General features: G+C 36.7%; 4 protein-coding genes across 5 annotated transcripts; 1 reads left to right on the forward strand and 3 right to left on the reverse strand.

Annotated features, from left to right (window-relative positions):
• Nucleotides 1–30,452: 30,452 nt before the first annotated feature.
• On the forward strand, nt 30,453–32,365 carry LOC125672778 (uncharacterized). Its single transcript, XM_056157291.1, has 2 exons — nt 30,453–30,650; nt 31,593–32,365. The coding sequence occupies exons 1-2, from the start codon at nt 30,541–30,543 to the stop codon at nt 32,119–32,121; spliced, it is 639 nt and encodes a 212-aa protein (XP_056013266.1). The 5' UTR covers nt 30,453–30,540; the 3' UTR covers nt 32,122–32,365.
• Nucleotides 32,366–32,866: 501 nt separating this feature from the next.
• LOC125672779 (E3 ubiquitin-protein ligase mib1-like) lies at nt 32,867–34,986 on the reverse strand. 2 transcript variants are annotated; one of them, XM_048919405.2, is made up of 3 exons: nt 34,750–34,986; nt 34,089–34,271; nt 32,867–33,211 (listed from the first exon to the last, which is right to left on the reverse strand). In XM_048919405.2, the coding sequence occupies exons 1-3, from the start codon at nt 34,913–34,915 to the stop codon at nt 33,066–33,068; spliced, it is 495 nt and encodes a 164-aa protein (XP_048775362.1). In that variant the 5' UTR covers nt 34,916–34,986; the 3' UTR covers nt 32,867–33,065. The 2 variants fall into 2 exon arrangements, with proteins under 2 accessions (XP_048775362.1, XP_056013267.1); XM_056157292.1 differs by having other exon boundaries at nt 33,183–33,211; nt 33,456–34,271.
• Nucleotides 34,987–54,242: 19,256 nt separating this feature from the next.
• LOC125679953 (serine protease inhibitor Cvsi-2-like) lies at nt 54,243–57,042 on the reverse strand. The gene is made up of 3 exons (XM_048919409.2): nt 56,906–57,042; nt 55,485–55,601; nt 54,243–54,376 (listed from the first exon to the last, which is right to left on the reverse strand). The coding sequence occupies exons 1-3, from the start codon at nt 56,943–56,945 to the stop codon at nt 54,282–54,284; spliced, it is 252 nt and encodes an 83-aa protein (XP_048775366.2). The 5' UTR covers nt 56,946–57,042; the 3' UTR covers nt 54,243–54,281.
• Nucleotides 57,043–65,591: 8,549 nt separating this feature from the next.
• LOC130046475 (serine protease inhibitor Cvsi-2-like) lies at nt 65,592–67,908 on the reverse strand. The gene is made up of 3 exons (XM_056157293.1): nt 67,807–67,908; nt 66,426–66,542; nt 65,592–65,723 (listed from the first exon to the last, which is right to left on the reverse strand). The coding sequence occupies exons 1-3, from the start codon at nt 67,844–67,846 to the stop codon at nt 65,629–65,631; spliced, it is 252 nt and encodes an 83-aa protein (XP_056013268.1). The 5' UTR covers nt 67,847–67,908; the 3' UTR covers nt 65,592–65,628.
• Nucleotides 67,909–72,089: the final 4,181 nt, after the last annotated feature.

A 72,089-nucleotide genomic window follows, 5' to 3' on the forward strand; every position in this document is an offset into this window, starting at 1 on the left:
TTTACACATCAAATAACCTCATTCAGTGTCAACTTCTTGTATGCTATCAAATGTGAGATGGATGCCTTTGATTGACTATTTTATTTATCGAAAAATTATTCTCATGTTTAAAGTTTTACATCATATGACTCCAGAGTATTTGCATGTTTTTAGATTTGTGAATGAGGTAAACACAAGAAATACAAGACAGAACTCTACTAATTTTATTTATGTTAGAAGAACCAAAAACAGAATATTTTAGAAGATCTTTATCATTTCAGCAGCAATTTTATGGAACTCATTACCAGATTTTATAAGAAAATGCACAACTAAAACATTTTTTAAAATTATTTTGATCCTCAATGACACTCGTGTGTTTATTGTCTCTTTTCATTTAGTTCTTATCTATATGTATATAAACTGTGATATTTCCATGTTTTGTGATATATGTTCTCGATCTGTATATATGTTATAGACATGACGACGATGATGAAGATTTAAAGTGCATACTGCCCAGTAGGGGCCCTGCTACATTAAGTTTGTTGCGGCGAGGCGACGATGGTGGTCGACCCTCGGATCCCCTGGAAACGGGGACGGGTCTTCTTGAAGATCCGGGGATGGGTCCATCTTCTCTTCCTAGAGTCGATCGCCCACGGATCCCCATAGTATAGTCGGGGGAAGGGCTTCTTGAAGGTAGCTTGCTATTCTTCATCTGTAGACAGGACCACAATGTAAACTAGCTTATAAGCTAATTGTGCAATCCTGTATAAATAAAGGATATTATTATTTAAAAGGTCTGATTCAAACATTTTAACTTGTTTTTAAACATTCATTCTCCAGACAATGAGACCCAAAAGTTGAAACAAAATTGAAATTAGCATAACGTTTTAATGATTTAAATATTCTAATTTAAAAAAGAAGAAGCTTAACTTCAGTCTAAGAACGATGTATTTACATGTACAACATTTGAATTGATTCTCTTCTAAAGATAAACTCTTTATAGTTTAAAATTGACTAGGTCCATACGTAGAAAAAAGCTTATAAATTGAAGAACAATTGTCCAATCAATATAAAAATACCAGGTGCATATCTTCATATGGTGAGTAATGAGTATATAAATTTTCAAAAAAAAATCCATCCACTAGTTTCTTAGAACATGCACGGGCAAAATCATGTCTACAGACTGACGGACATGCTGATTCCAATATACCCCAACCTTCGTTTGTGGAGTATAAAAAAGAAACGCATAGCAGTAATATTTCACTGAATATTTTCAAATAATTTTACATGATGTGGTCTCGCCTGAATCGCCTGGTCACTCCTTGTTACATCCAATGTTATTGTTTACTGGATAGATATTCTATAGAATTTGAGGACAATAAAACGTGTTTTCATAAAATCAGAAACGATGTCTCTGTATCTCTCGATTGTAGTAAGTTCCTAATATACATGATTCAGGCATTGGTAGTCTATCAAATTCACGCGTTCCCCATATTTAATTGCATTGTTAGCTACCTGAGCCGAGTGAGTTTTCTGATCAAAACTTTGTCTCTCGTTGGCGTAAACTTTTCACATATTCATCTTCTTCTCAAAAACCACTTGGCAAGTTTCAACCAAACTTCACATAAATCATCCTTGGGTGCGAGGGATTCATGTTTGTTCAAATGAGGGGTAACACCCTTCTCAAAAGGGAAATTATAGCGAAAATACACTTGACAAATTTTAAACTCTTCTTCTCCAGAACCAGTGGGCCAATTGAAATCAAGCTTGGAACAAATCAATCTTGAGTAAAGGGAATTCAAGTTTATTCAAAAGATGGACCATGCCCCTTTGAATAGGGAGATGGTTTTAAAAAATGCAAAACAATCATGGCCCCTAGGGATAGGGTGGGGCCACAATATGGAATCAAAGTTTTATATGCAAATATGTAGGGAAAAAATCTTCTCATTAAGAACCACTGGGCCAGACAAGTTCAAATTTACATTGCAGCTTTCTGGCATAGTGCAGATTTATGTTTGTTAAAATCATGGCACCCGGGGTAAGGTGGGCCACAAGGAATCAAAGTTTTACATACGAATATATAGGGAAAACCTTTAAAAATCTCAAGAACCACTGGGCCAGAAAAGTTCAATTTTATATGGAAGCTTCCTGATATAGTGCAGATTCAAGTTTGTAAAAATAATGCCCACCGGGGTAGGGTGGGGCCACGATAGGGGATTAAAGTTTTACATGCGAATATTAGGGGGAAACCTTTAAATATATGCCAAGATGATTCAGATCAGCGATGTAGCCCATGTGTGCCTTGTTGTTAAACGTTAATGCTTTTGGAGAGGTGTTGCATCTAAATGATATTCAACGATATTCAACGCAACAACGCAGCTGAACGACTGGAAGCAGGTATGTCACAATTTGCTGTCGTGAGGGATTTCAAACACCATATCTCCCCTTTGAAGCAGATATCAACAGTAAGGTTCAACAAATGATTCTAATACAGCAGGTAGGCCACGCTTTACATCAATATCACAGGATCTCTTTATCCGATTGCGTCATCTTCTTCAACGATTCATGATAACATCATCTACAGCATCTGTCATTCCTGGGATTTGCAGAATATCAGATCAGACTGTTCGCAATCGACTACGGGATACTGTTATTAGAGCGAGCGCGCGGGCCTTTCGTGGCATTGTTCTGACTCTGCAACATTTTTGGTCTCAGATTCATGGAGTATGACCGTGACAACGCTGGCGGACAGTCTAGTGTAGCGCTGAATCTCCATTTTTACTGCAGAATCCTAATGGAAGACTCTGAGTGTATAGGCACCAAAATGAACGTTTTGCGAAAAATAGCATTCAGGATTCTGACCGGTTTGGAGGGGGTAGTGTTATGATGTGGGCAGTAATATCCTCAACAGGCGGAACAGCAGTGGTTCAATTACTGGGTACTTTAACGGCTCACCTTATATTGATGAAGTTATGCAGCCAAAAGCGGTAACAATAATGCAGCATCCCGAAGCTGTATTTCAATATGACAACCGCCAACCACATACTAACACGGGATGTTCTGCAAAGACACAATATCCAGGTTCTTCCTTGACCATCCGATTTAAGCTCTCATTGTGAATGGCATACGATATAGAACTAGGTGACCTTGAACTTTTAATGACTGTGATTATCATTAGTGGTTGTGATACTTTGATTATTTACATCAGTTTTGTGTTATCAACAAATAAATTATTAAGTAATTCTCATGTGCTAAATTTTACTACGTGTTTCTGTTTATGATCAGTATACAAACAGGTCAAGCTAACAAAGGATATTGAAGGTAGATTCTTAAAATATCCAAACTTTTAGTTTTTGAAATAACTTTTTGACATACTGATTCTGACTACGAATCACTCCGCTTACCGGAACAAGATAGAGAGCTCATTCCGGGTGTCTCCGGTCAACATTCCGGGTGTCTCCGGTCAGCAGAGATACTTACTCCTAGGCACTTAATCGCTAATGGTGTTTCCGGGGGTTACGTTTGCCCAAATCGCAAAATTATATTCTTTTTAAGATTGTTGAAATTGCTCAAGTGTTGGGTTTTTTTCTCGTTCTGTTGAAATTTTCCAGTCATATTTAGACGTTGGTCGTAGTAATGATGGTTCTTTACGTGCCAACGCCTGATGCGACACAATACTTTAAGGACATATCCGAAAGATCTGCGATTCTCACATCTCAAGGCAATGGAGCAACCACTTTTGTTTATGCCTTGGGCTGGATGCGGGTTATTTTCAGTTTCATTGAGTAAAATATCAGTGAGGTTTTGAATAGGGTCCGGGTGGCTGTCAAATTTTTCAGTATATAAATTTCCGTGCTATTGCTTTCTAAAGACTTGCTTGTTTTGATGACAGGTCGAAAATGGTCCCTCCCATAGGTATCGTCATGACCAACAAATACGACCAACGTCAATAAAGTTAGGAAAACTGATCAATGAATTTGGGTTTGGTTTGAAATTGTTTTTCACTTGCACTAACTACAGATTGTAGTCATATTGTTTCATGTAGGTGTACGTTTTATTTCATAATCAAAAACGCATTGTTATTTTGATATGGAGGTCAGCGTCTTCAGAAGAACTTAAAAAACATCTTGAAGGTCACAGCATGTCTTTCGCCCACTGTAATAAACAGCTTTTCAGACAAAACTATCCGAACTCGCTTATTCCTGTGGACCAATGCCTTTACAAGTGGTATTTGTTCTAAAAAATGGTATCTGTGATTATTGTTCACACGGTCTGCCAGTTGTCCATCGTTACTGTCCATGGGCAGCTGTTCCTTTCTCGTTGTGCTTTCCGGAGTAATCTTTGTCATTTAGGATGTCGCATCCGTACTTCTTCTCTGTATTGATGTACTGCAGGGAGACTCTTGGCTGTTGTTGCGATGCTTTCTCGTTTGTTGTTTAAGTCGACGTCGCCTTTGAATCAGTATTTTCTTTTATTGATTTGTCCTTTATTCGATCAGCTGTATTGTTTTCATGTTGTCATGCGTGATATTTTGCCTGGAAAATGTAGAAACAGATTGTAGAATGTACACTAGACTAAGAGATTATATGTGAAAGAGAATCAACTAATTCAGAGTGGCCAATTATTAGTCCCCTACTGAGGAAGTAGGTTGGCGCTCCGTCCGTCAGTTCGCACTTTTTCCTCTGTTCTTAGAGATATTTATTTGATATGTTGCTTTGCCATAACAAGTTACAGACCAAGTTTTGATTTAGTCTCGGTCCGTTGATTTTTCACTTAGTTATGGCCCTTGGACTTAGCAAAATAGCATGAATTATCAGTTTTCCAGACTTTTTAGCTCACCTGAAAAGCTCAAGTGAGCTTTTCTGATCACCCGTATTCTGGCGTCCGTCCGTCTGTAAACTTTTAACATTTTTAACTTCTCAAAAACCACTAGGCCAATTTCAACCAAAGTTGGCACAAAGCATCCTTAGGTAAAGGGAATTCTAAATTGTTAAAATAAAGGGCCAGGCCACCTTCCAAGGGGAGATAATCAAGAAAAGGTAAAAATAGGGTAGGGTCATTAAAAAATCTTCTTCTCAAGAACCACTGGGCTAGAAAAGATGAAATTTATAGATAAGCTTTATTAGGTAGTGCAAATTCTAAATTGTTAAAATCATGGCCCCCGGGGGTCGGATGGGGCCACAATAGGGGATCAAAGTTTTACATACAAATATATAGGAAAAATCTTTAAAAATCTTCTTCTCAAGAACCACTGAGCCAGAAAAGCCGAGATTTGTATGAGAGCTTCCTGATATAGTGCAGATTCTAAATTGTTAAAATCCTGGCCCCTGGGGGTCGGATGGGGCCACAATAGGGGATCAAAGTTTTACATACAAATATATAGGAAAAATCTTTAAAAATCTTCTTCTCAAGAACCACTGAGCCAGAAAAGCTGATATTTACATGAAAGCTTTCTGACATAGTGTAGATTCAAGTTTGTTCAAATCATGGTCCCTGGGGGTTGGATGGGGCTACAAGGGGGGATCAAAGTTTTACATACAAATATATAGGGACATTCTTTAAGAATCTTCTTCTCAAGAACCACTGAGCCAGAAAAGCTGATATTCACATGAACAGCTTCCTAACATAGAGCAGAGTTAAGTTTGTTCAAATCATGGCCCCCTGTTGTAGGATGGGGCCACAATAGGGGATCAAAGTTTTACATACAAATATATAGGAATTTAAAAAAAAAATCTTGTCAAGAACCACTGAGCCAGAAAAGCTGATATTTACATGAACGCTTTCTGATATAGTGCAGATTCAAGTTTGTTCAAATCATGGCCCCTGGGGGTAGGATGGGGCCACAAGGGGGATCAAAGTTTTACATACAAATATATAGGAAAAATCTTCAAATATCTTCTTCTCGTGAACCATTGGGCCAAAGAAGTTCACATTTACATGAAAGCTTTCTGACATAGTGTAGATTCAAGTTTGCAAAAACTATGGCCTCCAGGGGTCGGTTGGGGCCATGATAAGGACTACGGTTTTACATGCAAATATATAAAGTCTTCTGATATGGACCAAGGTGACTTAGGTGAGCGATGTGGCCCATGGGCCTCTTGTTGTTGTGCTTGCAGATATTTATTTGATATTTGATTCATTGCTTTGCCATAACAAGTTACAGATCAAGTTTGAATTTGGTCCCGGTCCGTTGATTTTTCACTAAGTTATGGTCCTTGGACTTAGAAAATAGCATGAATTATTAGTTTTCCGGACTTTTTTTGACGTGCTTGCAGATATTCATTTGATATTTGGTACATTGCTTTGCCATAATGAGTTACAGATTAATTTCGAATTTCGTCTCGGTCCGTTGATTTTCCATTAAGTTATGTCCCTTGGACTTAGAAAAATAGCATGAATTTTTAGTTTACATCCAATTTCTTACTTTTGTAGATAAGAGTACTACACTCATTAAAACTTCTAGAAAAGTAAAACAACAATGTAGCTTAATTATTCATGATCACCTATATTTCAGTTTATTGACTTGGTTAAAGACCTAAATGTAAACTTATACGGTACCAATTTTGATGCACCAGATGCGCATTTCGACAAATAATGTCTCTTCAGTGATGCTCAACCGAAATGTTTGAAATCCGAAATAACTATGAAGTTTTAGAGCTAAATATAGCCAAAACAAAGTGCCAAAAAAGTGGAGCCAAATTCATCCAAGGATAAGAGCTATGCATGAGGGAGATAATCCTTAATTTTGAAATGAATTTCTAAATTTTATAACAGCAATTAAATATACATCCGTATTTTCAAGCTAGTAACGAAGTACTTAACTACTGGGCTGTAGAGACCCTCGGGGACTAACAGTCCACCAGCAGAGGCCTCGACCCAGGGGTCATAATGTAAAACTTATACGGTGCCAATTTTGATTGTAAATTTGTCTTTTTCCTGGACTTGAATAGTATTTGATTTCCAACCATTCCTATCCTGGTTCTCCCAATTTTCCCTTCTACCATAATCTACATAATGAACTTTGAATATTGTTGTGATACAGTAATTTTGGCTACAGGTAGGGGAGTATGTATTGTCATGCAATACTCTCGGAATGCTTGTTAGAGAAGCTTCAAGTTTTTTTTTAAATCCATAGTAATAATAAAACCCCTTCTCAGTTTTCTGTTTCGTATGCACATCATAACTTGAAAGATACAAGTTAACTTGAATCATCAAACTCCAAAATTGATATTTTAATGAATAAGATTTCTGAATTATGTCTAAGATATCTAATAACGAATAAACAACTTGAAAACAATGTCTTTTTATTCAAAGCATATTTACAATAGTGTTATCTCCATAACAATTCCTAAGTCATCGTTTATATTTCAATCACATGACAGCAGATGTGAACAAGGCACAGCTAGACGTCTTAAACTTGGATTAACATGCAGGTGTAAACAATTACTTGTAAATAAAATAACAACAGGTTATTCTACCGTGACCAACCTTCGTAATCGTATAATTAGAGATACCACTCGCCCAACTTACGAAGAATACGTAGGCACATATTCAACATTGTTTTATTATTCATTTATTTATTTTGCATAGTATTTTTCTTCTCTGACCCTCTTTTATTTCAAATATATTTTCCGATTATCTGAATCTGAATTCAAATTATCTCCGATATGCGAACAACCACACATCTACTGTATACAGCTCGGAGGTTTACTTTGGGTGTTTTTGTACAAAAGTGGAAGACTTTCCTATTACGAGATAATTGTTTTTGTGTTAAAATTTAACCAACTAGACTCTATATACATATAGCAGGGTCGTGTATAGGAACCAGCAGGCATGAGGGATCGTGCCATCCTCCTTATTCCCAGTAAATCTTCTTCTTTATTTACCTAATATCTATTTATTTATTTTTAAGGTCAACGTATATCTGTTCGCTTATGCCCCAACTATAATTGCTTACAAAGGACCCCTCCTCGGTTTCACGAAATTAGTCAAAATAGCATTCATGTTTGGTATACGGACCAAAGATTCACAGGACAAAATGTCACAGGATAAAACGTCACTGGACTAAAAGTCACAAAATCCGTAAGAAAAGTCACAAAAATGACTTAGCAAATGAAACCCCATATATACTTATAAGTTTATAATAACTAGAACTGTCCTAATGGGACTAATACCCCCTGCGGGGCATATAAGATGATGGGAAATATTTAATGCAAGCACATTGATTATTTTCACATTATCTACAGGGCAATCAATTTGAACCTCTTTCCACTTCTTCAATTCCTGATTGACTTATGAGCGTAAAACGGTATTAGAAATAAACTCTGGACAAATTGTGTCTATTACTACAAGTACAACCAAACCAGAAAATGTCCGTAACTTCCATAACTGTTAAAATATTTCAATGAAAATAGAAGATGCACAACTACATTATAGGGTACCTGTAAAGTGCGAAACGAAATCGAAACGAAATCGAAATCTACCGAAACGAAACTCACCGAAACGAAACCTACTGAAACGAAACAGATTGTATAACCGAACTTTTTTAATTATAATAATAAAAAATGGTATCTTAGGCCCCTGTGAAAGTTACCACATATAAATAAAATTCGCCTCCCCTTTGATGTAGGCTTTCGGCTTGACTGTTACAAAGTTTTAAAAGTTGGAAAGGGGGGAGTAAGCACAAAGTACATATCCGTAGTTGATTAAATGCCATGTACAATTAGTTTCGGATCCATACATTTCAGAACCGAGGGTTACAGTCTCAGAGATCTGGGGAAACACACTATACGAGGGGTGGGGTCGCCGACGTTGGATCCGCCTTTGGGCATAGATACATTGTTTGAAGAAGCTGGTGTCTGAGAAAATTGAAAGCAGGAAGAGCTCTTAACTTCTTATTTTATCTCTAACTGCTGAGGTGCGAGTACTTTCAATAATGGAAAAACTCTATTCATATGGGATGTTGCTAAGACGGGGAAATGAAAACGGGACGGAAAACGGACTTTTTTTAATGCAATAATATTAGGAGGAGGTCGGCATTTTGTAAACTGAAAAGGCTTATGAACAAGGGGATTTTAAGCAGAAATCACAAAAAGAACGGGAGGACATATTCAGAATCCACCGTTTGATATACTACATACAAATACACACAATATCCACATGTATACATATATTTGTCTTTAGAGCAAAAAATACTGAAACATGTATTTATGCCCAAAATCGGATTCAACGCCGACGACCCCATCCCTTGTTTAGTGTGTTTCCCCAGACCATTGACCTGTGAGACTGTAACCTTCCGTTCTGAAATTTATGGATCCGAAGCTAATTGCACATGGTATTTATGTACTTTGTGCTTATGTACTTTATGTACCTTTCCAACTCTTAAAACTTTGTATCAGTCAAGCCGAAAGCCTACATCAAAGGGAAGGCGAATTTTATTTATATGTGTAAACTTTAACAGGGGCCTAAGATACCATTTTCAATTATTATAATTAAAAGAGTTCGATCATACAATCTGTTTCGTTTCGTTTCGGTGGGTTTCGTTTCGCACTTTACAGGTACCCCTACATTATATATATAAGATGAGAATAAAGTTTGAATCAAATCTGTTCAACGGTATTAGAATTAAACTCTGGACAAAGTGTGCAACCCCCAAAATGAAAAGAAAATGTGCGTAACTTCTATAACTGTTAAAATATTTCAATGAAAATAGGAGATGCACAACTACATAATATATAGAAGATGTGTATAATGTTTGAATGAAACATGTCCAGCGGTATTAGAAATAAACTTCGGACAAATTGCGTCTACGGACAGACAAAGTGATTCCAGTATACCCCCCAAACTTCGTTTGCGGGGGGTATAACAACAAGTGGTACCCAAATGCTCACTAAAGCTGTTGTTCAGACACCAGACATTTCTTACAGTGGATAGGAGGTAGAAGGGAATACATGTCATCATTCTTATTGGTGTTTGTTTTGCCACATTTAGCACGTTCAGTTCACTATTAGATGTTCATTATAAGATAATAAGAAAGGAAAAATCATTAACTTGTTTATATAACAATTATTATATGATAGTTCACTCACTTCTTGTTTTGACAATAATTTGGAGTGAAAGGAAGCCAACCATAATTCTGCCATCATATTTTGTTTTGACAATCATTACATGTAATATGTAGTATACTGAACCAAATGATCATCATCAAGCTTATTTTTATTTCATCTCAATAAAAAATCTCTTTTTAAAAATCAAAATGATATTTAACAATAAATATGATAAAAGGAATAACAATTTTATAATTATTATCAAAATCTCATAGAAAATAAAAATTTTGCATATATATTTTCTTAAACTTTACAAAAAGAACAGATATGTTTTCAAATATATATCAAAAATCAATATTTTTTATTTTTTTTTATAAATTGTGACTTTTTGTCCTGTGACATTTTGTTCTACTTTCATGAAATTTCTTATTGTAACTTTTTGCCCATGGTCATATTGGCCGTGACTTTTTGTAATTTGCAAAGTTGTAAATGGTTTGAAAGGTACATAATTTCAGAACAATGTATATATCAATTATGACTTTTAAAGTTGAAATATTTTCATGATCCTGGTTCTAATTAGGAACATTTATTTGAATCATTTTTATACCATAAAATTACAATTTTCTTATATCAAATTCATGACAAGGAACTACGTAAAAATGAGTAGTACTTTGAGTGAATCTCACTCTTTCCAGTCAGCCAATAATATAATGGGACTGGCTTCACGAGTATGTACAAAAGCCACGGTATCGACGTCCAGTTGTTTAATATCATCATGAAAGCTGCCGTCTTTGGGTCGTCTTTTGTCTCGCGTCTCAGAAGATCTATCGAAGCAGACCCGAGCATAAAATATTTTGGAGTTGGTGGCATGACAGCAAAGGAGCCAAATCAAACCTGCCTGCAAAACCTGCTTCAGTATTCCCCGGATCAAGTTTTCGTTCATCTCAGTGGAAACGACATCAGCGTTGAAGGAAAACCTAGGAAGGTGGCTGAAAACGTCCTACAACTGGTGCAGATCCTAGAAAACAGCGGAGTTGGAACTGTTCTAGTGGGACAGATTCTAGACAGGGGTGGTAATTTCAAGAAGAGCCCTGGTCTGACTAGCGATATATTCAAGAGGAAGAGGAACAGGATCAATACAATTCTGCGAGCAAAGCTTGAAAAAAGATTTATCTTACTTCGGCTGAAATATCCTCAGGACTTTGCGGCTGATGGTGTTCATATTTCCCAGGGAAACCTATGGAAATATGGCGCACAGATAAGGAGAGCTCTTCTGACGGAGTAAAGCTCGAGAAGAAAACCGGTCCTTTTAAGGGCCACATAAATATTTCGAAAAGATGCCTCAAATAACATACATTCAAAGAGACGAAATCTTCTTGAGATTCGAAACATATACTCCCTAATTACCAGCATACAGCCTCACCGAACTTTCCATCAAACACATAAAAATCCACAAATTATTTGTTTTCAGTCTTATGGCTCGAAATATATGTATAAAAGTGGCGTGTCTTTAAAAAAATAGCCAAAGTAGAAATGTAATTGAAGAAAATAAAAACATATCCTATTGCAATTGGTTACAGAATATTTCCAAGAGCATGCCTACAGCGATCAATACCATAATTCAAGAGTTCCATAATCATATCATGAAGTAAACCATTTGTTTCACTATATCGCAAAACACGCACCATAATATAAATGTTAGCATTAATTAATTAAAATATGATACAATTACATTTAAAGGGCATCAATGCACTTTGTTACGTAGGACTTATATTTTATTGTATACAATTTCATAAATAACATATATACAGTAAGGCGTAGCGCAAAGTGCAGATGATACAATAATCACAATCAGTATTTCACAGACACAGCTAGCGATTCACAGAGAATTTGCCTCAAATCCATATCCGTTCATATTGACCATGAACAGCTCAAAAGTGATGTTCATTTCTTATATTTATATTCATTTACTAAAACACCGTTTGTTTACATTGCTTCTATTTTGTTGCATAAAACGAACTCCTAGCCTCTATCACAGTAGTTATAGTGACGTACGTCAACACATAGACATGACGTCACACCCTGCCTTTCATCAACATTGCAAGGTGCACTGTATTTTGGAGGTAGGAGACCGCAAGATTGGGATGATAATCCACGTAAGTTTACAATCTTAATCCAAAGGTGTGACTTGCAAGATCTTTGTAACAGATGTTCTATTTTTTTCAAACCATTACGCTCTCTCAGTCGCGTGATTTAAGCTAGTTCATAATCCGTTCATAGTCAATGTGAACGGATTGTGTCGCGCGCTGAAATTGGTTGGTTCATAAAGGAAAATGTGATTTGCAATATAAATATAATGGAATAATCAGTCGAGACTCGAGTACAGGACGACATTGGTGGGATGCCGATCTCGATGATTCTTGCATGTAAAATGAATAATTATTAGTAAGTTTCTTTTAATTTATTTTCCTAAAGGAGCTGCACTAGTTAGGCCTATATACTTTAATATATTAGTTAAAATGCACGTCTTCTCATTAAAATATATACATAAATGAAGTTCATATGCCGATCATAATTTCAGATGTAGAATTAAAAACCAAAGCATTTTCTGGATTTTTAAAACAAAATAATTCAATAATACAACTTGTTTTATTGTCTTTTGTTTTCATCACCATACTTCAATAGAATTGTTGATTACAACCATATAAAATGTTCACAACTACCTATGGGTCTAATTATGCGAGTGTCGAACAGCAGGGCTACCGCTATTTTTAGAGCGACCCTGTATGATCACCACCGACAGCGATCACCGCTACACCGGTAATGGGCCGCAAAATTTAGACATATGTTCGGCGCTTACGGCCTTTAAGAAGGGAAGGATCTTTATCGTGCCACACCTGCTGTGACACGGGACCTCGGTTTTTGCGGTATCATCCATTCAGTCGCCTCTTAGGACAAGCAAGGGGTACTGAGGACTACCCGGATCCCAATGGGATGAAGATATATTGGAGAAAATATCAATTTGATTGATGGCATAATGGAATATACGGAATGCAATCAAATACCTGGACTATTAAATGCTTGGTTGATTTTCATTTAATGCAGAACTTAAAATCAAATGAAAAATAATAACATACACATTTATTCACCAAAATAATTTTCAAAATTGACAAGACGTATAAGAATTGTCTGTTATAGAGATTAAGATTAACCCACGTCTACTAGAGATAACTTTCAAAGAAAGCTCATCGCGAAAAGATTTGTATTACCATGAGCTTGCAAAATATGCAAATGAAAGTAAAGGTCACCATACAAATTTTGAAAATATTTTATATTTTCTTAATTTGTACAAGGGGAGATAACTCGAATAAACAAACCTAATTAACTATAAATGGATCTCAGTACCGTCTACCCTCTCACTGGCATCTTTATCGCATAAAACTTGGACATTGTTTTCACATACGATTTAGCGACATGGATATTGACCTTTTCTGAAAACAAATGTTTTTTTATGGATCGGATGGATACCTTAAGATGAAATAAAACTCGTCCTCTACATCATTTACATTACAAACAGTACATAACTGTCATTTTCTGAATATATTAGTATATATTTTCAATCTCAACCTTCCATCTAGGAGATGAACTTCTAAAGTGAGGAATATAATAAAATTTGTGAACTGGGTCAATAGATTTTGTTAAGTAAAATTGTAAGCAAACTAAAAGATATATCAAACGCTAATATGAAAAGCCTTTTGATGAATTTGAAACGTTCTCTAAAAGTGTTTGTTCTGGACATAAATGTCAACCACACATTTTCATTTACATTTGAAACATTCCAAAGATAAGATAAATTTAGATTTGACAGCTTTCTTTGGATGTTTGTATTACTGTTATGGAAATAATCAATATTTTTGGAATCTGGAACGGGCATAAAAGTTTATACGTATAGCCTCTGACCAGAGTGCAATGCGTGTTTGTGACAGTATTCTCGAAGTCTGACTGGTATGTAAACCAAATGATGAATATCTAACAGTTGTATAAAGAAGTTGACATTGGATGACAGGAAATAGATTTAAGCACCGAGTCACATAAATAATATAATTCACAAAAGTTCTAAAATGTAAACAAAGTATTTCAAAAGATATATACCTATTGTGCTAAAATAACCATTGCTACATCATATTAATATAATTGATAAACATCACTTTAGAATATCAACTTAAAATATATATAAAATGTGTGCGCATGCGTTGAAAAACATGAATATCACAGGAAGTCACAGAAAAAGATATTTGTTTGGATTTCTTTGTAACTGTGATTAAATTAGTCACCAAAAAGGCAGCAAACGCAAGTCTACTTATGAAAGGAAAGATGGAGATAACAAACAGTGATCAATCTCATAACTCCTATAAGGAATACACAGTAGAGAGTTGGTCAAACATGGACCCTTGGACATACCAGAGGTGGAATCAGGTGCCTAGGAGGAGTATACATCCCCTGTGTCTTGCTCAGGTAAACGGAGTAATCCGTAGTCAAAATCAGTGTGCCAAGAACGGCCTAACAATCGGTATGAAACACTTCAGACAGCATTTGGCCCAATGACAGGTTATAATGGCAAATTATATCATTATAACGACTATAGACTGCGAAATGCTGACTTTAAACGAGACTGTTGTAACCCCTGTAACATCAACTTATTTGTCAGTAGCCTGCCTCGGTTTAAAAACTGATCATACATAAAAAGCAATAACAAAAAAAAAAAAAAAAAAAAAAAAAAAAAAGGAGTCATCAGTGCTGACTTCTATAGACAAAACAAGTATTTATTCAGGCAGTAAACTCGTCTCACAAAGTCAGTGGTACATTGGAGCAAAATGATCGAGAGTGACCTCCAAAATTTGTGAAAGTCTCTCGGAGGAAATCTAAGCGGAAACCCGGGCGTTATTTGCATATAACGGATGGGACTAGCACACATGTGGTAAGCGTTAATTGTAATTGGCTCTAATGGATTATTTATTTCCAAGTAATGTAATCAGTAATCATAAAAAATCTGAGTACTTGTAATTCAATTAATCACCGATATGAATTTGACAGTAACAATGATTATTTTCTTATTACATTTGATTAAATTTTCAAAAATTGCATTGTGATTATCAAACATTCTGAATGTTTTCAACTTCAGTGGTCAATATATTTATACATAGTATACCAATGACCCTTTTCAATTGTAATTTAATCAATTACTATCCTAAGGAGAAGTAATTTAATTGTAATCATGAAATTTCAAGGTAATTGTAATTTAATCAATTACTTTTCAAAGTAAATTACAATACATCTGGAAAGTAGAGAGGGACGACACGACCCCATCAATCGATGTGCTTATTTCTCCTGTCGGCAAACACCCTGTACGAGAAGTTTTGGTTCATGCTGGGTCATCGCCGAGTATGGCAGGGTAGCCGCTACGCAGAGCGAGAGTCCCGTGCCATCAGTATGGATGACAGACGAAGGAGATTTATTTGGCAGTCAAATGGAATGAAGAGGGAAATAATGCCAAACTGCGTCGTCCGCCAAGTCTGGGAATGGTTTCCAATTCCGCAAACCTTCCGTACATGGGACATATGTAGCAGTGATTGGATTAGAAATTGACATTTCATTTCAATTCTTTATTGGCCTTAGTTATACAACTCATCGGAATACATCTAATACATGTATATACAAAATATATATCAGACTAATTTTATTCGATAACAACGGATTAGTGGACAGGAGAAGGAATTACAAATCGTTCGTTATCTTCACCTTTCATCCACAACACCGCGAACTCTAAGGACAGCAGTTAGGTTGGAACTAACTATCTGGTGATGATTCAGTAAATTCCAGGATACTTGAGTTTTCCTTGTCAAGGAATGGCTCCGTGCGAGACAGCAGCTACTGAACAACAAAGAGGCGCTAGAGCGTGCATTAGACCTGCTGATGGGAAACGCTGACTTAAATTCCGCAAGACTGGAAATATCCCCAGTATTTCCTGTGTACCGACTGTGGGATCGCCAACCTCATGAAATCCATAAGGCCTCTCACTGTCCGAATCCGCTATTGTTCCGATGGGATCAGATACTGGTGTGCAGCTCAGTAACTTCTTTACATCTAGCGAGTGCGTGGAATATATATATCAGTGTACCTTTCGAATGGGACATTCCTTACAAAAACGCGATGGTTCCACGCCTGTTTCGTGATCCACGCAGATTTCCAGATTACAAGACACCATGGGATTCATCGAGCTCCAAGCTGAAGTTCAGCAGGAGTTGACAAGTTCGCAACAACGAAAGTCTTCATCTGTAACCAGGCTGTTACTAAGAAGACATGGGAGTGCAAGAAGAAAATGATGGGACCATTGACATCCTCACAGATGCAAGACATGACTGCAGGCGGAACTCTAAAAACACCAACATTGTATGCGTGCATTGAAAATGTTACCTACAATGTACTTGGAGAGTAGCACGTAACGAAAGTGGGCAACGTGTACACAGCGACATGACTAGGCACCATGAGGCGCTGACCATTTTGACAGTCACATTCCCTCTACTGGCTGCACAATAGCTGTTCACATCCATGCCCACGATAGGAACGCCATTATCAAGTTCATTTATAGGTGAACGTTCCGACATCATGAATCGGAGGGACACTTGACAAGCCGCAAAGTCCGTGGAGAAAGAGATCGACAAGATTTCCAAGGAGTCCAGGAGAAACCAAGGAGTGTCATGGCATGAAGAACTGTCTGATAAGGTTCATTCCACCCGAACTCACGTGCAATATGCTATCCGTTCCTGCAATCAAGACCATGACAGAAAATCGACACGTGGTATTACATTACAAGAACATACCCGACACGTGTTCAGAGGAGGGCAGATGCCGGGTAGACAGGATCCTGACAGCTCCAGCAGCAGAGAAACTACTGGTAAATGCTCTACACCAAACCGTGGTTTACAAGTTCCCGCACAATTGCATCCGTGCCATGGACACGTTCTATGTGGAGTCTTTCAACAACACATTAAATGGTGAAAGGAAATTAATATTTCATGACAAGCAAGCTTTTTTCGGAGATGATCGATTGCGGTTTTACGCCGTTTTGGCAATATCTCGGCTGTTTTACGGTGATTAACTAATTGAAATATGTTGGTTGCGAGTGTTTGAGTTTACCTTACCACCCGCAGTGAGCTTACTTTACGATTATTTGGGATTAGGTAATCAAGCAATAATGCAAATCGGTCATAAATACATGAAATGAAATAATAAGATGTGTATGTGAAACACAAATGTCCCCGATAATGGCCAATTCCAAAGATGACCTACTACTTTTAAAAAAATGGCATTGGTCATAACTTCTAAATGGTAAATATTAAAGCTTTCATATTCCACATAAGCATTTCTTGTGACAAGATCTTTCTACTGGTACCAAGATATTTGTTCTTGTGACCTTGGTCATCTTTAGAATTGGCCATTATCGGGGGCATTTGTGTTTCACAAACACATCTTGTTAAAATATTAAAATGTGTTGATTGATATGTTTGGGGTTTATGTGTTAATCTTTTGTTATTATACTTTCAGCTCATCAACATAAAGTAAGTGGCAGTGTCACAGCTTTCAAGTCATCTTTTACAAACATTGCCAACGATCTTATGTATTACTTGTTTGGGAAAAACGAGGTCACTGCTTTCAGTAATGTGGTTTTGTGGGATTCAACAATTTTTCTTCGACATGTTTTCGGTAGGGATTAATCTCTGAAGTGCATTGAATAGGGAACAATTGTTTTCAAGATTCCACCAACACGACTTTCACCCAAGGTTTGATGCTTCTGTTTGGAACATTAACCTTCACTTGATAAGGGATATGCAAGGTGAAGATAACGAACAGTGATCAATCTCATAACTCCTATAAAAAATACATAATAGATAGTTGGGCAAACACGGACCCCTGGACCAACCAGAGGTGGGGTCAGGTGCCTAGAAGGAGTAAGCATCCCCTGTTGACCGGTGACATTGTGAACATTTTAATGATGGAACTTGTTGTCTATGTCATTTAAGTACAGGTGACAATCGGACTGCAGAAACCTGCCACTGATCTCCAGAGAATTTCTAAAAGTGACCAGAATAGTCTATTCTACATTTGTGGGTACATTGTCATATCTCTTTGAAAGCGTTACCTGCAAGTAAAAAGCGTGTGTGCTCTAAAAGGGAGTGTTTGGACTTTTTGAAGAAAAAACCAGAAAATTCAACTTTTGTGGCTAGTTCAACAAGTGGTGATCAAAAAATAACCGTGGTGGCTTATTACATGTGATGATATTTCCTTACGTATTCGTGATTTGAAACAGTGACCTAGTAGAACCTTCACAGCTTGTCGGCCAATTTACTGCTCTGTGACTAACTGAAAGAAAATATCATGGAGTCAATCATGGTAAAATACTATGTTAAAAACCTTTAGTGATGTTGACGATGACATTCAAGTTTCTTTGCTCGAGGACATTTCAAGTCTTATCGGGGATTAAACCATCACTCGCACACAGCGAAGCAATTATACTAAAGCCAGCCAACATGACAAGGATTGTCAACAGGGTGAGAGAAAAACTGCGACCACAAGATCCGCAGGATTTAGATTTTGAAGTAATCTCAACATTACAATACCTTTCTTTTATATTTGTATATGCCAGACTTATCCAATGAATATGAAATTAGTTCACGATTTCATATGTAATACATAAATCCAGTATATATAAGTTTAATTTAAGCATACATGTATATATTAGTAACTTATAATATAAGTGTCAGCTTGACACAGACTTCTTGGAGCAGCAGATGCCAGACTCTAGACATGTGGACATTGACGCTTCTGACATCGACATGTACTGATGTATACTGACCACCAGCTCCGGCTCCTGGCCGTGGCAAAAATCTGGTATATGGATGCCACATTTAGAGCGTGAACAGACCTTGGCTTCAGCTATTCGCCATCCATTCATTTATCAGAAATGGTACTAACATGAAGCAAGTGCCTCTTGCGTTTTGCTTCATGTCTAACAAAAGAAGGATGCTAGTAGATTACTATGAGGTAAGGTTATGAAAAAAGAATTCCATCTTTTTAAAAATTAAAAACCACCAATTTAAAGATAATATGACAGAGGAAAGTTAACTCAATTACCTGTAGTTCACATGCAAAGAATTTTGGTTTCATGGTGCGATCACAAATATCATTCCCGCCATCTTTGAGCTTTTACATGTAGGTAACAACTTATTAAACCCAACAGAAGAAACTCTTTTCTTAGAAACCTTGCATTTTAAGTGAAGTTTTAGTAAATATTTTTTATTATGTTCACTGACTTTACTGCGACTTTTACTAGTACAAATTAACTTTCTTTTGTTTTTGTATTGCATTGTCGTTACAGGTATTGTACTGCGACTTTTACTAGGACAAATACATGTATCTTTCTCTGGTTTTTTGCACTGAATTGATTAGTCGCTCTGGGTATTTTACTGCGACTTTTACTAGTACAAATTATCTTTCTTTTGTTTTAGCATTGTATTGATAAATCGCTGAAGGTATTTTCGTACACGACTAGATATATAGTTGCCGTACGATGTGTTTGCAAGACCAAATATCGTTGGAGTGACAGGTCCTGCGAAAAATCCTCGTGTGAGAAGAGGGACAATAGGTGGTCGAAGGTTCATCAGACATATCCACACAGTCTGTGTTGGGCAGTTGTGATACGCAAGACATCAACTTGGGGTAAAGAGATAACCTGTGGCCAGTTTCACTAACCTATCTTACGACTAAGATCTGTCTTAAGACAAAGGGCCGAGTGGTTAGCAGTGGCGGATTTAGAGGGGGGCGAAGGCGCGGTATCTTGTTTCGGAAAATGTACTAAAAGATTAAAGAAGCAATAATTTCTTCCACTCCCGGAGAAATAAATTACAAAATCTTTTTGATGTTTTGAATTACTTTATGGAGAGAACTTAATTTTTTCACTAGCGCTTTGTGATTACATAATATAAAACGGCATCGATGCCTTGGCGTTAACTGAAACATGGTTCGAAGTAACACAGACAGCATAGTGATAGGAGAACTCGTTCCGGATGGTTATGATATTACTCCACGTCCCCAGAAAGAACCGTAAAGGTGACGGTGTTGCATTCATTTACAACAAAAACCTTCGTTTCACGCAATTACAATTAGATGATTCGTTCCATCATTTTGAGCACGGGTACCTGTAAAGTGCGAAATGAAACGAAATCTACCGAAACGAAACAGATTGCATAAACCAACTCTTTTAATTATAATAATTAAAAATGGTATCTTAGGCCCCTGTGAAAGTTACCACATATAAATAAATAAAATTCGCCTCCCCTTTGATGTAGCTTTCGGCTTGACTGATACAAAGTACAAGTTTTAAAATTGAAATTGGATTAAATACCATGTGCAATTAGTTTCGGATCCATAAATTTCAGAACGGAGGTTACAGTCTCAGAGGTCTGGGGAAACACACTAAACGAGGGGTGAGGTCGCCGGCGTTGGATCCGCCTTTGGGCATAGATACATTGTTTGAAGAAGCTGGTGTCTGAGAAAGTTGAAAGCAGGAAGAGCTCTTAACCTCTTATTTTATCTCTAACTGTTGAGGTGCGAGTCCTTTCAATAATGGAAAAAATTAAATAGTATACCATATTATATGAATGCAATTCGGTAAGATATATATACATGAATCATTAAAAATTATCATTGATATGTAGTGAGACTAAATATAACTCAATACATTTGGGGTGTTGCTAAGACGGGGAATTGAAAACGGGACGGAAAACGGAATTTTTTTTAATGCAATAATAGATCTATCAGGAGGAGGTCATCATTTTGTAAAATCAAAAGGCTTATGAGTAAGGGAAGCAGAAATTACAAAGAGAACGGGAAGACATACTCAGATTCCACCGTTTGATACACTACATACAAATACACAATATACACATGAATACATAGATTTGTCTTTATAGCAAAAAGTACTGAAACATGTATTTATGCCCAAAGGCGGATCCAACGCCGGCGATCCCACCCCTTGTCATGTGAGACTAACCCTCCGTTCTGAAATTTATGGATCCGAAACTAATTGCACATGGTATTTAATCCACTTCGGATATGTACTTTGTGCTTACTCACCCCCTACCAACTTTTAAAACTTTGTATCAGTCAAGCCGAAAGCCTACATCAAAGGAGAAGCGAATTTTATTTATATATGGTAACTTTCACAGGGGCCTAAGATACCATTTTTAATTATTATAATTAAAAGAGTTGGGTTATAAAATCTGTTTCGTTTCGGTAGATTTCGTTTCGTTTCGCACTTTAGACGTACCCTTTTGAGCACATAGAATGCACGGTGTTTACACAGAACTTAAAAAATTCTAATATGTATTGTCTATCGGCCACCATCACAACAGCTTTCTGAATTTTTCAATGAATGGTCACACTATGTAAGCCGCCATTTTTTTCATCGGACGAACTCATTATCACAGGTGACATGAATTTCCATCTTGACGTGGTTAAGGAGCCAGATTCCCAAATGTTCACGAACTCTCTCAAAGAGCATGGGTTAACCTAGCATATAACTGATCCTACTCATGTGCGCGGACATATACTGGACGTATTTATCACCAGAGCTGACAGCACAATCCTGAATTCCTCTCCAACCGTTGATAATCAACTCATATGTCACTCAAAAGGCGTTTCATTTTGCGATCATAAAGGCATTCATTCCATCCTCAAAGTACAAAAACCTAAACAATGACGGAAGTCTTTTCATTTCGCAAAATTGAACACGACAAGTTTTGCCTGGACATTGAGTCCTTGTTATAAAAAAAATAAAGAGCGATATTCGACTCGAAGACATGACTGGTCTTCACAATGAGGGTATCTGTGGTGATAAATGACCACGCACCATTGCAAGAAAGAAATGGCGATCGTTAGGCATAATTCGCAGTGGTTTACATAGGAACTCCATATGCTAAAACGAACTAAGCGAAAAACAGAACGCACATGACAACAAACATGTTTAACTGTACACCATCAAACATATAAGGAGTCAATTCGAACATGCAGCAAATTCTTAACTCGGTGCAAAAGGGAATATTATTCACACAAAATAATCGAGTGTGGCAGAAACTATTGTCTGACGAATCGGCTCATAGGTAACACGTCCGAACCCATTTTACCTTCATCTTTTGAGGGAAAGGAATTATCGGAAAACTTTGCTAAATATTTTCATGGAAAAATAAGCAATATCCGTTTATCATTTTGCAAATCAATAGCATCGAACAATGGCGCAAAAGATCCTTTTTGCTCTGATATTCCATTTGATGGTGAACACCCCACCTGCAACTACAGGAGAAATTCGAAAACTCAGTACCCAAAACCCAGTTCCTGCGCATCTATTGAAACAATGCATTGAGAGTTTCTTGCCATACATCACTTTAATCATAAACAAGTCGCTGTTAGAATTCATTGTTTCTAGTTACTTTAAGCAGGCAATCGTTCGACCGTTACTGAAAAAGCCAGCGCTTGACAAAGAAATTTTCAAAAACTATCACCCTGTGTCAAATCTCTCGTTCGTTTCGAAGATTCTTGAAAAGTTTATTGTTAAAAGAATCGAAGCTCATCTGGAGATGCATCAACTGCATGACAGTTTTCAGTCAGCGTACAGAAGGGGACATTCTACAGAAACTGCACTAATGAAGGTACATCATGACATCGTATGTGCAGTTGCGCTATCCTTGTATTGCTCGATCTCTCTGCGGCTTTAGGTGTCAGAATGCACAATGTACTGTTGCAACGTATGAACAACATGTTTGGTATCACTGGATCTGCACTAAAATGGATTAAATCCTATCTTAGTGATATCAACGTGTTGCCGTCGTTTCATCGTTGTTCGATGCTTGTACCTTCGAATGTCGTGTACCGCAAGGCTCAGTCCTGGGTCCGGGACTCTACCGTCTGTTTTCAAAGTCCTTAGGGGAAGTATGCAGACGTCATGAAATACAGATCTATATCATCGTTGAACCTGGTGACAATTTGACTAATATGTTTTAAAGACTCTCAAGTTGTTTATCGGACATACGTATGTGGATGAGTTCTGCGTATAGTCAGTTTTTAAATCGAGGCAAGCTACAAACAAGTTGATGGTACAGGGGTCGTTATAACTATCTAGTTCGTCAATACAACCTATCATTGGGTCAAATGCTGTCTGACGTGTTTCATACCGATTGTTAGGCCGTTCTTGACACACTGATTTTGACTACGGATAACTCCGTTTACCTGAGCAGGATATAGGGCTCACGGCGGGTGTGACCGGTCCACAGGGGATGCTTACTCCTCCTAGGCACTTGATCCCACCTCTGGTGTGTCCAGGGGTCCGTGTTTGCCCAACTATCTATATTTTATTGCTTATTGGAGTTATGAGATTGATCACTGTTCGTTATCTTCACCTTTCATCAATCTCCTCAAACTCAATGAAGATAAAACTGAACTTGTAGTATTCGAACCAAAACACAGACCTAAAGATACGAGCAGTTTTGATCTTGAATTTGGTGACTTGTGTTGTAAGTTATTCATCTTTCGAATTTGACAAACCGTAGAAAAACACTCGATTCCCGCACAGCATATGTGAGCATTCGCAGAATTGGCTGTATCCGTTCATTTATCAATGAAGCATGTAAAACTCTAGTAAACTCATTAGTTACATCCAGATTACATTACGGAAATGCATTGCTTTATGGTGTTCATTCTCAACACACCAGCACATTTCAGAGGGCACAAAACACAGTTGCAAGATTAATAACACGCTCAAAAAACCCCGACCATATTACTCCTGTTCTAATAGCTCTTCACTGGCTCCCAGTTGAATACAGAATTCAATATAAGATCCTTCTTCATACTTTCAAATCTCTCAACAACCGTTCTCCTGTTTACATAAAGGATATCCTTACAGTTTACAATCCCACAATTCAAATCTGTGCATCTTCTCCAGGTACCTCGGACACCTACGAAAACGTATGGAGATCGACGTTTGGACATGGCCGCATCGGGTCTCTGGAACTCTCCGCCTTTTAAACTCCCGACATTGTACTTCACTGTCTAGTTTTAAAAGCGGTCTTCAAAAACGTATCTTTTTAGATTAGCTTTTAATTTGTGAGTTTTTGTTTTCTACATACTTAGTGCACTTACATTACAGCTCTTACAGTGCTGATACACTTTGTTTTACAAAAACACCCCACCCACCCCCAAAAAACAACCTTCAGTTGCTATTTGACTGTAGTTTATTATACTTATGTCCTTTCTATGTATTTAATTATTACTAAGGGTTGTTTTATATGTTATTAGGGTGATATATCATTACATTATGCGCTATAAATTGATAAAGTGCATCGCCACAGCACATGATACGCCCGTCAATCATTATTTAATTATCACAAAACAGAGAAGTGTGGATGAAAGAAAATCATTTCAAACTTTAATAGTAAAAAGATCTAAAATGATTTTTCCATTCATAATGCTATATGTACTTCTCTCTGCTGTAGTTTTTTAATGAAAACAAATAGTGCATTTTTATATTTTTTCAACTGGTAGTTTTGGATTCAAACAAATGCCAAATCTGCAGCTTTGCTCATTGTATATCTTTTTATTGCCACATCTTAATAAAACATCAAATTACTTATCATTAAAATATGCCTATATACATATTGCAACCATCTGTTCATCTTACTCAGAAATGACACTCTGCATGTTGGTTGCTAAGAAAGAAAAAAATTAAAAAATGATATTGTACAATGTCAAATTAATTTTGATAACTTCATTTTGAAAATAAAGGCTAGCCACCAAGACAGATCACTACTAATTAAGAGGCTTAGATTCCTTCTGCCCAATTCCCTAGAGATATAGATAACACCTGCTTGATCAGAGATGCTCTACCAGAAGTGATTAAGACAGTCTTCTTACACTAAACCCATTAATTAATCTTATCAAAATGCCCTTTGCATGCTACCCCCATGGGACAAGTGGAATTTCTCTTGTTACTGTTAGAAACAAAAGAAACATTATAAAGGCTTAAAAAACTGTACAGTATATCTTTAAAAATATGTATTTTCTTGATGTAACATTTTTGAATAAGGTTACTAAAAACCATTAGATCAGAAGGGATTGTACCCATTAAAACATACACTTTAAAAAAAAAAATCACCTTAATTAAATGTCACAGTGACCCTAAAGTAGGGTGTGACACACCTTCTACCTAAGATGCATTATTTGACCAAGTTTGGTGATTCTAGGTTTCATAGTTTTCAAGTTATGAGTCGGACAGGGTTTTGCCATATTTGGTCATATCTTCTTAATTAAAAGTCACAGCGACCTGGTTTTAATGTGCGACACACCTTCTACCCAAGATGCATCATCTGACAAAGTTTGATTATTCTAGGCCTCATAATATTTAAGTTATGAGCCGGACACGAAAAAGCTAACAGACAGACGGACGGACATGAAGGCCATAACATAATACGTCCCGTCCTAATACGGGCGTATAATAATAATAATTATGCATTTTAATTCTGACACTATGAATATTCTATCCACATGTATGTGCACATCGATTTTATATTATCTTTTCTCTCACATTTGTAAAGCGCTTTAGAGAACTAATGTTGATAGGGCGCTAAATAAATCTTTTAATTACAATTGCAATCCAACATTTAGGGGAGGGTTGTTTAGTGTTGTGGAACAGACATTAGATCAGCTTTCTGTAATCCGTATATTCCAAAAACCAGAAGCACTTTTAAAATGTCACATGTATGTCTTCAATGTTTTCATAACATCTATAATGTACAAGGTCTGAAAATATTAAGTAAAAGCTGTGAGGAGTTGGTTACACAAAGCAGGTATCATGTTTCGTCAAATAATTATGAACTATTAGTTTTTCATTTGGAGGGAAGTTACTACTACGACATGTAATTCCCTCAAGGATGTCGTACAAGCTTCAGACTTTGGAGGAGTTCGGTTCCGCTATGTAGTGGATTGCAGTTCATAAGCTAGACTTTGAAGCTGTTGTACACTTTTTGAATGATTTTTGTTCATTGTGAAATAAAACAAATTGACATTGGGGAAAATTAAAGTTTTTGTTGAAATATTTGGTTGACCAACAAAAACAGATGAGTTATGCTGATATAAAACTGTCGCAGCGTCTTTTGAATTTGTTTCAAATGATGAGTTAGATTGTCAATTTGTGACTGAAGCCCGAACACAAGATGGTGAGTACAAACATCTTATACTATTTTCATGAAGAGTTAGTGATGGGGCATTACAGATACCTCAGAGAGAGATTATAAATATATCTTAAATAGATTATATCGCTCTATCAGCATGTCTGATCTCCTGTTTCTGTTGGTCGCACAAGGCACCCAAATTATTGTGTTTTGTTTTAATATTCAATGAACCATACAATTATTGATGAAGCTTGGATCTAGGGCGTACCAAGTGATTTGGTATGGACAAAACTCTTTTGTTCGAGGTGAAACCTGTACTAATGTATCATACATGTATCAACTTCAAACACAAACAAAATCTGGACCCAAAATAGTCGCTGAATCCACCATGTGGACCGCCGTTGTACATCGCGGTCTTACACGTGCTAGAACACCACAAACTGGTAAACCCATGCCGAACACGTTCCTAACGCTGGGGGTATTGTTTAATAGGGCCCAGTTTATTTTTCTAACAACCCACCCCCACCCCGAACTGAAATAGCAATACTCTTTATCTGGAAACATGTACAAGAAACCCCGCAAATGTCATAGAAAAATGGCTCACCAGAAAGCTTAACGGGGGAAAGTCTGGAAAACAATGGGACAGACTGACTGAGAAGAAACCTAGGCCCCCTTCGGTATTACACACTGGTAGGGGACTAATAACTCAGCGACTGAAGGAAACCAATGCCCACACAGTATAATATTCGATTCCCTTGCTGTCCATTTACCAGACTAACTTCTGGAATTCGCCATGGAGACTACCGGCTTGAGAGCATGAAAACGTGGCCGCACGCTTGTCAAACAGCCACGACTCTGACAGACCAAACCGGTTTTACTAAAAATAGCCCTGTCGACCAGCATTCACACTACGGAAAGACCTTACAGGCATAAACAAACTATTTATAGACAACACTATTTCACTTCATCACAATTGTGATCAATTTCTTAAATGCTAGGCTTCTGAATGGATTTCAGTGTACCATTATAATGACAAACATGTAGAGTTGTTTTCTAATGTGCAAATGCGAAAATATTCAAAAATCAAAATACGTCATTCCTACACGAGGATAAGGATTATGCATGTAAAAGCTATTGATTAGAGATTTTTTATATAGTATTTTGATGTTTTCATTACACTACTTAGTCACTAACATTTTTTAACCGTTTCCTTTTTTAATTAAAATATTTTGATTTTTTTGGTAGAAGCTATGACCGGCACGTATATATGGGGTGGTGGAGGGACCGAACCCACCACCCCATCGCTAGGTAGATAATTAATATATTAGCCTATTTCTATGTACTTGGAGAAAGGTGAAGATAACAAACAGTGATCAATTTCATAACTCCTTTAAGGAATACAAAATAGAGAGTTGGGCAAATACGGACCCCTGGGCACACCAGAGGTAGGATCAGGTGCCTAGGAGGAGTAAGCATCCCCTGTCGATTGGTCACATCCGCTATGAGCCCAATATCTTGATCAGGTAAATGAAGTAACCCGTAGTTAAAATCGGTGTGCCAAGAACGGTCTAACAATCGGTATGAAACACGTCAGCCAGCATTTGATCGAAAAATAGATTGTATTGGCAAACCAGATCATTGATTGTAAAATACTAATATAGACATATTAATTCATGGTTGATTTTCCTGTATTGACTTTGATTACATTATCTACAGTGCAATATCATTGATACAGGCCTATGAGATAGACAACAATAGCCATTTTGACCACACAAAAATATCGCTTTTTCTCCATAACATTTCAATTTTCAAGACGCAGATTGTTATTTCAGTATTCACAAAGTCGCTAATGGATATTGCTGTTCATCTCAGCGGGAGCACGAAGAGAGATGAAATCAGAAAGAATTGTAAACAAGTTGATATTTCTCGATTTGTTATCACTTAACGCGAACTTTATAAAAGCCCACATGTACTTTCACACGTAAGTGTCTACTACTTCCATGCTTACTTAACAATGTAACAAACAGGTGCGACTGGCTGATATTCAATTCAATGGCGACAAATACTATTTTGTCAAACTCAAACTGCAGAATTTTTGTTCTTGAATACAAGTTGCACTTTAATAGTCTTTAGGTCACTTGATAAAACTCAGGTGACCTATTTCAATTGGTCAGCGTCCGACGTCATGCGTTTACAATTGAAAATTTTAACTACTTGATAACTACCATTCCAATTATTTTCAAATTTGGTATGAAGCATCTTGGGACAAAGGGAATATAAATTGTTAAATTTCAGGACTCCTGCACCCTTGAAGCGTCAGGGGCGGGACACAAACTGTTAAAATTTTACTAATTTTCAAAAATCGTCGCTAGAATCTGTTTTGTAAAAAAAATATAAGTACATAAAAAGTCTTGCGACTCCTCCGTCATGTCCGAAGGAAGGACCAGTAGTATTTACAATCATGATGATCACAGATACTATCACTTAAAACTGCTTACCAGGACTAAGTCTAATTAACTATATCACACAAGTAAAACTACAAATAACTAATATAAAAATTCAACTGCTGATATACACTGTTTTTCTTATTCCAAAATAGCGCAGTTTCCGGTGTAATGTCACAGCAATTTGGTGCTTGAACCCGACCATTTCAGAAATACAGCCAGGTGGGATTTGGAGTTTGTCGCTAATATCTCCGTCAATTCAATTTATATCTCCGTCAAATTTTCCCAAAAATTGAATTAGATAGTTGTTTAAAACACATTGCAAAAGTTAAATGAAAGTTAATGATTGATAATTTCACTAAACTAAAATAGGCCATTTTTGAATGAATTTTGCATATCTATATTTAGTAACCAGACGTAGGATAAAAAATAACACCATACCATTTTTATTATACCAATTATGAATGTAAATAAAAAGTATTGGTTCATTTTGAAACTTTGTAAGATTCTTAGAAGGAATAGAACATAACGATTTAAAGGGAATCCTTTGAGGTAAGGATTTCGTTTTAGTGCCTTACGACTGATAAACACTAACAAGATAGCACATCGCGTGCAAAATTAAAGCTACATTTTCCAGTTTCTTTTATTCTCTCTTGAAAACACCCAATGGCGATATATGATTGCGTTATAACAATGATGTGATTTGAAATTTGTGATAATTTACGATATACTGTCATCTCTAAAGCATAAAATCTTTACGAAACAATACCCTGCGGAACATTGATTGACGTCATCAAATTATCTCTCAGTAAGGTTGAGTGTACATCTTTCAGGGTTTTTTCCATATAAGGAAGTTAGCTCCTCAGCTTATAAGGGCATTATAATTGTATAGGTATTGGTTCAATGAAAAGTGAAGATAACGAACAGTTATCAATCTCATTACTCCTGTAAGGAATATAAAAGAGAGTTTGGCAAACACGGATAAACCAGAGGTGGGACCAATACTTATTTTATTGCTCCAAAATTCATTAGTTAAATTTTAAAACTTGGGTTTGGAAAGTACTATATTTTGTGGTAGAAGGATTGTTAAAGGTAGCTCCGTCCTCATGTGACTTGTCAATATTAATGGTTAAAAGTGGAAAAGCTATTAATTTCTACTCCAAGTAGTTTAATTCAATTACTAATCAAAGAAAATGTATATATTGCAACCCTTTTAAGGACGTCAGACATACAAAAGCAGAAGTGTATGTAAACATCAGAAAATCACACATTTTCGTTAATACCACCTTCACACTCACGGATGTTTCTTACGAGTCCTTACGGATCTCCGACTCGTAGTCAATCGCAAGCATTCTTAAATCACTCGTCACAACTCGTAAGGATCCGTGAAAGTAGGGGCAAATTTTTTGACATGTCAAAAAAATGTTAACGATTGTCAACGGATTTCATTTTCCGTAAATAACCCGTAAATAACTTGTAACAATCCGTAAGTATCGTAAACTGGTCGCAAGAACACGTAAACTGCTCGTAAGAATCCGTAAAACACTCGTAAAGTTTTTTTTTACGAATCTTTGCGGTAAGTTTACGATATGTTGCGGATAGTTTACGAGTTGTTTACGGATTATTACGAATGCCTAAGTGATATTTACGATTTCATTCACGTCGCGTTACAATCACTTTACGGATTGTTCAGAGTCATTGGGTGCGTTCGTTTCACTGTTCTGAATATGTTCTGCACAAGTTCCGGACAGACGTCCAAACAAATGAATCAGAACAGGAAGTAGATTAAACAATATGGCGACGCTGAAATGGATGTGTATACAACTGCTGCAGGAGTTTCTTGACGATGACGACAACAATGACGATGTAATGGCAACTGCCATGATGGTAGACATTATACAAACGTTAGTAAAAACATTTTTGATATGTATTTGCAAATAATTGCATCTGAAATGAGAAGATCTTTCTAGTGTAATTTTTTTAACTTTCTTACAAAAAGCCCCATTTGGAATTAATTATTCAAACACTGATTTCCGGTCATATAGTGGCAAAATTTGGGGCGATATGCTTCGTTTCAAATACCGGTATTTGAAATGCAAGTACTGTCTTTAAACAATTTTTGAAAAATTTAATAGGAGAGTTGAGAAATCCAATATATCGATGTAGATTATTAGTGGTCAGAAATAATATCTTGACACGTACGGATCTAGGCGTCAGCCACACCCCACTCCCTTCCGAGATTGTCAGAGTATTTAGTAAATTTATATTTACTAAAAACAACTTAGGCATCATGTAAGAAACTCGGACTTATAAGCTGGTAAGAAAATTCATATATATTCATATATACAGTTCGTGAGAATCGTATATGTACCCAACCCAAAGTTTTTGCGCATTTGGGTTTGCACAAGTTTGTTTCCCCGAGTCGAGTACCCCCCCCCCCCCTTCCGAAATAGGACCAGGATTAAGATATTTCGGGGGAAATGGACAGGTTTTCCATGTGTTTTGTTTTGTATGTCAACAAATTCTGAGTCGAATTATTTTTCTTTGGATGCCTATCGAGATTATGGACCCCCCCCCCTCCCCCCACCTAAAAAAAAAAAATCTGGATGCGCTCTTAATTGATTTTAGATACTGAAATGAAATACTTAATTTTTTTTTACTATGAACTAGTATAATAAATGATGATATCTGCGCTGTTCGTTTTGAATTTCTCGGGAGACGATAATTTTAAGAAAGTCATAAGCTCAGAAAATACTTGTAAAAATTACAACTTTATACTTTTTTATTTAACATGAAACAGTTTTTTTCTGATTTATTTAAATTTATTTCCTTTTAATTTTTTTTAGTTACACAAGAGAACCCAAAAGTAGAATTAAAAACTATTGTGAGGATGTGGTCTCAAAGTACTCAGATACCGACTTCAAGAGGATGTTTAGACTTTCTCGTCCTACTTTCGATACAGTAAAAGGCTTTTTGCAGAATTGCCCGGAACTCGGTGTGGAGGGAACCGGAGGGAGAGAACCAATATCAGTTGAAAAACAACTATACGTCACATTGTGGTACCTGGGTGGATTGGACAGTATTATAAGAATAGCGGACAGATTTGGAATAGCTGAATCCTCAGTTATTGTATGCAGAAATCGGATTATTGACACTATTTTGAACAATTTGAAGTCAAAGTTTATCATCTGGCCACATGCCGAAGTGCTTGAACAAACCATTGACAAGTTTCATCAACGAAATGGATTTCCTGGAATTATTGGGGCACTGGATGGCACTCATATTTCTATAAAAGCACCAACTGAAAATCCTCAGTCTTACGTTAATAGGAAAGGCTATCTATTCCTTACAGCTACAAGCAGTCTGCGACTCTGATATGAAGTTTTTGAACTGTTACTGTGGATTTGCAGGAAGTTGTCACGATGCCCGTGTCTTAAGGAATTCCGATTTGTGGAGCTGTGGCTTAGAGGTCTGTAATGGAAACCATATCATTGCTGACGGAGCGTACCCCGTACGACGATGGCTAATGACGCCTTATCGTGACAATGGGCATTTGTCGCAAGAACAGAAACATTTTAATCACCTGCTTTCTGCCAACAGAGTGGTCATTGAAAGAGCGTTTGGACTTTTAAAAGGCAGATTTCGACGTTTACATCATCTCGATATACTAAGTATTCCAACAGCAGTTAAAATTATTATGTGCACTTGTGTTCTGCACAATATCTGTCTTATTCAAAATGAGGATATTGACGACTATATGGAACCACTGGAAGTTAATCAACAACCAATACCTCAACTGGCTGTTCAGGAAAATGAGACGGAGGGCATTATTAAACGCAACATTCTTTGCAGAAGACTCAGTGGACATTAGATATTATGCACAAGAAACATTCAGTAGTTAAACTCGCTTGAACCAATTACAAGCGCATGTAGTATGCTGCTGATTGACTTTATGTTGAAATACCATTAAAAGAAACGAAAACTAAAGAAAAAAAGTTTTATTAAGTTTATGACACTGTACAATGAAGGAAGACATGGTTATTTACCACTCAATAATAAAAACAAAAATATGCATGTACTATACGAATAAAATAAAATCATTCAATTTTTTTTGGGATAATACCCACCATATAATCCAACATGTCGGAGGGCTTTGGGCATAGAAATATTTATGAAATCCTTAAAACTAGTGATAAAATTCAACATGAACAATACAGTACCTTCCATCCCGGAGCATAAACCAACAACGTCCGTTTTCTCTGACTTTTTTAACGTCAGATATTAAACTATTAAAATGCGAAAATGAACTTCAACAAGCTTTACATGAAAACTTTAATTCTTTGTCGTATCTCCGCTCGGCACACTGGACAAACTGTTATTTTCTTCCCACATTCCATACATGTGACTAAATGACCACAATCACATAAAACACAATCAGGAGTTGTCTCCATGCAGATCACACATTCTGAAAAGAGAATAGAAAAGAGCATGTTAACATGTTGATGATTATTGTCATCATATACCCCCCCCCCCTCCAATACACGATTAGTGAAAACTGAGAATGTTGATATGGGTCTGTCTATCCAGATTTTATAAACCCATGACCATTTTCAGTCTTGCTTAAATCATGATCACATCTAAGAATTACGTAAAATCTACCAGACACTTTGCTAAATTAAATACTGTAATTGTTCATATTTTCATATTACCAATCTTGTTTATTCATGGTGCTATATAGTATTATTTCTTTGTGCTTTCCTTCATGACGTCAATCAATTCTCGCATCAAGCCCATTTTCTCTCTCTGCAGTTCCTCTCTCCTAATTCGTTCTTCTTTTTGCTCATGTATATACTCTTTAAAAACCTGCATCATCTCATTTCTTTGTCTTTCTGTTCCCCTTTTTACGAGTTTTTTCTTCGGCGCCGATGTGCTACATGATGCTTGTTCACTGGATGTCTCAACGTCACTGTCCTCACTTTCATCTAATTTTCTTTTTTCAGTGGCACTGGATGTGTCAGATGAAAGTGTAAATGTGGGATTTATAATAGGATCATTACCTAGTATGTCATCCAGCTCATTTTCATATTCGTATGTTTTCTTTCCACTCCCAAATTTTTTATTGTAATCTTTTACATTTTTGTAGGCCCTTAACAAAGACTTCCATCTACCAGCTACTTGTTCTGAATGGAATGAATATCCTTCTTTTCTCATCTGGTTTGTAATTCTTTCCCACACAACCTTTTTCCTAATTTTGCCACTCAGAATTTGGTCCTTGTATTTTTTATATAAGTCTATTAGCAGCAAAGTTGCATTTCTTGTCCAAGAATTGCTGTAGTTATTACCTTTTTCATCTTTGGATGGTTCTCTGACATCACATAGCACCTGGGCGTTGGGGTCTTGGTGGTCACGTGCTCGTGCACATGCATGGTTTTGAAAAATAGTCATGTCGTCGAAAAAGTCGCCACATTCCTCACACTGGAAAAATGTTTTGCTTTCCATGTTTGTTTTCACTTTTTCGGCTCTTTCTATAAACAAAAATATAGAATATTTTATCATCCTACTTGTTGAGTTTATAAATTATAACAGAAATAAAATTAATACAGATACACCTCTTTTCCTTTTGCTCAGCTAAAAAATGTTTCCACATAGCTATGGGTTTACTTTATTGGGTCCTATATATACTTTTTAATTAGCTTCATTTTCAACATCTAGATAAGCATTTTAAATGTTATTTTCTAAATCAGTACCCTAAAGTTACGTACTCTCCCATTTTAGAAGGGGATCCATTCTCCGCGTTATTTGCTAATTAAATCATTTAAAATATCATATTTTCTTTCCAATTTTTTTTTTTTGGTATGTTTTTGGAAAGGGGGGGGGGGTCCACAAAATGCGCTTTTGGATGATTACGTGCACGTGGTTTTACAATAATATTATTTTTTGGTCAGTTTTGCTCTTTAATCAATATAATATAAATAACTAATTATAACTACAAATAAAAGTTACCGTCAACAGGCCTATCTGCATTATTTGTAAGGAAGCATTGATGTCTCTGGTACCTGGCTTCCGTGGCAAAATAAATTCCGCATCTGCAATGATACCATGAGTCTGCCATGTTGGTGACGTCACTGTTCTCTCTACACCAACTATTTCGCGGGTACAACGAGAACATTTCTGGACGGGGTTCATTTTCATTTTTTTGCTGTTCTGTCTGTTCATAGTGTCCTGAACAGTGAAACGAACGCACCCATTACGAGCACTTTACGTATAGACACAATTACTTTACGAGTACATACTTAAACTTTACAATTAAGGAAAGGTATAAAAGACTCAAAATCTGACAGTTTCTTTCAGTTGTTATCAAGACATCAAAGAAGTTACACATCTTGCATACAATATACATACATGCTATTACAAGTTATGTCAGTTGTCAAATGATGATACAAAGCCAATTGCGAACACTTTTGAGTCAAAAACGTAAACAATCGTAACTAACTCCTAACTATTCGTAACAGCACGTTATCAACACGTTAACAGGTCGTGATTTACACGTAAAATCTAAGCTAAATCGTAAATTTCCGTAATATACTCGTAGCAATCCCTAAAAAGCTCGTAAAATGTCGAAATTGCTCGTATTTATCCGTGTTCACTCTGAACAAATTGTAAATGTGTGCCGTATATGCATCGCAAGACCTCGTAGTAAACCGTAAATGGCCCGTAAATACTCTTAAAACGTTCTTAAACAGCTCTTTAAAGGGTCTAAATCGTAACAATCCGTGTACTTCTACGGATTTGTGGAATAGGTAAGGATTCGTAAGAAAAATCTGTGAGTGTGGTACCCATAAACAGAATAATAAAAATAGATGAAAACTTGTTGAAATAAAATGTCAACAGTTAACTAAAAAACTTTTAATTCATAGATATGTATAGATGAATTGTAGACATTAGGGAAACCATTGTATACTAGACATACAGTGGAGGAAAAACCGGCATAGGAGTTATTGCCCTTGACAACATTTTTTTTTTTATTATGGATGATTAATTATAATTTATGGAAAATATAAACTTTTTCAGTATCAATAAATGTAGTTTACCATTTTAAAAAAAGATTTTATCCAGTGAATAAAATTCCTCAGAAAAATATATTTCTATTATGCGCAAAGTTTAATTCATTAAGATTTTTGCAAAATCCTATGCCATCACATGAGGATCGATCTACCTTAATCAATTAGTTCTAATCTGCACAATTCTACAGTTTCTGTTTTATCAAATAATTATATTTTCAATATTTATACCCCTAGACGTGTATTTTAATATTACAATTTTTGATACAAGTAGTAGTAATTTGAAACTAATTCAAATGTAAATTCATTACATTAATTTGTTTGGTATATCTCTCTAAACAGAACACTGAAAAAGATCTAAAGTAATTGATCCGAAATTTGTATGACTGTACTTTGACCAATAATTCAACAACAAAAATATAATCCCCGCTTTTTATAAGACCATTTTACATTTTAAGATAGGGCTTTGTAACTTACGTGCAATTTAAAATAAAATAATTAGCAGTACTTTTAATGTATTCTTTGAAACTCTCTGCGATACATTTGTTTTCGTATATTGAGTACAGAGAGGTAATTATTTATTTCGGGTTAGAATAGGTCCTCACTACCCCTTGCTTATCGTAAGAGGCGACTGAATGGGACGGTCCTTCGGAGGAGACCGCAAAAACCGAGGTCCCATGTCACAGCAGGAGTGGCACGATAAAGATCCCTCCCTGCTCAAAGGCCGATAATAGACCTTAATTTTGCAACCCTTAACCTACTAGCATTCAACTTTTTAATTCCTATTATGTTATGTATAGTATTTGATTCATGTAATGGTTGATTTGTGTTGCTTTTGTTGTTTTGACAACAGACAAATCGAGTTCATGCAAGTATATAAGAAGGTCAATGTCAACACACTTTGGTTTGATAGCAAGCTCTTTTTGATTTCATCATTCCTCTTCATTGTAGAAATTAAAAATACACTTCACAAAAATTTGAGAATATTAAAAAACTCAGCTGCTAACCCATGGTTGCCGTTAGCGATTAATGTCAATCACTCAGGTCGCGACGCTTGTTTCTCTGTCGTCCGTTAACATTTGGATATTTGAACTTCACAGAAATTACACGACCAATGTAACCAAAGTGTTAAACATTCAATATTCCAGTGAATGGGATAATGCATACAAGTTACTGTGCTGTGCTTATACTGGATTCCAAAACTACACAAAAATCCTCATTGCAGGATCCAGTTCACATTCTACCAGACACCTATCTTTATTATTCATGTAAATATCGACTGCTGCAAAGGACAGGTGTATTGCGCTTTAACAATTATTGCAGGGGTTTCAAAAGTCCCGTTTAAAGTCAACGTTTCGCAAATTTTATGGTCTTTACAACGATTTAATTTACCAATAGAACCTGACATTGCTTTAAATGTTTCATACCAATCGTGGCCGTTCTTTGCATACTGATTTTGCCTACGGATTACTCCGTTTATCCGATCGAGATATAGGGTCCATGGCGGGTGTGACCGATTAACGGGGGATACTACTCCTCCTGGGTACTTGATCTCACCTCTGTATATCCAGGGTTCCGGCGTGTTTACCCTACCCTTAATTTTGTATTTTTTGTACATGTACATGTTATGAGATTGACCACTGTTCGTTATCTTCACATTTTCATGCTAAAAATCAAAGAACATTTAGTAAATTTGAAATCAGTCTTTGCATACAGATTTTGACTACGGATTACTCCGTTTGCCTGGACAAGATAAAGGACTACCGGCGGGTGTGACCTGTCATCAGGGGAAGCTTACTCCTCCTAGGCACCTAATCACAACTGTGGAGTTTCGAGGGGACAGTGTGTGCCCTGCTTTCAATATTATTTATAAGTTTGATCACTGTTTGTTATCTTCATCTTTTCATTGAGTAGAATGCCAGTGAATCTGGAATTGGGTATGGGTGATTAACAGATGTTTCGGTTGAGAAGTTTCTGTGAGAAGGGGGTGGAAAAACTTCCAGTCAGCTTACTTGTTTTTCCAAGTTTAATGTTATTGTTTCCTTGAACTAGTTTCTTTTGATGGCAATAAGGAAATATACACCCCCGTAAGTATCGCCATGACCCACTAATATCAGCATATAGAAAAAGGTGATAAAAGTTATGAATGAATCTGGGTTAGCTTTGACGTTGTTTTTTTTTTCTTACCAAGCGCACGTGGTAAGGAAGTCGTTTCGTGTAGGTGTACTATTTACTGTAATTCATAATCACAGACAAAGTTTTCTTTCGCCCACCGGGATACACACCTTTTCAGACAAACCCATCCGAACTCGCTTATTCCTGTGGACCAATGTTTTTACAAATAGTGTTTGTTCTAACAAAAATCATGTCGGTCGTTATATATGTGATTATTGTTTACACGGTCTGTCAGTTGTCCATCGTTATTGTCCGTGAACAGTTGTTCCTTTCTCGTTGTGTTTTCCTGAGTAGTGTTTGTCATTTAGGATGTCACATCTGTATTACTTCTCTGTATTGAGTCATTTAGGATGTCACATCTGTATTACTTCTCTGTATTGAGTCATTTAGGATGTCAATCTGTATTGATGTACTGCAGAAAGACTCCAAGCTGTTGTTGTTGCACTGGTTAAGGGTTTTATTTATAATACCTTTTATCATCTTTAAACAACGTTGTGATTGCATCCAGTAATCAAGTCTCCCAAACGAATTTTGGAGACTCTGTTTTTGCTCTGTTCCTAATAGTCCCCTACCGACGGCGTCGAAGAGAACTTTAGGTTTGCACTCTCTCTGTCTGTCCGTCAGTCCAGTAAATCAGTTTTCTGCACATTTGTTCTATTCATTTCATATTTGGTACATTGCATTGCCATAACATGTTACAGACCAAGTTCAAATTCCGTCTCAGTCCATTAATTTTCCACTAAGTTGTTGCCCTTGACTTAGAAAAATAACATGAATTATCAGTTTCTGAACTTTTTTGTTATTGTGCTTACAGATATTCATTTGATATTTGGTACATTCCTTTGCCATTTAATTTAGAATTTTCATGGTCTAGTCTTTGTACCTGAATAGTAGCACTGTTGATTTCCAACTATATGTATTCCGGTTCCCCAATTTCCCCTTTACCATAACCTACATAATGAACTTCAAATATTGTTGTGGTGCAATAATTTTGGCGACCGGTAGGGGAATACTCTCATTATGCTTGTTGTTCTTCTGTTTCTCCTTAACCGCGCCTTAAAATGTCCGCAGCTATTCTCCGTAACCTGTTGATGAAATTATTAAATGTGTAATAATGTTGTTTTCGGGTATAAGGGAATTAGTACACATTTAGAGGGATCTATCATAGAACTAGGGGGAATAAGTCCAAACTTCAACAGATACAATGTACATGCATACATGTAACTTGACAAATATGATAGATAGAATGAAAGGTGAAGATAAATGAACAGTGATCAATCTCATAACTCCTATAAGCAATGCAACATAGATAGTTCGGCAAACACGGACCCCTGAACACGCCAGAGGTGGGATCAGGCGCCTAGGAGGAGTAAGCATCCCCTATCGACGGTCACATCCGCCGTGAGCCCATATCTTGATCAGGTAAAAGGAGTTATCTGTAGTCAAACTCAGAATCTGTGAACGCACATGTGATTTTACTTACAATACCATCCAATGATAATATAGTTAAGAGCAGAGATGTCGGGTTCCAATTGATATCCGCCGTCTAATGGAGAGAGAATATTGTTTTAGCATGATTGCACCATTCGCAGAAACTCAGTGGTAAAGCATTCGCTTCGTAATCATGAGTTTGAGCCCTGTTTGTGCTATGTCAAACCGAAAACGGAGGCAGTGCTTGCTCCTTCACCAAACGCTCGACAATCACGAGTCTTTCAGATTTGACCTGAAAAAAAGGAGTTCCCAATTCGCGACAGGCTTTGACACGTTAATTAAAGAACCCTCACTGCTACAGCATAGAACAAAATATCTGGTACTTCACCTAGAGCTAGTGACGTCTCAGTATAAGTGATTTTTTTTTCGACGGGACGTAAGACAAATAAAGGTTTATAACCAACCAACATCCTGTCAGCGACTTCTTGCTTTATTAGTCCCCTGACGACGAAGTTGAAGGGGACTTTAGGTTTGTGTTACGTCCGTCTGTCCAGTTTTCCGCACTTTTTTCTATGTTCTTGCAGATATTCATTTTATATTTGGTATGTCGCTTTGCCATAACAAGTTACAGATCAAGTTCGAATTTCGTCTCTGTCTGTTGATTTTTCACTTAGTTATGGCCCTTGGACTTAGAAAAATAGCATGAATTATCAGTTTTCCAGACTTTTTTTGGTTGTGAAAAATAGCATGAATTGTTAGTTTACATCCAAGTTTCTTATCTCTGTAGATAAGAATAGTACGCTCATTAAAACTTCTATCATAGTAATACAACAATATAGCTAAATTATTCATGATCATCTACATGTCACAGTTTATTGACTTGATTAAAGACCTAAACCTAATTATAAATTTGTCTTCTTTCTGGTTTAGTCTCTACTCGAATAGTAGTTGATTTCCAACCATTCCTATCCTGGTTCCCAAATTTTCTCTTTTACCATAACCTACATAATGAACTTTGAATATTGTTGTGGTACAGTAATTTTTGCAACGGGTAGGGGACTATGTATTGCCATGCAATACTCTCAGAATGCTTGTTAATGCAAGTTTTGATTTCGCAGGTCATTGGTATTAATGAAATCTATAGTTCATTCTACCACGGTTGATTTTAAGATCAAAGGAATGTCTGGGTCATTAATCTGCGATATACCTTCATACGTAATAACTGATTATGAGAACATTGATAAACGTGTCACTTGCACTTCGTGTTTTGCTAATACAACAATAAAGTCGATAACTGATAATTTAATAGCTTAATCATAAAAAATCAAATCAATGTTCGTGGCAAAACACATATGAAATTCCTATAATAATATAAACCAATCGTCTGCATTCCGAAATCGATACACATGTAAACAAACAGTCGATGCACAGACAAATTCACTCTCTTCCACGTATGTGTAGTTTTCTTGAACTGTGTATTTAAAGCAGTTGATATGATCCGTCAACATCAAACCAAATACTCTGAACGTTTTTCAAAATAGATCTAGTATATATTCTAAAATCTCACCATTTTCATCAACAAGCTTAGTCCCCTTCGGAAACTGACCTAACATCACGATGACCTAATTCGTAGCTATATAAGTAAATAATTATGGGCTGTGGTAAATAAAGTTCTTGTTTTTGTGGATACTGCAGGGCAACCTATTCGGTCTGGAAATGTTGTTTGAAATTTAAAGCCTCGGTTTTTATATTCTCGACATAAGAGGTTACATGTATCCCGCAAAATACACGAAAACGCAATCTTTATTTCCTGATATAGGATGAATTCTACTCATATTTGCATAGGACGGGTTTAGATGACATACATATGTAGATAGTGTTCACACCGAAGTAATGAGTGTCGAAGTTCAGGCGTTTGTGGCAAGGTTAGTTCAATCAAGGTCACGCTATTTTCAAACCACAGAATTCAAAATCTTATACATTAGTGATAAGACTATATGTTGCTTATTACAAATTTCAGCATCTAGATAAACATACACTCTAAAAATGGTGTTTAGATCCTAAACACAAAGTTAAACACATTTCTTGTGTACAGTTTTGAACGCGTTCTAAATCTAAACATGTTTAACCCTTATTATGTTTAGGTTTTGAACATGTTTACCCTTATTGTGTTTAGGTTTTGAACACGTTTACCTCTTTTGTGTTTAGGTTTTGAACATGTTTAGTTCTCCTTGTATTTAGGTTTTGACTTTGTCTCAATTACAAAATGATTTGCTAACCTTCTATTTAAAACTCAATCCACAGCATTAAAGAGTCTTAAATAGTAGCTTTCTCTTCAATTATTGGAGAATAACATTGCAAAATCTAACAAGAATATCCCTTGTATTACAAACTGTGTCTATGGGATCCATGATGTTTCAAATTGAACAATGCGGGTAAAGTGATTTCCTACACACAAAGAACACCGGAAAACACTTATAAACAGATATATTCACAAATACACAGAACAACTTACAAGGGGTTAACAAATACAATAACTACACTGCTGCACTTTCTAAGACACGTCCGATTGCCTAGAGTTCGCGGGTAAGAGAGAGAGAAAATCACGTGCAGGCTCAGAGGACTCCGAGCCCGACCAGAAATACTAAAAATCCACCCCCCAAAATCACTACACGGGTTTGGGCGGTTTTTCTCAAATTACATTGCAAGTCCGATAACTCTACTTCTATATTCTAATTGCCGAAACAACACAGTTGACATTTCCGCGATACATGTTAAAGACAAAACCATTAAAAATCACTTATGCACATATAAGAAGTAAACTATACATGGTTAAATATCATCCGGCAAGTACAACTTCAACAATTTTTTTGTCTTTGATATGCTAGTTTTCGCATAACAGGCACTGTCACATGTTGAATTAAAAAAAAAAGGGGGGGGGGCATCGATTGCAACTGATGTTCTCTTTCACAAGATTTAAATGAATTTTGTTCCAATGCAAAGTAAGAGTGATGCATTGGTTTAAATTAACACTAAAGGCACGTCTAATACCAGAGACAATGAATTACACTATTTTTTTTAATTCAATATGTATGTGTCCAGACCTGTTCAAGTTGAAATGGAATTCCAGATCAAAATTTTCTGGATACTCCTAAACTCTGCTCATTTCCAACAGGAAAGGGTTGAAGCCCATAGACGGCTCTTCTAATGGTTCCATCAATTTTGGATATCGACCTCGACAGTGTATACTTGCAATACGGTGTATGATGTACACTATGGTCACTATCGGGGCCTGGTACACTATAGCAGTTTGAAGTATGGCAATTCTGACATGCAGTTTTTTCTGCAATTCGAATTTCATTTACAGAAGACAGGAATATTCTACATGAAGACTGTAAAACTAATGTCAACAATGTTACTAAACTTATCATGTTCAAAACCTAAACGCATAGACGTTTAGGATTGTGTTTAGACGTGTAGGAATGTGTTTAGCAAGTGTTTAGCATGTTATTTTGTGTTTAGATACTGTATTTTTGCATAGCTAAACATGTTCTCAGTCTGAACATGTTTAGGGTAGAACATGTTTATTACACTTCGCGTTTAGGATATAAGCACAATCCTAAACACGTTTAGACCTAAACACGTTTAAAAAGTGTTCCAAACCTAAACATTGTTTTTAGAGTGTAGTTTTGTCCTTATATTGAACACTGGAATATTCAATAAGATACAAGCTAGACCATTTCGTTTGGTCATTTTAGGATACAGTACATCAGTCGTTATTTTTGTCATGCTTTTTAGGGCTTAAATGCACATTATGGAATAGAAGACAGTCGCAATATTGGATCATAGAAGAAAGAGGAAACGATTTTCTCAAATTTTTCCTTACAAAGAGATAGGGGGTAGCATTTAAAATGGCCCCAAGAACGGCAGTAAAGTTCAAAATATCATGAAAATTTTCAATACTCAATTTTTTTTTTCATTTAAGCGAATGAACCGATATTGTTTCCGGTACCACGGCAAACCTAAAACCAGAAAGAAAAAATAAAGAGATATCCTCCATAAGTGAAATGTACCAAACAGTGACTAAAACATAATTTAATGATCCAATTGACAGGTGGTTGTAAACGCGCTCTCGATATTCACAATTTTACTGAATGAAAACTCTATATTTAGGGATAAATCAATGCCCAATGCACGCGACATCTTAAAGGGGTTGGTTAACCAAATTAGTTGATGGCGAGTCGTGGCGCTGCTTCCGCCTGTCTGTGCCACGGATCTGTCGTTGAAGTGATTGATCCACTTTCCATGTAAATAAGCTGTCGTTAGAATTGATAAGGGTTTAAGAGTGCCTATATATCTGTGTTTTTATGACTAACGATCTAACTACCCTCCGGAGATTCTCGAGAAAAGAGCGCTTATAAAAAACAAGTCTGTGTTTTTAAGTTCTGACTGACCATTTATACAATACCGTATATTCCTGATTCATCCCTCAAAGCAATATATCAAATGACGATAATTGACTGTATTTCTTGTACCTTAAATCTAGTTTTATGTTCTCGAAAAATGAGGAAGTGTGTTCGCATGGACATTTCAAACAAGTTTAGTTGTATTTTGGATTTAATACGTCACTTACATGTATTTTTGTTAGTAAAGGCATTAAACCTGATCCATTTTTATTCACCATAACATGGGCTTCTCCGTATTAATGTCGATTTTTAAGATGATACCAACAATTATTGGAAAAGATACGACATTGTATCATCTCCCACCATTGTTATTAGCCTGTAGCAAGCGACCGACGGAGGGAAACGCTAAAAAGAATCAAGTGTTTACTTGACTCTAGTGTTAAGGTGTGACGCGAAGTTTATTAATTGAATAATTATTAAACAGATCCCGATCACCTTGATGACGTCTATAAGCAATGCCGGTATCAAAATATCGCTGAACTTGACTGTTAAGGGACTATGATATTACCAATTCACACATGGTTTCTTGTTTCTATATGATTATTATTTTTTATTCATACATACATATATACATACATACATATACACACTTTGCAAGTCCCGTGGGGATCCGGGTTACAATAGGTGCTTGTCGTAGGAGGCGACTAAATGGGGCGGTCATTCGGATGAGACCGCAAAAACCGAGGTCCCGTGTCACAGCAGGTGTGGCACGATAAAGACCCCTCCTTGCTCAAAGGCCATAAGCGCATAGGCCGAAATTTTGCAGCCCTTCACCGGCGGTGGTGACGTCTCCATATGAGAGAAATATTCTCGAGAGGGACGTTAAACAATATACAATCAATTAATCACACTCTGCAAAGAAACTTGTACAGCATATTTATGATAACCTACCGAAGGTATAGTAAATATTTTTTTTCTGAGAAAGTGAGAGAGAGAAAGAGGGAGATGCATAGTCATTATGTAATATATTAAATCTACATACATATTGAAAAACGAAAATTAAAAATAAACAATCATGAAATAATTGATTCCAATGGTTCTAGCAGGTTTCAAACATATCTTTCTCACCATTTTAGCTCACCTGAGCTGAAAGTTCAAGTGAGCTTTTCTGATCGCCTGTTGTCCGTCGACTGTCTGTAAACTTTTTACATTTTCGACTTCTTCTTCAGAACCACTGGGCCAATTTCAACCAAATCTGGCCAAAAGCATCCCTGGGTGAAGGGCTTTCAAGTTTGTTCAAATGAAGCGCATGCCCCCTTCAGAGGTGAGATAATCACAAAAATGCAAAAATAGGGTGGGGTCATTTAAAAATCTTCGCAAGAACCACTGGGCCAGAAGAGCTGAAATTTACATGAAAGCTTTCTGACATAGTGCAAATTCAAGTTTGTGAAAACCATGGCCCCCGAGGGTAGGATGGGGCTACAATAGGGGTATTCTCTTTAGAGAAGTCGAGAGGCATAGCCTTCATCGACTTCTCTTCGCAAGCATTCATGTTTTGATTCTGGAAAACGTGTAAATGCCGGAGTCGGTGATGGTTTATTCTTCAACCGACGTTTCGACTCAGATGTGCCTGGATTTACGCAATAGACAATTTGTTTTCAAACATTTAACAGTAATGCTCAAAACTGTCATAAAGAAATCAACACTTACTTGCTTTTAATCCATTTTCAACATGTCCCCTGTCCCGGGTTTACGTTAACTGGTCTTGGGAGCTGTCACAATAGGGGACCAGTTAAGAGAAAAGCAGGCTGACGTAATCAGAGTTTGCTCACGAGCATTGTTATCACTCATATTGCATTACAATATTTATTATTTTATTAGTCCCCTACCGACGAAGTCGAAGGTCGGGACTTTAGGTTTGCGCTCCGTCCGTCAGTCCAGTTTTCCGCACTTTTTCTCTCTGTTCTTGCAGATATTTATTTTATATTTGGTATGTCGCTTTGCCATAACAAGTTACAGATCAAGTTCGAATTTCGTCTCGGTCTATTGATTTTTCACTTAGTTATGGCCCTTGGACTCAGAAAAATAGCATGAATAATCAGTTTTCCAGACTTTTTTATATGTGCTTGCAGATATTCATCTGATATTTGGTACAATGCTTTGTCATAACAAGTTACAGATCAAGTTTGAATTTTGTGTCGGTCCGTTGATTGTTCACTTAGTTATGGCCCTTGGACTTAGAAAAATAGCATGAATAATCCGTTTTCCAGACTTTTTTTGGTTGTGCTTGCAGATATTCATTTGATATTTGGTACATTGCTTTGTCATAACATGTTACAGATCAAGTTTGAATTTGGTCTTGGTCCGTTGATTTTTCATTAAGTTATGGCCCTTGGACGTAAAAAAGAAGAAGCATGAATTGTTAGTTTACATCGAAGTTTCTGTAGATAAGAATAGTACGCTCATTAAAACTTCTAGCATAGTAATACAACAATATAGCTAAATTATTCATGATCATCTACATGTCACAGTTTATTGCCTTGGTTAAAGACCTAAACCTAATTATAATTTTCTCCTTTTTTCTTGGTCTAGTCTCTGCTCGAATAGTAGTTGATTTCCAACCATTCCTATCCTGGTTCCCCAATTTTCCCTTTTACCATAACCTACATAATGAATTTTGAATATTGTTGTGGTACAGTAATTTTTGCAATCGGTAGGGGACTATTGAATTGCCATGCAATACTCTCAGAATGCTTGTTCCTATTCATTTGATCGCGAGCATTATTATCACTCATATTGCATTACAATATTTATTCCTATTCGTTTGCTCGCGAGCATTATTATCACTCATATTGCATTACAATATTTATTCCTATTCGTTTACTCGCGAGCATTATTATCACTTATATTGCATTACAATATTTATTCCTATTCGTTTGCTCGCGAGCATTTTTATCACTCACATTTACATTACAATATCTATTCCTATTTGTTTGCTCGCGAGCATTGTTATGCCTCACATCTTGGATTTTCGGAGCAAACGTATATTCTATATTTCAATGTATTTTATTGGAAAATTAAAACAAAAAACGTTTAAAGATTCAGGAATAACGACGCACACGCACTTTGCGTTTTCGTTCATCCGATTCGATAGATATGTTTCTAGAAAATGGATGTACATTTAAGTATAAGCAAATCAGAATATTCTACATACTCTTAATATCTACCAAATGCTAAATTTTAAAGCGTTTTATTGAAAAATGACAATACCCACTAGTTCTTATGAAAGGTCTACACTGTATTAGAAAAACAGTTCATCGAATTGTTTTTATCAAAAGGCCCACGGACCTTGTCGGTCACCGGAGTATTAGTTAATAGTATCACTAGCCCCAAGGGCTACGAAATCTAGCATAATTTTCTGTTCTGCATATTTAAGCTAAACCCTAACATTTAACCGCAATATAAAAAAAAGCCCACACACAAACACCCCCAAAACGAAAGTGTCCATACTGATGAAAGACTGTTCATACTATATGTTATAATAACTCTACATAAATATTTTGGACCCGTTGTTGAGGAAGAACACCTGGGTTGCGAAATTCGCAATTTTGATACACCCCTTTCTGTTTTTCCTACATATTTATTTAATTTTTATATAGTATCAACAAAGGTAAAAAGTCTTTCAAATGATAATCACTACGACCAATTTGGTCCCACCTTGGTACCAAAACCCGTATCTCTGGAACCATGAAATTTACAATTTTGGTAAAAGGATACCTACTTCTTCGAATTAACCATTCAGTTCCAATTTTGTATGAATAGCATTAAAGATGTTATTTAAATGTTTTACACCTAAACACTATATGCTAATTATATCTCGCCATGAATTCAACATCTACCCCAGGGATCATGAAATTTACAACTTTGGTAAAGGACTTTCTGCTCTACATTAATATGTATTTAGTTTTTCTTACAGATGTGTTTTTGTACAGACGATTTTAATTCCCTGTCGGTGGAGGCGAAGGGGACATTAAATTTGCACTCCATCCGTGCGTCGGTCTGTCAGTTCACTTTCCACACTGTTTTCATCATGCTTGCAGATAGTCATTTGATATTTGGTACATTTCTTGACCATGTAAGTTACAGATCAAGTTCGAATTTTGTTTTGTTTTGTTTTTTGTTTGTTTTGGTTTTGTAATGAATGTTGAGGAATTGCAGGAATCTTGGAGAAAACCATACGATTTGACTTAGGGCCGGTAGGGGCATGCATTCCTATGCAACACTTACAATGCTTGTTGGAAATGGTAAATTTCTGCCCCGCCCCTAAGGTCCCCGGAGTATATTCCTGAAATTTTAATTCCTGTCCCCTTGTCCCAAAAGATGTATATACCGAACTTGTAAAAGAATTTGTAAGCAGTTATCAAGAAGAATTAAAAAGAATGTTCCATTGATGATGCACACATTTAATCATTGTGACCATTTTGGCCTCACCCATGCAGATACCAAAACCCCTACCCCTGGGATCGTAAAATTTACAACTTTGGTAAAAGGCTACCTGTGCCTTCTAAATATCCACGTAATTTCAATTTTGTATTAATAGCATTAAAGATGTTTGAATGTTTTACATGAAACACTATATGCAAAATTTGGCCCCGCCCTGGAGTCAGAACCTCTAACCTGGAGATAAAAAAAAAATTCAATTTTAGTTTGTTTTTACAGATGTGCTGTTGTAGACAAGTTTTATTGTTTTTAAATTTTTTTTAGTTTTACCTGGCCCGGGATGCAGGAGTTCTGGAATTTTCAAACTCCCCTTGTCCCACAGACGTTTCGGACCAAATTTGAAAAGAATTGGAAGAATGGCAATCAAGAAGAAATTAAAACTTTTCAATTGTTAACGCACGAGGAAAGCTGACCAATATCAATAAGCCATCTAAAAAAAACAGCAAACATTAATAACAACACGTTCCCCAACGACGTGTGGGAAACACAATTACAGAGAAAATGTTTCATTCAATTAAATTGTGACTTTATGTATAATTATGAGTATTACTACTTCCGAAATTGAGAGTCTGCCAGTGTAAATCCCTGACGGGTGTTATCAATCCGGACCCCTAAGATTCTGTCCGAAGGTTTGTCCTCAAAATGTACAACACTCATTCCCCTGGCCGCATGGATATTAAGATGTTTTTAAAAAAAATGAATTCAAACTGTGACTAGGAGTCGCTTAAAATAGTTGCAATAACAAAGGATCACATGAATGCCAAAATATTAACATTGGAAACAGGGGCTCCTGATATTCCCTAACAGCATGGCACCTAGCCAATCGGGGTAATTCCATAGATATGGCCGAGAACCGCGAAGAAACGAAATGACAGATTGTAAATCTACTCGCGCATTTTACATATATGCATTCATTATACACGCAGTATATGAAATGATTAAGTTACGACCATTGGCAGGCATCAGTTTAGACCTTAGGACTTTTCCTCTTATAGATATTGTTTGGTTTCTTGTTGACTGGCTTTGTCTCTTCAGCTATTAATATACTAATCGATATAGGTTAATGCTTCCATAAGCTCACTGCTGATTCCGACAATTATGTAAATGATAACAGAATTCATTTACCAGTAACAGGTGTTTGTCAAGGAGAGAAACTATAAATAGTATTGAGAAGATGTGGATGGCGTTTTATCTCATTGTCATTTCGGATTTCAAACATTTTGGTTGAGCATCAATGAAGAGACATTATTTGTCGAAATGCTCATCTGGTGCATCAAAATTGGTACCGTATATAAGTTTTACACTAACAAGAATGGCTTCATACAAAAAAATATTTATTGCCGTATAGTATCGATAATACTTGTATAAAAGTTTTAGAATGATGTTGTTTGTATTATTTCTCGTCAAGATTGTGTCACACATTCGCATTGAGATGTCACTTGTTGTAAGTTAAGTACTGATCACAAACTTAGGCTCAGGGCCGTAGCAGTTTGGGTTCTTTAATGGGACGTCCGTTTTAAAGGTCGTATCCGAAAGATTTCTAAATGCCGAGTGTTTGACAAAGGGGCAATCACTAACTGTTTGATGCGGTCGTGCAATCACTAACTGTTTGATGCGGTCGTGCAATCACTAACTGTTTGATGCGGTCGTGCAATCACTAACTGGTTGATGCGGTCGTGCAATCACTAACTGTTTGATGCGGTCGTGCAATCACTAACTGTTTGAGATGCGGTCGTGCAATCACTAACTGTTTGATGCGGTCGTGCAATCACTAACTGTTTGATGCGGTCGTGCAATCACTAACTGTTTGATGCGGTCGTGCAATCACTAACTGGTTGATGCGGTCGTGCAATCACTAACTGTTTGATGCGGTCGTGCAATCACTAACTGTTTGAGATGCGGTCGTGCAATCACTAACTGTTTGATGCGGTCGTGCAATCACTAACTGTTTGATGCGGTCGTGCAATCACTAACTGTTTGATGCGGTCGTGGCACGAGCGGGGTTCGCACTCACGACATGCCAGTACAGTACCACGACCGGTATTTTTCATATGAAACTCAATCGTAAATTCAGTCCTGTTGATCCTGAACATATCTTTACAAAGTCGCTTGGTGAGCTCTAAAATCTGGAACTTGTTTAGCGCGACATTTTTATATGAAATATAATACGCGCAATCAATAATACTCATTTCTGATGTTGCAAGAACGGTAACTCTAAGTCATTCTGTGGTTAAATGCACATGTTTCACTGAAAACAAAAGTTCTCAGAAGAAAACATAGCTCACCGGGAAGCATGATTCTACTTAACCTATTCCTGTAGTTCAAAAGGTTAAAGTTTTTGAAAAATAGGTCAAGGTCTAAGGTTACTTACGAAGGATCCGGGTTAGTTTGTTTGATTGTTTTCCGCCACACTCAACAATTTTTCAGTTATCTGGTGGCGCCGTTTTTATTGGTGAAAGAGAGAACTCGGATACAATGTACCTGGGAAGAGACCACCGACCTTCCGAAAGTAAACTAGGTAACTTTCTCACTTACCGGCGCGAGCGCGATTCGAACCCGCGCCGACCATTCGACCACGGAGGGCCCTATGTCAGTTTTGAGGAAATATTGCAAAGAGAGTACATGATTTGTCTTTTATTTTTCCACATTAAACAAGGTAGGAAAAAGTTGAGGTAGCAGAATTAACTGGACATGGTTCATCTATATACTGGACTCCATGCATCTAATATGATACGCATGCGTAGGAGTTCCCATCACGAGCGGCGAATGTATCTATACATGTATGTTCCCACTATATTTACCTTTTCTTTTACATGCATATGTTTTCAAGCATGTAATAATCAAGGGATAGTTAATAACTTTTAAAACTATTTCAGCTGCAATTCTGTGCACTTAAGGAATAACAGGTGAACATCGAACCATACAACTTTAAGGTAATATTGTGAAGAACTGCGATGTCGAGCGATTGGCGAAGAAGCAATCAGTGGCGGATTTAAGGGGGGCGCCTAAAATTTTCAAATTTAAGGTGAATCGTGGTATCTTGTTTAGAAAAATGTACTAAACGATAACAGAAGCAATAAGTCCTTCCACTCCCGGAGAAATAAATAACAAAATCTTTTGATTTCTTGAATTACTTTATTGGGAGAACTTAATTTTTTCCAAAAACCCTTAAAATTTGCGTCATTTTATTAATTTCCCCTGGGCCCCCACCAGGGCTTTGCCCTGAACCCACTGGGGGTCTCAAGGTGGCACCCAGACCTGCTTCATAAAGTGGCTCGTCCGCCCCTGGCAACCACTACATGTACCTATACGTATGTTTACGTCTTAGGTTTGACGTCTTGAATAGGGGATTTTCGAGTTCTTCCATGTCCGTGTTCATTCTGCATTTAGTCACTATTACGTCATACTTTTTTAGGCATGGTCATATCCGGTTTATCGTAGTTAACGTAAATACACAAAGTCTTGTGTAAGTGTATATACATGTAGGGCCTACAACCTATTGAAATGGACGATGATTCTATGCAAGTATAATCGAACTAAAGAAATTTTTGTAATAGATAAGTGTTTCTTGTTCCTTTTACCGTAAAGGTAATATACAAAGGCTATATGTAATCCTATCCAAAAATTGTTGGTGTAGATACGTAAACAGAATTGATCTCAAGCTCTTGAAAGTCCATCCGCCTATTGGTAAAGAAAACTGACTGAATGACTGAGTTGTCCGAAATCATCAATAAAATTGTGGGGGAAAATTAAATGAGGACATATACCAGCTATTGAAAATTATTATGTCATGATTTATCTTTATAAATATTGGGCACCATTGGAATGAACGGCGACTTCAGCATTGCAAATCTGATAATGGGTATATAGGTACTTCTGAGGCATGCACGTAGAATGTGGGAGGGGGAGGGAATGGTCCCCATTCTAACAACCATAACTTTCTATTATTTATATATACAAATAAAGATATATTTCGTGAGACAACCACCAAGCCCCCCCCCCCCCCCAACTTTTTATGGCGGCAGAAGTGAATGGTACGAATGCAATTTATGAAGTGAATCCATAATATGTTCTCCCTACGATTCAAGTAATCAGAAGGGGGGGGGGGGGTTTATACAATATACATGACATGATACGCTAACCCCCTCCCCCGCCGGCGTTGACACGATAAGGAACCCTCACTGCTACGGCCCTGAGTGCTAAGCATGGGTCTAAATTTGCGGTACTTAACCTAAAGCTGTTGGTGTCTTAAAATGAGAAATGAGTGAAAACTCCTCGACGAGTCGTAAAAACAATCAACCTTTCAACACCTCCCCCCTCCTCAATTTTAAAAGGTGTGAAAATATAGGCCTATATATTGAGGTATAATAAGTCGTATGTCACTACTTAACCTTCATCCATGCATTTCAAATTTGAAAGATTTTAAATAATATGCTTTACGGCGTGACCGTGTTTGAGGGCGAAGCAAAATGTATTCCGAAGGTAGCACCTGACGTGTGAGGACAAAGCTCAATCAAAGTATTCTAACTTTAGACATTTCAAGTTGCATGATCCGCCTACTCATTGAACGAGGGAAACTATATGCAACTGATGTAAACAGTGCATTGTGACGTCATATTCAGCGTCGGTGTTTAGCAAATTCATAAACATAGGAGGAGACAAGTTACAAATTTTGCGTTACTCGAGACCAGGAGTGATTTTAGGGTCAATATGATTAAGAAAATAAGATTTACATGCTTTTACGGATTTTATGCAACATCTCAGAACGACGTGAATTTGTGTATACGAGATTCAAAATGGAGAAATACATGTCCACGTGATAGTATTCGAATCGACGCCATTGGAACCAAACTTTTCAAGTTCCATAGGTATGGTTTAATTTTTTATTAGTTTTCTTTATTTTCCTTTTAAATATGTATATACGTGTTACCTATAGACAGAGCTCCGATCTCACGGCCCTTCGGGCCGTGAGAGGGCTTCGCCCTCTATTAGTGAAAAGAACATGTTAGGATTTGTTTGTTTTGATACATTTATCTAATATGTTTTACGTCGTGACCGTGTTTGAGGGCGAAGCAAAAAGGGTTTTGGCATTAGTATCTATATCCAACACAGGACAAAAATAACCCGAAGTTAGCACGAGGACAGAGCTGTATCAAAGCATCCTTTTGGACATTTGATCCGCCTATATATTGAACGCGGGAAATATAACGCAATCGATGTAAACAGTACATTGTGACGTCATATTCAGCGTTGTTATTTAGCAAATTTACAAACATAGCGTTTGAACCACAACAAAAAACATGGCATTAATCGTGGAGTGATTATATATGATTAAGAAAATAAGGTTTACATGCTTTTACGGATTTTATGTAACATCTCAGAACGACGTGAACTAGGGTAGACGAGATTCAGAATGGAGGAATACATGTCCACGCGCTTATATTCGAATCGACGCCATTGGTACCAAACTTTTCAAGTTCCATAGGTATGGTTTAATTTTTTCATTATTTTCCTTTTAAACAAGTATATACGTGTTACCTATAGGGGGAGCTCCGCTCTCACGGCCCTTCGGGCCGTGAGAGGGCTTCGCCCTCTATTATTGTTAAGAATTTTAGACAAAGTAGTGTGAAGCCTGAAGGCATCTTCTTTGACCACCCCCCCCCCCTTCCCTGAAAAACTATGCTACGTGCCTGTTAAATCACGTTACTTAGGTAGATTCTAAAACACAAAATACGCACGGAACGGAAGAACTCGAAAATCCCGGCATTGTAGGGTAATCGTCCATTACCAAAGGAAAGAGAACACAAAAGCAAAGAGGGATTTCTGGAGGATGCAGTTAGTATAAATGTTCTCCTTATCGAACAATTTCACTGCATTCACTATCATATATCGTCTGCATTAATTAAAGAGTTCTGAAAAATAATCATCCCGTAATCAAAATTTATTTAGAACGTTCATAAATTTAAAAGTGAGTACATCTGCATCGCCCGTCGATACAGTGATGCTGGCGTCCATGGTCACATCGGCCGTGACATTCAGTGGCTGTAGCACAGACACCTAAAATAGAAATGACGTAATCTTATTCATCTTATTGATCGCTCTGAAAGGGGCAGGAATACAATTTTTGATCAATTGAAATTGAGGTTTTTGTGCTAAAAAAAATGAAAGATATTTTATACAAGAGTGGATTAAATATTTTTACACAGGGTATACTTTGTATTTACATAAATTCAGGCTCTCAAAACCGTGCTTTTAAACACGCTGTTTGTTTATATCTAGACTCTTAAAATTAGACGAATGCGTGCACATGTCGTAGAACTGTAGACAAGCAGGAAATTACGCACGAAGGCGGGAATACCAAAATTGTCAAAAGCTTCCTGATAGATCAATTTACGGAGGAAGCAAATCGAAGAAAACTGAAAATTTTCGTTGCCAGAGCTTTTCTAACCGAAGACGTCAACTCTGTCGCCATGTTGATAGTTAAGTCACGTAATACGAAAACATAAACAAGGACAGTACCTTGTTTTAAAAGTTTAAAAGTGTCAAATTCTTGCATCATCTTTTTTAAATTTAAGTTGTTGCTATGTTTTACACGAATTAAAAATTTTAATACTATCATATTACTAAGGAAATAACTGATGTAAATTTTAAATATCTTCTAAATATCTAAGTAATTTTTTCACCCAAATCGTGACTATGCCTCTTTAAAGAGTCAACAAGGTGGTGAATCACGTGACTTTAACATGATCAATTTTACGGGAAAATAGCGACAAAAGTCGGCAAAAGGAAAAATTCGAATTAGTAAGTAACACCTTTATCAACAACGAATTGTCACATGACATATCAATAAATAGGATCAAATCTATTCAATAGAAGCAGAAAACACTGACAGTTTTTTTGGCGGTCGGAGTTTTTTTTACTGAAACCCCCCACCCCCTTTTGTCAGTGTTCTCTGCTTAGTTATTATAGATTTACAGACGGACGAAAAGACAAACGGACAACATATCAAACACGCTCATCAAGTAAGCTAAAAATGAAAAGCCAAATAAATTGCTTGATTTTTATTGCAGGGGAATATGTCTATCCTCCCTAGTCGTATAGCAGAATAACCCACTTCCTTACAATAGTAACGACACCTCTTTATATAAAGATTACTACCACATACCGTCGCCTCCAGCGGCTGTAGTACACGTGCACTGGCGAGAGATGCAGTGTAGCTCGGCCCCTGTTCCACAGGTAGTTATAGAACACTCATCATGATCTCGGCACGTCTCACAGGAGACTAATTAAAAATAAAAATGGATTTAATTGACAATAGCTTCATATGACGGGAAAATTGTTCTCCTGTCGATATGTGTCCCCTTGTGTGCGCATGAAAAGCGATGGAATGGGGCAATAAATTCAGTAGTTGTTTTAAACAGATCTTTAATTCATATTAATGACATGATTTTACTTTCTATAGTAGAATCGATAGTGTATGGGTTATTTTGTTTTACGTTCCATCGATATTTTTACTTTCTATAGTAGAATTGATAGTGAATGGTTTTATAAAATATATATTACTAAATAGACATCAATACACACAAGTACATGTTAAGAGAGATAAGCAAACAAGCCAAAGGGCTTATCTCTGGGCTTTGAACATGAAAGGTATTTTATATCGAAATTATATATATATATATATATATATATATATATATATATATATATATATATATATATATATGAAAGGCGAAGATAACGAATTATCTCTCTCTTGTGTGTACTTGTGTATCATTGATGTCTGTTTAGTAATAGATAATGATTAGATATAAAACTAAATCCTTGGGAACATGTGTACCAATTTTGATGATGCAAGCCATGTGAGTATTGTTTTATCAGATCCACGACGGGCGTATAAAGTATTACAACCACTCATAACGTGATTTTATGCAAATCTATTTAAAATTAATTTTTCACGTCCCTTTCAAAATGGTAACTCATAGTGAGACGTCGCTAGCTGTAAGTGAAGTTTAGACCTTATTATTTGCACTCAGAGCCGTAACAGTGAGGGATCTCTATCGTGCCAACACCTGCCGCGATACGGGACCTCAGTTTTAAGGTAATTTCCAAAGGACAAATCACTTTTTATTATTGGCGCGCCTTACATGAAGGTTCGACACCAGCTGGGCTTGATTATACAAGACAGTGGACGTGCTAAAAATCTGGAAATTATCTCCATCATAGGGGTTTTCCCGCAAAGTAAACCAGTCCTGAATGCATATCAATTTCATGAATATCTAAAGGGAAAGTTTTGGGATTTCAATATTTTTTTCATGTCCCTGCATTGAAATCTAGCACATATTTGAGGACGCAGCTTTAAATAAAATCTAAGAATTAGCATGGATAAGAGTTGTAGCATGGATAAGAGTTGTAGCATGGATAAGAGTTGTAGCAAAGATAGAGCCTGTATAACTAATTCACAACCGTTCATAACAATTTGTTTCGCATCCAGTGTCAGTACAGGGAGACTTTTTAAGAATGCCAAATGGACGATATTCTGAAATAGTAATTAAAAGCAATTTTCAACGGCAAATATCTAAATACCTGCAACAATGAGAGCAGCGAGAACGAAGATAGCTTTCATGGTGTGAAATCTGGGTTGACGGTCGACGTGAATCGCACTATCTATGTGGAGTGTTATATATAAGCATCCAGATAATGGACGTTGTGATTACGTTCGTGAATTGTCACGAAATCATGAACTATTGTTATCCGAAATGAACATGAATTGGGTATGCTATCAGATTATGAACTTCTAAATGACAACTGGTTGCAGTAGCTCAATGGTAGAGCGTTCGCTTTGCACGTCTCAATATCAGTGAAAAATTCTCGACCACAGAATACATAATAAAGGATTTTCTGCATAAAGCCTTAGGTCAAAGCAAGTTGCTTTCAAAAACGCAAATATCTAAATACCTACAACAATGACAGCAACGAGAACGAAGATGGCATTCATGGTGTGAAATCTGGCTTGACGTTGGACGTGTGGTGATCTAACTACGTGAAGTGCAGTGTCTTATAGACACAGCGAGACACACTGCTTACGTTAGGGAATCATGAACAATCCTGACGAAAGTGTTCACATATATGATCACATTCTGAACTTTAAACTTCCACTTCAACCATTATTTACGACTCCTAAATTGAACGTCACATTTTACATATAATTTTACTTTAATTTACATGTATACATCCAATAGAAGTGAAAGCCATGTGTCCTAAAACGCGGAACTCTCGTGTCCCACGGGTCCTAAACAAGGAGATCTCGTGTCCCACGGGTCATAAAACACGGAGATCTCGTGTCCCACGGGTCATAAAACACGGAGATCTCGTGTCCCACGGTTCCTAAATTACAAATATCTCGTGTCCCACGTGTCCTAAAACACGGAGATCTCGTGTTCTGGTAGATGAGTGTCATACGTTATAGATCATCATCAAATTTTGTGGCGCTTCAACTAAAGCTGGTGACGTCTCTAGATGAGTGAAAAATTCTCAAATGGGACGTAGGGTAACATACAAAAAAAATCTGTGTTATGCAGAATGGTATTTTTAAAAAAAAATTGAAATTGGATGAGGCTTTCACCAAGGTGATCTTGTCTCACTTTATCTATTCAACCTATGTGCCGATAATATAGGATATATGATTCGTTATGAATTCGTTATGATGCAGGACCATATTGAAAACTAGCATTATCGCTAAATATGTAATCCTGGTTAAATAAAGGTCTTATTATTATTATTATTCGTTAAAACAGTAATATTTGGGGAATGATAATGGGTAAAGAAATAAAAATGTCTTCTGCAATACGCTTATGACACTATTATACTCTTTCGCGATGGGTCTGACATCTACTCTTGACCTTCATTTTCAAAATTCCCTGGTTTCAAGCCAAACACTTCTAAGACCAAGGAAATCTGAATAGGTTCTATAGCTTATTCTACATACACTTTTAATAACAACTCTGGAATGCAATGGACTTTAGAACCTTTTAATATATTAGGTATAAAATATACAGCAGATTTAGAAAATGTAGAGCAGCGGAAATTTGATGAAAATTTGACAAATATCCAAAAAGGAATCATTCAATGGTCCAAAAGAAATATTACTCTAATAGGTAAAATTACAATTAAAAAAGGTTATTACTCTCTCTATTATTACCCCCTCTTCTTATCTTCCCAGACCTAATACAGTATGGAGAAAAGAATTAGAAAAAATTATTTTTTTTTAAAAATCTTTTGAGAAGCAAAAAATGATAAATTAGCCAAGAAAACGACACATTGGAATCGAGGAGAGGTGGATGTAGAATTATCACTTTAGATATCTTTATCAAATCACTTAAATAAACTTGAATATAGGCGATTGCTCCTCAATAACTCAGCGTGGTCACACTGATTCTGGATGACTCATGACTGCATCACCTCAAGATCAACACAGACAAGACTGAGGTGCTAGTGATATCCTCCAAACAAATGTCCTCTAAGCTGCACATACCATCACTACAAGTAGGAGACGACTCTATCACTCCTGTTACCAAGGCCAAGGGCGTCGGTGTAACCAGTGACTGTCACATGACCATGGCGGCGCATTTATCAGTGTGCAGAGGTGCCTTCATCCACCTTAAGAATCTGAGCCAGCTGTGGAGATATCTGGACAGGGACTCGCTGAAATGTGTTGTTCATGCCTTCATAACAACAAAGCTGGACTACCGCAACTCTCTCTACTACGGCTTACCATCAAAGCAGATCCAGCAGCTCCGATCTATCCAAAACGCTGCAGCCAGAATAATCTCAGGCACCCGCAAATATGACAGCATTACACCAGTACTACGCTCCTTCCGTTCGCTGCCAGTTCAGCAAAGTGTCATCTTCAAGACATTGGTGTTAGTACAGTGGCGAATTTAAAGGGGGTGCTACCGGTGCACACCCCCCTAAAATTTTCAAATTTAAGATAAATAGTGTTATCTTGTTTAGAAAAATGTACTATACGATAAAAGAAGCAATAATTTCTTCCACTCCTGGAGAAATAAATGACAAAATCTTTTCATTTCTTGAATTATTTTATTGGGAGAACTTATTTTGTTTAAAACTCTTCAAATTTGCGTCATTTTATTAGTTTCACCTTATAAAAATTGATAAGAAAATAGTACAAATGACTTAAATAGGAAACATATTTCAAGCCTTATAAAATCTGTAAAATCCAGTGGCTTTAGGGGGCTTCGCCTTGGACCCACTGGGGGCCTCAAGGCGGCCCCAGACCCCCTGCCTCATAAAGTGGCTCGTCCCCCGTAATCACAATTCCTGGATCCGCCCCTGTACAATTAGTGTACAAAACAGTCAACATCATGGCTCCATCCTATCTGCAGGGACTCATAACACCCTATGCTCCCTCCAGAACTCTGCGGTCCATTGATCAGAGCCTACTACAAGTGCCATTTACCACCTCATCTGTGATTCAAACTCGAGCTTTTAGTGCGGCTGGCCCTAAAATGTGGAATGCTCTACCATATGATATCAGAACTGCTGCTAGTCTCTGAATCTTTAAATCTAAACTAAAGACTCATCTGTTTACAATTCATTACAACTAGTCTATGTAAATGAAATCTTAAGTCAAGATTACTCTGTTGTGCGACCATAACGGACTCTTTATCTCCACCTACTAGTCATTTGTTCTTATACAATTTATTTTACTTATTATATTGTTATTTAAATAACTTTTAGGGCAATATGGATTTTACGCTTTTCAAAATAAATTTAATATAATTATTATCATTCTTCGAAATTACACAATGTAATATCTCACATGAGCAGACTACTCAAAGCAAAAAGCTTTTTATACCAATAATATTTTTCAGAAGGAAACCTTACTCTACTTTGCAGATTTATGAACATTACTCAACGTAAAAACTCACTTTAAGCTCTTCTTGAACCATTGTGGTACAATGACAAAATTAAAACATACATGATAAAAGTCTCTTATATGTAGACAAAGAGCAATGTTTTAGTCCCGGATTTACTAGATAAAGATGGTGATTTCATTAGGTTTGAACATATTTACAATGAACATTTAGTTAAGATACCTTTTACTTTTTATGAAGGGTTAAGAAAGCAATAATGAGATCTTGGCCAATGTTAGCCATCCTTAAAACCCCAACAGTTCATAGCCATTAGAAAATTAATTGAATATAAAAAGGATCTAGAACTATATACGATTATCTTAATAACACAGAAGAATATAGACCAATTTGTGAATCAAAATGGGAACTTGACCTAGATCTACTATCTACATTTAGAAATATTATATTTACCACTAAAAACACTGGGCTGATAGGGTTTACATACAGAATAATACACCGAATTATAGGCAGGAATAACAAGAGGTACTGTGAGCAATGCTCACTAAGAATACCCCCCGCTTACCCCAATCTCCCAAAGGGTGTTGGTAATAGGTATAAACTACCTCTTTTCTGAGTGTAAAAAACAAATGGCATGACAAACCGAACCATATTGCTACTTCGATGTCCAGTGCGCTTGACCTTTGACCTTTTGACCCCAAAATCGATAGGGAACATCTTCATCCCATGGGTAGTCCATATGTATGATATGGTGACTGTAGGTGGAAAGGATAACGCTTTAGAGCCCGGAAACCATATTGCTACTTCGATGTCCAGTGCGTTTGACCTTTGACCTTTTGATCCCAAAATCGATAGGGAACATCTTCATCCCATGGGCAGTCCATATATATGATATGGTGACGGTAGGTGGAAAGGATAATGCTTTAGAGTCCGGAAACCATTGCGTCTACAGACGGACGGACGGACGGACAGACAGACAGACGGACACCCCGATTCCAGTAACCCCCCCCCCCTAACTTGTTGCGGGGGGTATAATTATCTGCATAAGATAAAAATTTTAGATAACAAGGCTTGCTCCATCTGTTCGGAAGAACCAGAAACCATTATACATCTATATGTTTACTGTCCATTTCTTGCAAGAATGTTGTCAAGCCAAAGACTGGGAAAAGAACACAATTTGATGCACAAACAAGAATTGTTGGCCTATTAACTGAACACGAAAATATTAATCTTATTACTCTATTGGTCAATAGATGTATATATTCATTCTGTAGGAAAAGCTTACCTTGCAATCTAATCCGAGATTCCTCTGACTCTTAACCCCGCTTTTATTTTGTGACTTCTGCGGGGGAGAGTCAGAGCGGACTCCATATTGAAAAGTGGGAATTCAGCGACACCAGCTGGTGTCGCTGCTTTACCTACCTCTTACAACTTTATTTCGCGGATCTATCTTCCAAGACGTGAGAATTCAGTTATCGGAAGATTATTCTACAAATACATCATGATTAATACGATGCTATCGCCGTTTAAACGATGGAATTTTGTGTTTACATGTGCTGACGTCATGCGCAAAGAAATCAAATGGCGAGGCGGCGACCTAATTCAAGTGATGCTCCATTTGTCGGTGTTAGGGCCGTTTAAACGGCGATAGCATCGTATTAATCATGATGTATTTATAGAATAATCTTCCGATAACTGAATTCTCACGTCTTGGAAGATAGATCCGCGAAATAAAGTTGTAAGAGGTAGGTAAAGCAGCGACACCAGCTGGTGTCGCTGAATTCCCACTTTTCAATATGGAGTCCGCTCTGACTCTCCCTCGCACATGTCAAATATAAAAGCGGGGGTAAGAGTCAGAGGAATCTCGGATTACTTGCAATCATACTATTCACACGAGAAAAAAAAGTCATTTCGACAGTGAAGTTTTTTATGAAAAGGTGGTCAAAATGGAAATGTCTTTTTGAATGACTTAATTTTGCTAATAATTTAATTGCTGTTATTTTAAAATACTACTCATGCTATTATGTCTTCCATCTGTGTGAATGCAAGGATGAAAGTTGTCTTGTTATGTTTATTTATATTTTAAAAGACTATAAAAATATATAAACAAAATTACATTTTTCCCAGTGATAAATCGCTAGTTAGTCTCTGAAACATTTTCCCGGTCGCTCACCATGTGTTTTGCGTTCGCTCTCCGTGCATTCACCGTTCATAAGCATTCATTGTCAGCTTACCGTTCGTTCAGCGTTCAGTCTTTTATCTTTGCAATGTTATTCGGAACTCTGAAGTGTATAACGAGGTCAAAATGAGAGGAAATGTATGGAAAAGAGTGGAAGGAAACTTTCATGTTACATCAGATATGATTTTAGATATGAACAACGCCCCCCTCTCCCCTAGCGCAAACATCAGTGCAAGTCAGGAAGTAGCTAGTATATACCTAATGTTTATTGTTGATTATGTATATCCTACTTTAAAAATAAAAATTATCATTACATAAAAAGAATCTGGAACATTAACTGTAATAATACAAAGAAAACTTCAGTCCACTCAGCTTCGATATCAGAAGATTTGTTCCGTGGTTGATCAGATAGAGGTGTTTTTTGTTTGTTTATTTGCTTCTTTCTTTCTTTCTTTTTTGTCAGATATCGAAATATTGTTTCCGTGTTTGCCCAACTCTCTATTTTGTATTGCTTATAGGAGTTACGAGATTGATCACTTCGTTATCTTCACCTTTCATATAACTGATTATTAATAATGAATTGTATTCCCCTCATTGAAATATCATTACAAAATAAAATATACACTGTGTAAAATACGTGTCATTTATGTTAAGTTTGACTGCATATTTCGTTGTTTAATTCGAAATCGCAAAACGTTTCTTAAATGAACAACACTAAAACGTATGACTTTTCAACTGTTACACATCACACGACCATTCTTCACGATTTTAAGACTAGGCTTTTTGACATCATAGACCGTTGCTTCTTCAAGGAAATTGGAAACATTTAGTTATCAGCGATAAAAAAAATTACTTTATCAAACAACTTTATGATTCCACGCACAATTACTCTGAAATTGAAATAAAAGCAATATGCTGGAACATTGACAATGTTACACCCCAAATCGTCGCCTGTCCGTCCCAAATCGTCGCCGGCGATGGGCGACGATTTGGAGTTTCTTATATAACACTCCAAATAGTTACAGGTCCTAAATCGTCACCGGCGACGATTTGGGCATAACCTCACATCCTAAAATTGTCGTCCCCCTTGCTGCAACTATTTGGAAACATCCTTTACATACAAACTGGCACTGTTTGTTAACTCCTTCTCTCCTCCTCTGTGGTCAAGGGATGAGCTCAAAAGGTTCTCTGGACCCTATAAGCAAGACATATTAATCTTCTACTTCATCTTTTACTTGTTCTTTTGTATAATGTTTTTAAAAAGATTTATTATGATCACAGTATTTGTTGTTTTGGTTGTTGTTATTTTAGTTGGTAGCGGTGTGGCTACTATTGAAAGGGTTGTATTTGTTGTTGGTGTCATTGTTGTCTCTATGAATTTTTTTGTCCAGGAGAGAGAGAGAGAGAGAGAGAGAGAGAGAGAGAGAGAGAGATGTCCGACAATAAATCATTTTGCCTTTTGTTGTAAAGTCATTCTGCTGACCATGGGATTGTCAGGTCTTGTGCACCGCAGATTTGTTAGTGATCTCAGATATATTAGATTACGCCTGTTAGCCGTCGTTTGGACACTCGTGAAAACCTCGAGAAACACCATCCTTCCTCTTTATTTTTCAATATTTTCTTCTGGTTTCTTAACTCGTTGCTCTCTTTCTCTCTTTCTTTATCTCTCTCATTATCTATCAAATGTAACCTGTGTGCCGGCGACAATTTAGGGTGTAACAGACAATAGTTTTTTGGTGATCAGTTCTTCCAACATTCTGTTGGAATTCCCATGGACATGAATTGTGCTCCTTTGTTAGCAGACCTGTTTTTATATTTGAATGAAGCAGAATTTATTGAAAAGATTCTACATGAGATTGAAGAAAACGTCTCTTGTTGTGGCCTTCAACTCGACATTTATATATAAAAACGACGTTTTATATACTAATAATAATCATTTTCATTCATATATCGATTCGATATACTTCTGATATATATATATATATATATATATATATATATATATATATATATATGTATATATACATGTATGTATATATATATATATATATATATTATATACTTTCAATTTCATCTCCTCTTTTTTCTTCAACAGTTTGTAGGCATATACATGTATCACACGATATATTCCCGGAAACATTCCGGCCCGCTAACATTACGTCACAATCAATACCCAAGCCGGAACTGTGCCGTTAATTTTCAATTTTTTTTTTTATCTCTTATTCAGTTAAACCAATAAAAAAATGCTAAAAATAAAATTATTGTTTGTTTTTAAATGAAATTGAAAGTACAAAATAAAAAGGTTATAGACTTTGTATGGGAAAATATGACGACCTCGTTTTCTGTCTACGTCCAGAAAACTCAGTCATCTTATTTTCCCATACAAAGTCTACAACACACACACACACACAGACAGATAAATAAAGTACAGCAATAATTATGTGATTTTTTTTTTAAAATACACAGGTTGGTTAGTAAATAAAGATATATACACTGTGCATGTTTAAATCAAATCCAAACGCAGTTTAGGTCAACTGATTAAATATGAAGGTTACTGGTCAATGTATGTGACCATGAGATTGTCTCGATTGAAGTCAACATTTCACAAATTCTATGGTCGTTATAACGATCTAGTTCGTCATTACAACCTATCATTGTGTCAAATGCTGTCTGACGTATTTCATACCGAGTGGTGGCCGAGTGGTTAGAACATCGCGCTCAAAATCACACGGCCTCTCACCTCTGTCGGCGCGGGTTCGAATCCCGTTCGCGCCGGTAAGTGAGAAAGTTTCCCAGTTCACTTTCGGAAGGTCGGTGGTCTCTTCCCATGTACATTGTATCTGGGTTCTCTCTTCCACCAATAAAAACTGGGCGCCACCAGATAACCGAAAAATTGTTGAGTGTGGCGGAAAACAGCAAAACATTCAATCATACCTAGTGTTAGGCCGTTCTTGGCACACTGATTTTGACCACGGATAACTCCGTTTACCTAATCAAGATTTGGGCATTGCTGGTGAAGGGATGCAAAATTTAGGTCTATGCTCTGCGCTTACGACCTTTAAGTAGGGAGGGATCTGTATCGTGCCATGGGGCCTCGGGTTTTGCAGTCTCGACCGAAAGACCATCCCATTTTCGCCTCTTACGATTGGGGTTAGGGTATTTTAAAGTTGTTTGTCTTAATGAGAAATCGAAAAATATATTTCTCTAATCAATATTTATTTAGTCTGTTGATAGATTTAGAAGTGAGTACATCTGCATCGTCCGTCGATACAGTGGTGCTGGCGTCCATGGTCACATCGGCCGTGACAGTCAGTGGCCATTGTACAAGCGCCTAAAATAGACATAACGAAATATTATTTAGTATATATTTGAAACATACTCTATTTTCTTGATCGCAAGTTGCAGGAGAGCTCATGAATTGTTTTCATGAACAGTTGTGTATTACGAAAATCTAACGGTGAGAATACTGAACACCAAAATACCAAATGGGAAACATAAGAACATCCAGAAAGGTGAGGTGATACATCTAGATGTTCTAAAGGCCCTCGTTGAAAAATAAGTCTTATTTCAAAACTACTTTCAGATACATACCTGCATTGACAATGTTCCGCATTCATCTAAGTTCATTTACAAATAACTATTACTGTGGAGGCTTTCATAATTCATTCATATTTCGCTTTTCTTTTTTTTTTTGCATAATGCATTACGTGTACCGTTGCTATGAGGTAACTAAGGTACCGTGTACAGGTAACGTTAAATATTACACAGGGATATATAAATTCAAGAATAATAGTGATATTGAGGAATTCTTGGTGTGCTTTAACCTCCATATGTCTACCTTACCTACACCGTTAAAATATATTTTTTTTTAAATCCACCCAGTCTATATAACAGAATACTGAACTTTTGATTGAGCAACGTGTCCTTGAATTATATTTATTAGAGGGAAATTTATCTTCCTAATTACGAATCCGAATAAACCAATGAAATAAGTTGTTTTCATTAAGAGGTAATATTTGTATATATCACATACCATCACCACTAGCTGCTACGGTACACGTGCACTGATGTTGGATACAATGTAATGTTGAGCCCGAGTTACACATAGTCGTAGAACAGCTGCTGTCGTCTCTGCACATCTCTGAGGAAACTAAAGAGAGAAAAGGAAAATAATTAAAATCGGAAGCACGTCATCAATATTCCTTCCTCTCATTACAGCCTTCACCTATTCGATTGTCTCAGTGGAAGGTGTTGGGATGGTATTGTTTTTATTTGTTGTCTTGCGTCCCGTCCAGAATTTTTCACTCCTGTAGAGACGACACCGGCTACAGGAGAAGAACAACTTTAGATCTATGCAATAATAGCGCCCAGGGCTGTAGCAATGACGAATCTTTAGCATGCCAACGTCTGTCACGATACGGGGCCTTCGTTTTTAAGGTCATATCCGAAAGACCTGTGATTCTTACTCCTAAATGCCGTGCGTTTGGCGAAGGAGCAATTACTACCTATGTTAAAGTCTTAAGTTTCACGCGACCATGGCACGAGAACTGGGTTCCAACTCAGGACCTCCCGTTTACGCTGCGAACGCTCTACCAGTATTTTGAAATAAAACAGATATTTCCACGCCAAAACAGCACAGGCAAACGTGGTCAAATTCCATAGTCATACCATTAATTTATCAATCTAGAGCGCTTAAAGATAAGTAAAGATCCGAAAAATTTTTATTCTGAGAAAGAAAAATACTGTTAGAGGCCCAAAATGCCGGAAGGAAGCATAAAAATTGCGTTTTATGTATTTGTCTTGCATTCAGCATTAAGTTACATGTACCTGTAATAGTAGGGGAAAACTGTCCATTAAAATTCGGCAGTTTTCTCAACTTTATGTACGTTTACAGGTGACCTAATGTATTGTTTTAAAAATCCAAATCTATTACTGTAAATCTGGATATTTATGCCTCGATTTATATTTGCAAATTTGAGTAAAAAGCCTAATATATACATGTATCTATTTTTGTGTTTCTTATTTTTGCGAATTTATGTAAAAACATATATTAAAAAAACCGTGTGAAACATTATTTTTGAGAAAAATATTTTTATGAATCCAACTGACTCGCAAAAACGGTAAAAATTAATCGACAGCAAAAATAACCAGTACGGTATGCTACATCATGTGCAAACAACAAAGGATGTATAAGAAAAATGTTTTTAAAAGATTGTTTGTCCATAAATGTTTCTTATCTTTTCTGGGGGGAAAATTCCATATCAATTACCATTTTATATATGTCAGACAGGATTAGACGTACCTACAGGTTATATTTACAAAGCCGATCATCATACTGACCATGCAGAATACAGTATAGAGGATTTTCTTAAATAAAAACTTTAAGGTTAATTATGTTTCATTTATCTAAATACCTGCAACAATGACAGCAGCGAGAACGAAGATGACTTTCATGGTGCGATGTTTGGTTTGACGTTCGAAGTGTACTGTTCTCTATCTGCGGTTATTTATATATATACTCCTCCATGATGACTACAGTAGTGAAATGTCACGAAATCATGGACTATTCGTGTCCCCAGTGACCAGATAAGATGATATCAGATAATATGGTCAGGTCAAAATCTTAGACCACAACTGACCGGTTGCGTATTTTAGTTTTAATCTCGGGCTGATCCGAGGTTTAATTCCAGGTTCACTCGTTGCACACAGGTAAGACTTACGTGAGTATGGCTCATATTTACTGTAAACTCTTAACCTAGGATAGAGGTAAAACTCACAGGTAAGACTTACGTGAGTACGGCTCATATTTACTGTAAACTCTTAACCTACATCTAGGATAGATGTAAAACTCACAGGTAAGGCTTACGTGAGTACGGCTCATATTTACTGTAAACTCTTAACCTAGAATTCAAAACCAGGCTTCAGTTTTAGACACATTTCATATCCCAGTCAATTGGTCGGATGATTATGAATTACCGTACCTATACTGGATTCCTAAACTTCATAAAACCCTTACAAACAAAGATACATTGCTGGATCCAGTAAATGTTCTACCAAGCCCCTATCTATGCTCCTCACAAAAATAATATGATTACAGTGTGACCGTTGGGGCGAGCGCAGCATATCTGAACACATTTTCAAAAAATTTATATTGAAAACAAGGAAAACTGATCTGGTTCACTGTCAATACGTAGGATTACTGTCTTGCTCTTCTCGCCAATGTAGGAACCAGTTTGGCGGGAAATGCAACGAGCGTGTTGTGACGTAGCCTGGTAGTTGTGACGTGACTGTTTACATTTCTTTAGACAATATTTTAAAAAGAAAGGGGAAAGAATATGATTGTCATCCTTATCTTTCAAATAAGAAAGGTTTGTAATACTTCAAAGATTTTTTTTATTATTATTTTACGAATCGAACCATCCGCCATTTTGTACGAGGGACTTCTGGGATTGGCGTCAAAAAAAAAATTCTTGTTAGAGGTTGAGATTTAGCTCGGATTATTTCCCGCGCTTTAGTCATTAGAGCTCGTAGTACGAGCCAGCGCTCCGCGCTGCGCTCGCTAATATGTATACGGTGTGACCGTTGGGCCGAGCGAAGCATACACGTAACTCCGTGTCCCGAGTGGTAATCATAATTCCGTAAAGTACGGTAGAATATTATTCATTTAAGAATATATATATTGAATGAAATTTCCTTGCGCTAAACCCCCAATAACATCTCAATATTAAAGGAGTTTATATGGGGACAACAGTTTTACACGATCCGCCTATTCATTGAACGCGGGAAATAAAACGCAAGGTGACGTAAATTGTGCATTGTAACGTCACATTTAGCCTCGATTTTTTTCTCATTTCAAAGCAAACAATTATAAACAACAATAATACATTCCGTATGCAATGAAAAAGGCCGTTAAAACTAAGCAAAATTAACCAATAACTTCAAAATGTTAAAAAAAAAGTAACCGTAATTTTATCGTATATTCTTATTCAAAGAAACTCATGAACTCGTTCATCTATTTAGTCGTATTACGGTTTTATATGTATTTATTTGCTAAAACCTGTTACAATGGTAATTATACTATTCACTTTGAACAAACTGAGTGTTTAAATTACGAATTGCACGTCAGAGTCTTCTATTATTGGCATTCAAAATAAAACACGAATAACTGTTGAAGCAGGTAATGAAAAAATTAATGGCGGCGCCCATATGGATCACGAAAATTTCAGTGAACGTATATAGAGATTATCTCTTTTTCTTTTGCTGATTTTGACTTTTTTCTTTTACATACGTGTTACCTTTAGAGCCTTGCTTCGCGGAAGGGCCTTCGGCCCGTCCGAGCTTCGCTCGGTATTAATAGCTGTGAAGGAGAAACTTTAAACGTAATGCGCAACTGCATATGCCAGAGGTGGTGTAAATCAAATGTGGATTCTAAAAAATTCTAAAGAACTTTTAGTAAACGTGACATCACAAAACGTTTCTCAAATCAACAACATCAAAACGTATTACTTTTCAACTCTTTACACGACCATTCCTCACGATAAATTAAAGACTAGACTTTTTGACACCATAGACAGTTGGTTCTTCAACAAAAATGGAAAACGCAAATATTCCTATCTAGTAATCAGTCATCCAAAAAAATTACTTTGTTAAACGCAACTCTGATTCCACACACAAGTACTCTGAAGTTGAAATAAAACATATGCTGGAGTTCCTCTTTGACAATATCTTCGTGGTATTTGGTGATCAGGTCTTCAAATAGTCTGTTGGAATCCCCATGGCGCACGAATTGTAGTCCTTTGTTAGGTGACCTGTTTTTATATTCCTATGAAGCAGAATTTATTCAAAAACTTCTACGTGAGAAGAAAAAAAATCTCCTGCTGTGACCTTCAATTCGATACAATGTATTTAGATATATCGACAATGTAATTATTTATTAACAATAATAATTTTCATTCATATGTGGATTCAATATATCACAATGAATTCTAAATAAAAGACACCAGAGTCGTCCACTTCTGTTTCATACTTAGATATTCTATTGAAAGTAGATATTAACAGCAAAGCAACAACTCCACTTTATGACAAACGGGATGATTTCAACTTCTCAATCGTCAACTGCCCATATTTATGTAGCAATATTCCATTATCACCTGCATATGGTGTTTATACCTCTCAACTGATTCGACATGGAAGAGCTTGTTCTGAGTATGGTCAGTTTTTCAATCGAAGCAGGCTACTGACAAACAAGTTGATGGTGCAGGGGTTCCAACAGTCTCATTTAAAATCAGTTTTTCGCAAATTATATGCTCGTTTCAACGATATAGTTTGCCAATACAGCCTATCATTGGGTCAAATTCTGCCTGACGTGTTTTTATGCCGATTGTTAGGCGGTTCTTGGCACACTGATTCTGACTACGGATAACTCCGTTTACCTTATCAAGATATAAGGCTCATGGCGAGTGTGGCCGGTCGACAGGGGATGCTTACTCCTCCTAGGCACCTGATCCCACCTCTGGTATATCCAGGGCTCCGTGTTTGCCTAACTCTCTGTTTTGTTTTGCTTATAGGACATATGAGATTGATCACTGTTCGTTATCTTCACCTTTCATAGAGGTAAAACTCACAGGTAAGGATTACGTGAGTACGACTCATATTTACTGTAAACTCTTCACCTACATGTAGGATAGATGTAAAACTCACAGGTAAGGCTTACGTGAGTACGACTCGTATTTACTGTAAATTCTGAACCAAGAAGGTGCTGTCCTTGTCCTTCAGTGACAATGAACTCTGCTACCTCTGTAGACATTCCAACAGATACTTCAGCTTTAAAGCTTCCAGTAATTTCCAGGGGTCCTTTACTTCCATGGGCAAATAGCTTCCTTGTGTACTTCTTTGACAAACATTTCATTTCTTACTTCTTACCCTCTCATTTCGGTTAATTGAGTTGAAGCTTGCTCCTTAGTCTATGATTATGTTTGTGGGTATTCCTCCTACAGTTACTGAAATGTTGCTCGTTTGATCTTCACTGCTCACAGTAAAATCATATCCTTCAGAATCACTCCTGTTCATAAGCTTAACTTTATTTTTTGCTGATTAGTGATTAGAAGTTCTATCCATTTTCTTTCTACTATTGCAAATCTTTGCAAAATGGCCAACTCTATGGCACTTATGGCCCTCCTTATCCTCGCAAGACACTTAAGATCAGTCGAGGTATGTCCATATCCGTCACATCTGTAACATTTCTTATCTGACGCGTTACGAAAATTCTTTTGTGTCTCCGTTCCACGTCATTTCACAGGATCCGTCTCTGTTTTCATGCTGCTTTCCATAGCCATAGACTGTCTGCTTCTCACTGGACTTAAATGCTCTAGCAATAGACTGTGTCTGCTTTTCAATGGACTCAAATGCTCTAGCAATTGTATCTGCTTCTCACTGGACTGAAATGCTCTAGCAATAAACTGTGTCTGCTTCTCACTGGACTCAAATGCTCTAGCAATAGACTGTGTCTGCTTCTCACTGGACTCAAATGCTCTAGCAATAGACTGTGTCTGCTTCTCACAGGACTCAAATGCTCTAGCAATTGTCCTTAGCTGATCTAGAGAAAGGTCGTGTCCTTTCTCAAGTGACTTTCACTTTAATTGGTGTGATACACAATTTTCTATGACTCGATCCCGAATTTGTTCATTAGCGTGATCTC

Source organism: Ostrea edulis, chromosome 2 (genome assembly GCF_947568905.1).
Source record: "Ostrea edulis chromosome 2, xbOstEdul1.1, whole genome shotgun sequence".
NCBI lineage: Eukaryota > Metazoa > Mollusca > Bivalvia > Ostreida > Ostreidae > Ostrea > Ostrea edulis.

Bases quoted from the DNA above. Each gene is read 5' to 3' on its own strand.
- LOC125679953 (XM_048919409.2), bottom strand. From the start codon at position 56,945: ATGAAAGCTATCTTCGTTCTCGCTGCTCTCATTGTTGCAG. The intron at 55,602-56,905 runs GTATTTAGATAT...ATTTTTAATTAG, and splicing joins CGCTGCTCTCATTGTTGCAG to TCTCCTGTGAGACGTGCCGA. The intron at 54,377-55,484 runs GTATGTGGTAGT...TTTCTATTTTAG, and splicing joins TACAGCCGCTGGAGGCGACG to GTGTCTGTGCTACAGCCACT.
- LOC125672778 (XM_056157291.1), top strand. From the start codon at position 30,541: ATGGCGACGCTGAAATGGATGTGTATACAACTGCTGCAGGAGTTTCTT. The intron at 30,651-31,592 runs GTTAGTAAAAAC...AATTTTTTTTAG, and splicing joins ATGGTAGACATTATACAAAC to TTACACAAGAGAACCCAAAA.
- LOC125672779 (XM_056157292.1), bottom strand. From the start codon at position 34,915: ATGTTCTCGTTGTACCCGCGAAATAGTTGGTGTAGAGAGAACAGTGAC. The intron at 34,272-34,749 runs GTAACTTTTATT...TTTTGTTTATAG, and splicing joins TGCAGATAGGCCTGTTGACG to AAAGAGCCGAAAAAGTGAAA.
- LOC130046475 (XM_056157293.1), bottom strand. From the start codon at position 67,846: ATGAAAGTCATCTTCGTTCTCGCTGCTGTCATTGTTGCAG. The intron at 66,543-67,806 runs GTATTTAGATAA...TTCTCTCTTTAG, and splicing joins CGCTGCTGTCATTGTTGCAG to TTTCCTCAGAGATGTGCAGA. The intron at 65,724-66,425 runs GTATGTGATATA...TGTCTATTTTAG, and splicing joins CGTAGCAGCTAGTGGTGATG to GCGCTTGTACAATGGCCACT.